Below are 72089 nucleotides of genomic sequence, written 5' to 3'. Positions count from 1 at the left end.
AATCGTGTGTGGATTATTTCCTGCATCAATATTTGCTTCCAGACCCTTTTCCCCCAATGTCCTGAACTTAGAGAATGAGGCTTCTGCTTTAATATATAATGTCAGAGATCAAATATGTGTCAGTTGCATAGAAGATAAGGAAATTTTTATTTATTTAAAATAAATAACTATTTATTTAAACTGCTGAAATATATCTATCCAGTCCCTGAGACTTTTGTTCTTTTTTGCCAGTTAACTATTACCATTATGCTATACAATAATACATTCTTGAAGAAAAGATCTTCAAGTTTTGCATATAAAAAAGGATTGCATTTCAAGTAGACAAAGTTTTTAACGTTCTTTTGACACGTATTAGCATGTTCCTAGTAACTAGTGTTACTGCTCTCAGCGTGGTGTAAACAACTGTCCTCAATTTTTCTCTGAGGCTTATTGCTTGTTAGGTCTTCGTGACCCATTTTTTCTGAGGCTTGTTGCTTCTGTTAGGTCTTTGTGACCCATTTTTGATCTGCTTATGATTAACAATCGAATTATATTTTAAATTTCACAATGTGGTTGGATTCAGTTCAGTATAATATTATCAGGCCCTATTTCTATAAGCTGACATGATTTTCTGCATTTGCTTTGCCAACATGATATTTTAATTCAAAGATAATAATTTAAAAGAATCCACAACCCTTCCATTCAATTAAATGTGTAGACTTATGGATATCAATTCCTTCAGGAATTCATGAAAATGCTCTCAGCTAAAGGCCTTTTATTGAAGTAGCAAATAGTTTTATTCTAAATAGGCGAGTATAAACTGTTTAAAATTGTGCTTTCTAATTGCCAACTAACTTTGGAATTCCCAGGTACTATAAAAACAATTGAACTAATGTAATTACTAGGTAAGCATCACAAATGACAATTATTAGAGACTATATGATTTAAGAATGTAATTGTTTCGTGCATTTATCAATTAGACTCTGTGAACTTATACATTAATTATATTTTTCTTATAATGTAATTCAGTGACAAACTTTAAAGCAAAGTCTCAGTCTTTGCTAAGAAGCTTGGAAATTTGAAATTACAAGGAATATATCATATGAAACAGTTGAATGTTTTAATTTAAATGATATGGAGCAGTAGACCAATATCTTAAAAGTTAACTAGTAACAAAATATAATATACTCTGATAATTAGCTTTATATATGAAAATTATACACCATGTTAAGGAGATATACAATAGATAAGATATTCTTACAACATTTGGCAAAGAAAAAAATAGAAAAATGTAAGATAAAATGTGAATTGCTATCAGAAACTATGTTAACATATAACATAAACCATGTAGTTGTTTTTGAGAATGAGGATGGAAATAAATTTTTGTTTCTTCATTAAATGACTAAGAAGCTATGTGTTATTCTGGTGAAGAGAATAGCATTATGTGGAGTTTTAAGTAAACATTGGAAACCCATTTTATACTCAAATAAAAAAATGAGAAAATAACCTTCTTTAAGAAAACACTAATGGAGGTTCCCCGTGCGGCTTGGGTGAGAGTTTTGCTCCCTTGTGCGGCTCGGGGGAGACAGGGTTTTCTGTGCGGCTTGGGTGAGAGTTTTGCTCCCTTGTGCGGCTCGGGGGAAACTTTGTTTCCTGTGCGGCTTGGGTGAGAGTTCCCTCCCTTGTGCGGCTCGGAGGAAACTTGGTTCCCTGTGGGGCTTGGGTGAGAGTTTTGCTCCCTTGTGCGGCTTGGGGGAAACTTGGTTCCCTGTGCGGCTTGGGTGAGAGTTTTGCTCCCTTGTGCGGCTCGGGGGAGACAGGGTTTTCTGTGCGGCTTGGGTGAGAGTTTTGCTCCCTTGTGCGGCTTGGGGGAAACTTGGTTCCCTGTGCGGCTTGGGTGAGAGTTTTGCTCCCTTGTGCGGCTCGGGGGAGACAGGGTTTTCTGTGCGGCTTGGGTGAGAGTTTTGCTCCCTTGTGCGGCTCGGGGGAGACAGGGTTTTCTGTGCGGCTTGGGTGAGAGTTTTGCTCCCTTGTGCGGCTCGGGGGAGACAGGGTTTTCTGTGCGGCTTGGGTGAGAGTTTTGCTCCCTTGTGCGGCTCGGAGGAAACTTGGTTCCCTGTGGGGCTTGGGTGAGAGTTTTGCTCCCTTGTGCGGCTCAGGGGAGACAGGGTTTTCTGTGCGGCTTGGGTGAGATTTTGCTCCCTTGTGCGGCCTGGGGGAGACTTTGTTTCCTGTGCGGCTTGGGTGAGACTTTGTTTCCTTGTCGTCAGGACCGACTCCCCCCCCCCCAGTGAGTCCCTTCCCCCGGGTGGGCGCCTGGAAAGGCAAGTTGAGCAACCGGAATAGTCGGGGGAGATAGGGCCAGCTATCTGGACTCTCAGGTGACCTAGAGCAATCCACCCCCTTGGGCCCTGGAGCGGATCAGGGACTCCCCAAGGGTGAGGGCAGAGCCTGAAAGGGTAGACTGAGGGAACTCCTTCAAGGGAGGTTTGGAGGGGGCGGAAATCCATTGACTCCCAGAGAAAGGAGGGGGGATTGAGAGCTAGGCTCAACAGCGCCAGTAACCATTGTGGCCAGGAGTGGAACTGCACCGCTGACAGAAATAAGGAGCAGAAAAGGGAAAGACCCACAGCAGGAAGGCTGAACTCTAGGAAGCAAAGGGGAGGAGAAAGGGCTAGGCTCAACAAACTCACCCAACAGGCCCCTCTAGAAACACCTTCAGGAAGGGGTCAAAGCAGGCCAAAATTAGAAGCCACAGCACTCCAAAATACACCATTAAATACAAAGAACAATGCGTAAAGCAAGGAAATCGCTAATAACTGGAGACACCATGACAAACCCTATCAAATTTCCAAGTCCACCAAAACGCACAGATCCACGGGAAGAAGACCTAAAAGCTGTCATGAGGAAGGAAATGCAAGAATTAATAAAAGAATTGAAAGAAACCCTAGCAACCGAGTATAAGAAATCCATGGACGAACAAATCAGCCAAATTAAAGAAGAAATGTCAAAGAACATGAGAGATTCCATACAAAAAGAAGTGAAGGACTTAAAAGACAAAGTAGCAAGTCTTATGAGCAGAAACACAGAGTTGGAGAAGCACATCGAAGAACTCGAAGGAAAACTACAATCAAAAAAAGATCAAGAACCAACAAAGAAATAAAAGGCAAAGCACTGGAAGGAAAAATCCAATATTTAATGAACAAAGACAAAAGAAACAATCTAAGAATTGTGGGTATACCAGAAGGGGAGGAAATAGGGAAGGGGGAAGAACAGGTAGTCAGGGAGATAATAACAGAGAACTTCCCCAAACTCTGGAAAGACACTTCAGGACAAATCCAGGAAGTCAAGAGAGTCCCTAATAAAATAGACCCTAATAAACCCACACCAAGACACATAATAATCCAAATGGCAAAAAACAAAGAGAAAGAGGAACTCCTAAAAGCAATAAGGGAGAAAAAAAAACCTCAAGTACAAAGGAAAGGACATAAGAATCAAACCGGATCTTCCATTTGAAATAATTCAAGCAAGAAGACAGTGGAATGACATATTTACACGACTGAATGAAAGAAACTTCCAACCCAGGGTCCAATACCCAGCAAAACTATCATTCATATGGGAGGGCAGACTAAAAACATTCTCAAACATGAACGAACTTGAACTATTTGTGCAAACTAAGCCGATCCTAAGCGACTTACTCAGAGATGAATTACACAATCCAAACCCCCGATTGTAACAACAACCACTGCACACAATACAACTGCACAACAGTCCTCTCTATCAATAATTTCCCTAAATGTGAATGGACTAAACTCTCCATTTAAAAGACACATAGTAGAGAACTGGGTTAGGAAAAATAAACCGGACTTCTGCTGTCTGCAAGAAACACACCTACAGCTACAGGATAAGCACAGGCTTAGAATAAAAGGATGGAAAGTAATTATTCAGGCCAATGGAAAACAAAAAAGAGCAGGGACAGCCATTCTTATATCAGACCAAATTGTATTCAACCTCAAGAAAGTGATCAGAGACAAAGAGGGACACTACTTACTGATCAGGGGAACATTAGATCAAGAAACACTAACCCTGGTCAATATCTATGCACCTAATGTAGAGTCAGCAAAATATGTGAGGCAACTACTGGCAAACCTGGAGAAACACATGAAGGGAAATGTGATAATAGTAGGGGACCTCAATACTCCACTATCACCACTGGACAGATCTACCAAACAGAAAAATAACAAAGAAATAAGAGCTCTAAATGAAAAATTAGAAGATTTAGGGCTAATAGATTTATATAGAGCCCTCCATCCCCAGAAAGCAGAATACACATTCTTCTCAAACCCACATGGAACCTTCTCCAGAATAGACCATGTATTAGGATACAAAGCCAACCTATATAAGACCACAAAGGTAAGGATCATAAGAAGTACCCTTTCAGATCTCTATGCAACAGAGGTTAAAATTGATGTCAAGAAGAAGCAATGGAGAAAAACTAGTACCTGGAGATTAAACAACATCCTGCTCAACAACAGCTGGATCAAAGAACAACTCAAGGAAGAAATAAAAAGATTCCTTGAGACAAATGACAATGAAGAGACAACATGTCAAAATTTATGGGACACAGCAAAAGCAGTAATTAGGGGGAAACTCATAGCAATACAGGCATATGTCAAGAAACAGGAAAATAACAAAACCAACAGTTTAAAAGATCACCTCAAAGAATTGGAACAACAGCAACAGAGAAATCCAACCACAACCAGAAGGCAAGAAATAATAAAAACCAGAGCAGAAATAAACAACATCGAAACCAAGAAAACAATACAAAAAATCAATGAGACCAGGAGTTGGTTTTTCGAAAAAATAAACAAGATAGACAAACCATTGGCAAAACTCACCAAAAAAAAAGAGGGAAAACACCCAAATCAGCAGGATCACAAATGAAAGGGGAGAGATTACAACAGAACCCCAAGAAATACAACATATCATGAGATCATACTATGAACAACTATACTCAACTAGGCTAGAGAACCCAGTAGAAATCGACAGATTCTTAGACAAACACCCTCTTCCAAGACTGGAAAAGGAAGATCTAGAAAGCCTAAACAGACCAATCACCTCAGAGGAAATTGAAGACGTAATTAAAAAACTCCCTAAGAACAAAAGCCCAGGCCCAGATGGATTTACAAGTGAATTCTATCAAACATTTCAAGAAGACTTACTACCACTTTTCCATAGGCTTTTCCAAACCATAGAAAAAACAGGAATCCTCCCCAACTCTTTTTATGAGGCTAATATCACACTCATTCCCAAAGAAGGCAAAGACACCACCAAAAAAGAAAACTACAGACCAATCTCACTAATGAACATAGATGCAAAGATACTTAACAAAATCTTAGCAAACCGAATTCAGCACTTCATCAAAAAGATCATACATCACGACCAAGTGGGATTCATACCAGGAATGCAAGGTTGGTTCAACATACGCAAATCAATCAATTTGATACATCACATCAACAACACGAAAGACAAAAACCACATGATCATATCAATCGATGCAGAGAAGGCATTTGACAAAATCCAACATCCTTTCATGTTAAAGACACTCAGAAAAATAGGGTTAGAAGGAACTTTCCTCAAGATAGTTACAGCTATATATGAAAAGCCAACAGCCAACATTATACTTAATGGCGAGAAACTAGAAGCATTCCCACTAAGGTCAGGAACTAGACAAGGCTGTCCACTCTCTCCACTCTTATTCAATATAACCTTAGAAGTCCTAGCAATAGCAATCCGACAAGAGAAGGGAATCAAAGGAATTCAAATAGGGAAAGAGGAACACAAGCTATCTCTATTTGTCGACGATATGATGATATACATTAAAAACCCTAAAGAGTCCACAGTAAAACTCCTAGAAACAATCAGCCAATACAGCAAAGTGGCTGGATACAAAGTCAATACACAAAAGACAGTAGCGTTTCTATATACAAAAAATGAAGTTGAGGAGAGAGAGATTAAAAATACAATTCCATTTAAGATAGTATCAAAAAATATCAGGTATCTAGAAAACACTAATGGAAAAAAAATGGAAGCTATGGAGGAAATGTGCAGGACAAGAGAACAAGTTAACCACTGAGAATCTCGATGATAACTTAGGAGATTGTGAAATAAGAATTGTCATAGAAACAGAACAAGAGATTATAAAATAATGTAGGGAGAAGAATTTCAGAGTTGGTTTAATCTATCGGTCAAGTCATTAAGGAAGTTTAAAACATTGAAGTCCAAAACCAAAATTTGTAATTAATAATGAGAAAGTAGTAATAATAAAACCAAGAAGGCAAGCATGTCAATGATTTAAGAAAATTGGAAGAGAAAATTATCATAAATGAATAGCTCAAATATTCATATTACAAAAATTATGAATTTAGTAACTCCACTTCTTAGAATCTTCCCCAAAGTTCCAAAAGCAAATTGGATTAAAGATATATGCACCTTTATGTTTCTACAGCACTTCCACAATTTACAAAACCTTGAAACAACCAAGTGTCTAAGATAAGAAACGATGTACATATACACAATGAAATGCTACTTATTCATAAGAAAAGATAAAGTTATGCAATTTGTTGATACCTGGACAGTATAATGCTAAGTGAAGATATGTATGAAACCCTATCAATAACAGTATTGTAAACCACAGTGCAAATTTTTAAAAGCACCTCTTGTAGTAGAAGACTGGTGGGTGGCTAATGGATGTGGGGAGGGGTGCATTGATGGAGAGAAGTGGACACTGGTGAAGAGATTGGTGTTCAAACATTGTCTCAGAATCAATCAAAAATAGCTTGAAAATTACTACAATTATAAAAAATAAATTTAAAAAATAAAAAAAGAAAATAGTGCTAAATTATTCCAAAATGCATTTATATTTGAATAATGCATTTATATATTAATGGTACACAATAAAGTGTCTTATGAGACACAAAATGTGTCTCATAAGAAATAGGATACTATGCATTTCTAAAATTATTGACATTGCTAGGTCAAAGAACACATGGACTATTTACAAATTGCATCTTTAAAGTTGCATATATTTTTATCTAAAGACTTAACCAAATTAATCTAAACATTTTGTTGTATTGTTTTATAAGATTTAAATAAATATCAAGCTTATCCAAAGCAAATCTTTGATTAATATTAATTATGTAACCACTGAATCTATATATTTTTAAATTATTATTGAATTGTAATATTTGGTAAACAAAATAACAAAAGTTGTTATTTAATTGAAGAGTTAGTATAGTAGGTAAGGTGCTGTTCTTGCATGTAAGTTTGATACCTATCAACTTATATTAACTCTCAGGCCCACCAGAAGTGATCCCTGAGTACAGAGCTAGAAGTAAGCTGTAAACACAGCTTGATGTGACCCCCCAAAGAAACACAACCCAGAAATACAATGCATGAAGTTATTGTATTAGTAGCACACATAAAATTTGGTGAACTTAAATTATAGCATTCAAACTTTTTGTGTATTATGTCCAGAGTAAATAAATGAAGTTGCTCATTTTAAAACTCAAAACTATTAACTAATTAAAGCTTGTTTTTCTTAAGACCAGATAGATAGCACAGCAGTAAGGTGTTTGCCTTAGACACAGAAGGACTGTGGTTCGAATCCTTGCATCCCAAGTGGTCCCCTGAGGGGGCCAGGAGAGATTTCTGAGCTTAGAGCCAGGTGTAACCCCTGAGCGCTGCCAGGTGTGACTCCCCCCAAAAAAAACCAAAACAAAACAAAACAAAAAAACTTGTTTTTCTTAAAATCACATCACTCACATAATAAATTTCCAGAGATTGAAAATTCTAGAACAATATCAGTAGTACTTGTTTTTATTGGAAGAAATAACTATAGAATATTTGGGTTCACAAAAATGTGAAGAGCATGCAGCTAACTTAAATAAGATGATCTGTTGGAGAGTAATACTTCTCTCCAAAATAGTTCACAAAATAAATTAGAAATTGTTTTCAATTGTAATTAGCAATGAATCTTTGCTACACTCAATTTTACTAAAGTTATTTTTAACTAAATTCAGTGAGTAGAAGTTTTATTTTAGTTTTCATTTTCATTTTAAGCCATTAGATAAATGGCTCCATGTGAAAATTACAATCTTACAGTGCCTAGAAACTGTGACCAAAATATTTCAGCAAGTATTCAAGAACTACAAGTCTATAAATGTGAAAGAGGGAGATGAAGCGTTTACTACTTGTTTTGTTCAAATATAGTTGGAAAACTGGGGAAAAAATACCTCAGAGAATCTGGATATTTTTCACTTGTTTGTGATTAAATACTTTAAAAAAAAAAAGTCTCCTTAACTGAAAACAGTTAATTAAAGCTAAAGGAGAAAACTAACCACTTAACAGCAGGGGTACCCGTGGATACGAATGCTTCATTAATTGAATAAAGAGCAAGAGAAAAACATTTCCAAAAATATTACTATGTGTTTCTGAACACATTTCATTAAGTGCAGTTTTAATCAGTGATCAGCACAGAGTAGAGAAGACCTCCCATTGCCATGGCTGCTAGATTCTTTCAGATAAAACATCAAAATAAAAAGTCTAAAAAGAATGCAAGGCACAATGATGCTTCTTAATATATAATCATAGAAAATAAAAATACTTATCACTTGTGGCTAGCTTATATTCCACTACAAAGCAAAACAGATGCATTCATTCATTCACTCAACCAATAATTATTCTCTACCTAAAGCTTGTGATACTATGCTATCTGTAGTCAGGCCCTTCAACATTAGGCAGCTACAATTCACATATTCGGTTTAATAACATAGGTAAGCACAAAATGACTGAAAATACAAAAGTGATAAAATTTACTCAATCTTGGTAGAATAATAAATCCCTTTCTGATGAAGTTCTGTGCATATATTTTAGTAATAACAGAAATTAGCCAGGCAAAGAAGGAATCTAATATCAAGAATGTTTCAAACTGAGATATATTAAAGACAAGCGGGTGAATATTGACATGTTAAAGAGATCATTGTGCAAAAGCTTATACAAATGGAAGTTAGTAGTTTTCCAATCACAGGGCCTTTGAAAAATAAACAGGGAAGAGGCAGAGAAAGCAAAGACACTTATTATTCTTGCCTGGATAAATTTGCATGTCATCTCAGCTACATAGAAGTCAGTTCTAGGCCTTGTGCCTTTACACTTCTTTTTTCCCAATATAATCCTTTTATAAAAATTCCCTTTTATAATCATGTTCCACCAAATTTCAGCAAAGAAGAATCTGAGCTTCATTCCCCTTTCTCTTCTTCACTGGAACTGAGATACTGTCATAAAAATGTGTCTCACCCATTTGGCATTGTTCAATCTAGATGTTAGCAGGACAGGAAAGATAACCAAGAAACCTGAAACCAACTGAGTTCATTAAAATGATGAATACAACTTTTTCACAATGAATATAGATATCAGAAAACTGAATAACCAAGGTACTGACTACCTAAAGAAAATGATTCTCTAGTAAAACTGCTTAAATAAATGTTTTTCTGAAAAGTATTAATAACACAATTTTTCATTTAACTAAATATATATAAACATTTTGATACATTATGTTGGGATTTACAATGATTCATTAATATATAAATCTTGGTCTGTGATACTAAAATAAAAGAAAAGAAAATGACTATTCTCAATTTTTTTCTTATTTGACATAACCTAATTACTTTTTATTAGATATCTTTATCTTCTGATAAAAATAATAGTGCCAGGGGCTGGAGTGGTAGCACAGTGGTAGGGCATTTGTCTTGCACTCGGCTGACCCAGGACAGATGGGATCCCCGGCATCCATATGGTCCCGTGAGCCAGGAGCGATTTCTGGGCACAGAGCTAGGAATAACCCCTGAGCACCACAGGGTGTGGCCCATAAAACAAACAAGCAAAAAAAATAGTGCCAGAATCTAAACAGTGGCCAATATATGGAAGACAGATGTTCAATAATTGATCTGCATCTAGGCCCTAGTTTAATATATTAGGCTCAAAGCATCTACACATTTAGAATTTGGGTTTATTTATGTGGGCAGACAGGGCATAGGAACCACCTCATGGGGCAAGAGTCATAGCAAAGCTGATATGGCCTTTGTCATGCATATGGCTGACCTCCAGCATCACATATGGTCCCCTAACCTTGCCATGGGTAGTTTCTTTTATTCTTTAATTCTTTAATGATTTATGTAAGTAACATGGTATGCAATACTTGTGTTGAATTCATAGACTGTACATTACCCTTCACTAGTAAAATTTTCCTACCACCAGAATTCCTCTTTTCCTTTCACCTAACTCCTGACTCTCTCTGAGATAAGAATTTTGCTTCTCTTTCACTATCATTATCATAGTAGTTGTTATTGTTGTTAGTGCTCTAATTCTACTCACTGCTCTTTGTGGCTAGCTTCATATAATGGGCTGATACTACCAGCCTTCATCTCTATTCTCTCAATATTATTATCATACTGTCTTTTATTTTTCTTATATTCCACAGATGAGTGAGACTATTCTATGTCTGTTCCTCTCCCTCTCACTGAATTCACTCAGCATAATAATCGTGAAATTTGCTTGTATTTGGATGGATACAGAGATTATTATGCTGAGTGAAATGAGCCAGGAGTACTTTCTGACTGCAGAACCATTAATTACCACTGAGTGCCATGTAGTGTGTGATCCAAAAATAAAAAAAAATAAAAAGAATTACTTCTGTCAAATTACCTATTATTTAACTTAATTGAAATACACAAAGAATGTCATATGGATATTTGAAACACTAAGAACCTAGAATTGAGACTCCTAAAGATGTAAATGATTCCAGTGTGTTGTACAGTGAGGATACAGGAGTGAATCTAAAAACTGAAGTGAAATAGATGCAGATTCTCCTAAGAATTATAAAGATTATAGAACTCATAAACATTTTTCTGAGAATAGACAGTTTACTCAAAAAAATCTCTGTAATTTTGTCATAATTTGTAGATCATGTAGAAAATAGCTTTTAAAATATATCTCTATCATAAAAAGAACACCCCCTACAACAGTGCAACATTCCCATCATCAAACCCAACTGCAATCATGTTTGTAATCTTGGTGTTTAAATAAAGATATTATTCAAAAAATAAAAAACTAAAATATATCTTTATACAAACTTTAAAAAACAGCCAATAAATGATGATAATATATTTATAAATTTATCCAAAGAAAAAAATGAACTGAAAAATGTCAGCAATGACAAATAAATGTTTTAACATCTCAGATTTCATGCAATGATTGTGTTCAGGACAAATTTACCCATCTTGTAGCACACAGTCAGTTAATTAATAATAAAAGTTTAAGTACTAAAAATCACTAATAATAAAATAAAATACTACATTATAAATTATGTACAAGGAATAATGAATAGCAATTTGTCTAAAGAATAAAATTTTACCTTACATGTGAGGAAAGTCATTAAATACATAATGACAAAAATTGACTTCATCCACATTTGGGCACAATAATTCATAAGCCCCTTTAATGGTTTTGGTTATGCTAATAATGGGTGCATAATAAATAAGCGGTAAAATATGTGTTGTTCATTTCAATAATGTGTAGGCAAAACACACATTAATCAATGTAATCAAGAATATTAAAAGTTCGGGGCCTAAGAATTAGCATGGAGGAGGGCATTTGCCTTGCATGCAGAAGGACGGTGGTTCAAATTCCAGCATCCTATATGGTCTCCTGAGCCTGCCAGGAACAATTTCTGAGTGTAGAGCCAGGAGTAATCCCTGCTGGGTGTGACCAAAAAAAATAAATAAATAAAAAATAAAAGAAGGTTAAAAGTTTAAATTCCTACCTATGATGGAGGAAAGCTAGAGAAAAGCAAGAATATGAAGAGTAAGTATTTTGTTCTCACATACTTAGGCAGCTCTTGTAGAAGTAATTTTCATTTAAAATATAATGGGAAAAATGAGCAATAGTGATCCGTATATTAATTTGATAAAGGAAACATCATAAGCATACTTATAATACTAATAAAAGTAAAAATTAAAATAATTCCAAGATAATGGTAACAATAAATTTGTTAAATCGTAAAATGTTTAGCTTCTTACACACTAATCAGTAAGGGAAGCAATGATAATTCTCTTCTAACATGATATGACATAAATATCACCTGATAAATATCAAACCACATTTTAACTTTGAGTTGGATTTTTTTTCCAGTTACACTCAGCTATATAATGCTATTTATCTTTTAAAATCAGTTTTGCACATATGCCATGGAAGATATTATAAGATTTATAGCAAAAACATTTATGCTTTAGAGATAAGAATCCTGCTTTCAAAGGAAGCCAATTTGCTGCAATGTTCTTCAGTTTGTCTTTTTTAAAAAAAATTGTAAATATTTCCTCTGTGGACTAGACTGATGATGATTTCATGTATATATTATAATTATGACAATCCAAATCTCGAGAGTTATTATACATTTTGCAATTTTTCATTGTTAGTAATTTTGATTACCTAGAAATTAAGCATGATATTTGAATGGCCAATATATGTGGATATTTCTATTATTAGGAAAGGCCAAAAGGGGTTTCCTTTTGGGTTTTGCCATATAGTTCACTTTTATTTTTCTAATTTTTTCACTGCATTACAACAATGCAAAGACAAGGGAAATAACAGTTTTCTACTGTGACATCAAGACAAACTACTTTCAGTTTAAATATACTCCTGGCTAGAAAAATGCAATAAACCATGGTACCTATGGAAATACATTAAACATTTCTTGACGTTAAATTGAAAATTTTTACATGGACATGAACAGAGCATTTGTGTGAGTGATTGGATTTTTCCCTTTGAGAACAATAAGAGTAGATCAAAATTTACTACAGGAAATCCCTGATGTTATGAAACATGCTTAATTTCAGAGAATTTATTAAAGCATGGAAAAATGGAATCAATAAAAAATGCAAATGCATCTACACATAAAATATATGTAAAATGTCTTTTGATAAATAATTTCTCTACATTCAAACTATTATAAGAAAATATATGAAGCCCAAAATACTAATATAATAAGAGCAAATTAATTTTTGGTGTTATCTTAGATATCAAAGTATTTGTATTTTTATTAAAATTTAAATATTTGGTTCTTTTCTGGGCTTGACTGACTGTATTCAGGGCTTACTTCTGATTCTGTGTAGGGATCACTCCTGGTAGGAATTCAAGATAGTAGGTAGTTTGTGAGTAGAGCTCTCATCTTTTGAACTATCTCTTATTTTTGTTCTGCTATAAAACATTCGTAATTTGATCAAAAGATCAAAATACTTTCATGATGCTAATAACACAAATAGTTTTACCAGCATTTTTTCTTTACTATAACAGTTACATGACATAATATAATTCATTAATAATCACTAATGAATATTAGTGATATAAGATATATAAAGAATAAATAAATGTAGTAACTGTGGTAATTCAAAGCAAAAATATGTTACTATTTTTTAATTTTATTTTAAATATAGTGATTTACAGTTTCAGAATACTGTCAATTGTAATGTTTTATTTATACAGTATTCCAACAATAGTCCCTATAGTGTTTATTTTCCTCTGGCATTGTATCAGGGTTTCTCCTAAGCTTGTCCCTGACACCTATTTCAAATCACCATTCAACTAAACTCTTCATATCTCACTGCCTAGTAAACTCTACCCTGTAGGCCAGTTCTAAGATTATGTTGTTTTTTGACTTGTTGTTCTCTTATGTTGTTTATATATATATGTATCCATACAACATCTCATAAGTGGACTATACATATAATATATGAGAGTATAACATATATACATAATGTATATATTATACAAATGTACATCATGCATATATGTTATATGTTCCATATATAATATGCATATCCATATGTGAAAGACATAATTTTGTATGTTGCTCTTCTCACTGATTTCTCAGCATTATTTTCTCAAGTTTAATCCACATAAAGAAAAATTGCATGATTCTGTCTTAATGAGAATAGTATTAAATTTTGTTTATATAACATGTTTTATTTATCCAGTCTTCTGCTCTTAGAAATGGTTTGAATATTTTGGTTATTGTGAATAGTGCTGTAAGGAACATAGAGCAGAAATGTAATTTATGACTAGAAAATTTTCAAAGTTGAAATTGTAAGGAATTCATTAACTTAATAAGGTGCCAAATAAATAAACAAATAAATCTACTACCTATCCATCTATCTATTGTTAGTCAAATGTATGTCTGTTGACCATGATCAAGTACAGTAAAGTTATCTGTATCATGATAAAGTTATCAAGTAAAGTTACCTTTATCATGCTAAAGGTCTAAGATAGAAGAACTTAAAAATAATCAACTCTACTAAGAAAAATAAGGTTAGAAGAAAAAATATTCTTTACATTGAAATGATATATTTCTACTTGTGATAGCTTCTTTAAAGTCATCATAGTTTTAGGTTAGTGTACTTATCCAATAAAACACTAAGCAAGATGTTTTGGGAAGTTAAAATATGTACTTCTAAATGTGCTTCTAAAATTTCAGTTCAGTGAATTGAACTAAGTCATGGGGACTACAATTGAGTATATCTCATTCAATCTGTTGAGACTTTAAAAACGAACACTCGTGTTTTTTTTTTGGAGAACAAAATCAGCATTAAATTTGGGAAAAGAGCAATACAGCTGAGAAGACATTTGCCTTGCACTTGGCTGACACAGGTTCAATCCCCAACATCTCATATGGTCTCCGGAGAACCGCCAGAAGTGATTCCTGAGTGAATAGCTAGAAGTAAAAAAGCAATAAACAAACAAACAAAAAAAACAAAGAAAACAAAAAAGAATTTGGCATTACTTTTACTAGCAAACACTTAAACAGATGTAGATTTGTCAGTCCTCAAAGTCATATGTGATAGTAGATTAAAATAACCTACTTTTATCTTTTATCTTCATATATAAATATATATTATTACATCAATTAAGTTATATATAGAATTCATGTTTTATTAGTATGGTTTTAGAAGTTTAATTTATAAATATATAAAATTTTAATGAAATTCTCTGAAAATATTTTATCATACATTTTTACATAATATATTGTGACTAAAAGATATGCTATTGGCATCCCAGTTTTCTGTTCAAGACAAAAATTATAGAATTTGAGTTGATGGACCCTTTGGGCACTCTACTGATGCAGTCCCACCCAGGTGTCTAATGCGAATAGAAATAATTAGAACTAGGGGCTTGAGAAATGGCACAGAAGGGAGGAAGTTTGCCTTGTATGTAGCTGACTGGGTTCAACCCCCAGTATCCCATATGGTCCACCAAGCCTGCCAGGAGCGATATCTGAGTGCAGAGCCAGGAGTAACCCCTAAGTGTAACCAGGCGTGGCTTAACAATAAAAACAACAAAATAAAGCAAACAAAAATAGTTATAATAATTAACACTAGTTATTATAAGAGGACTAATATGTCTATATATTCCAATTGTAACTAGCTTATTGGTATTTAAGTTGGTATTTAAGCATCCATATTGTAAAAATTATAATTGACTAAACATATACGTATAATAAATATATATGAGATATAAGCAGTCATAAAAGTATCCTATTGCAAAATATCAAGTAGGATTAATACTCTGGCACTTTCAAAATTTTTTCATCTATGTTAAGATTATGTAACCATCGTATAGTTCAGTATATTTAGCACCCGAAGAGTACTAGAAGCAGGTGACAGGGTTAATCTGTGCTCCATTTAGCTATCCAGGAAACTTAGCTCCAGATGATTTTTTAGTTTAGTTTAGTTTAGTTTAGTTTAGTTTAGTTTAGTTTAGTTTAGTTTTAGTTTAGTTTAGTTTAGTTTAGTTTAGTTTTAGTTTAGTTTAGTTTAGTTTAGTTTAATTTAGTTTAGTTTAGTTTAGTTTTTGAGCCATACCAGGTGATGCTCAGGGCTTACTCTGATTTCTGGCTATGCACTCAGAAATCACTCAGAGATCTGACTCAGAGAATGACTCAGAGAACTAAATAGGACACCAGGGATCAAACCCAGGTCCGTCCTGGTTCAGCTTTACCACTGTGTTATCGCTTCTGCCCCCACTAGATGATTCTTATGAACAGGTAAATTTATAGAAGAGAGGTTGGTGGAAGCTAATAAAGGTTTTTGGTTAGCGAAGGGAAAAATTTACTTAAGGGATTTTAGACCGACCTAAAAAAAACAGTGGGTAAGAACACTCTTAGAGTAAAAAACATATAGCACCCAAGACAAGTTAGAACAACAGATTCAGGACTTCCTAGAACTTTGTCATGTAGAGAACCGCACCATTAAGGATAAAAGAAAGTTTACACTTTAAATATAAGAAACCAAATCTGCTTTGTGCTCCCTTTCCATACTTCCTGGGAGATTACACTACTGTCAATAAAAAAAAAGCTTTATTCAAAAAAAGAAGTTGGTATAAATTGCAATAAACAGTAACACTTTAAAATAATTGCCTAATCAATATTAATTCCTCTGGTATCTATTTAACAGCATTAATCACAGTGAACTCATTTAGTATTCATGTGAATGTCACAAGTGATTCAATTGGATTTCCACTGCAGTTCAGCATTAATTACCTTAACTAGGTTATTATTTTAAAGTTCTATCTGAAAACATAAAAATAGACAATAAAATAATGCATTCAAGAATTATAATGATCTGCTATGTATTTTATTTAAATATGAAACTGATTTTTTTTGGGGGGTGTCACACCCGGCAGTGCCCAGGGGTTACTTCTGGCTCTATGCTCAGAAATCACTCCTGGCAGGCTCAGGGGACCATATGGGATGCCGGGATTCGAACCACTATCCTTCTGCATGCAAGGCAAACACCTTACCTCCATGTTATCTCTCCAGCCCTGATAAACTGATTCTTTTAAAATGTTTCCATAGAAAAGTTTACTAAATAAACAAAAGCATAGATGCTAACAGAACTATGGCATATCACTTGTCACATATATAAGTATATATGTAAGAATTTCAAGTCCTGCAAGCAAGGTATTTAAAATTGAAATTTTTCACATTACTGCTGCCAACCTAATAAAATATTATTTATTTTAGGTCTGCTTATGAAATAAATATATATTGTAAATGCAATATCATTTAAAGTAACTTTTGACTATGATCCTTAAGCTAGTTTGTCAAGGTTCATTTCTTTTCAGTTTTCTCACTAGCAGAATATCTTACATATATCCCATATATGAAAGATTTAATTGTGGTGCGCTCTTATTTTAAAGTTTATTCTTTTTTGTTTTGTTTTGTTTTGTTTTGTTTTTTGGTCACACCTGGCAGCACTTAGGGGTTACTCTTGGCTTTATGCTCAGAAATTACTCCTGGAAGGCACAGGGGACCATATGGGATGTCAGAGTTTGAACCATTGTCCTTCAGCATGCAACGCAAATGCACTACTTCCATGCTTTCTCTCCAGCCCCTAACATTTATTCTTAAAATACACTGAAAGCCAAAATATAATGTGAAACACGGAAAAGAAAGAATAAAGAAAATAAGGGGAGGGAGAGAGAGTACAGTATGAGTATACTATATGTATCTGTCAGTAGGATCCTAAAGGTAGAACAACAACATCCAAAAATATGCACATGCTATCATGAAATGACTATGGTAAGATATTTATATTTGACCAAAAATGCTAAAGTATTCATTTATTTGTATTGTATTATATTCTATTAATATTTCTGTTAAGTTAAATTGAAAAAGGATGTATCACGAATATATATAATATGCACGAATAAATACTGAGGTCTCTAGTCAAAGGTTTAAACAGCACCATTTGTTGCATGTAATTAATTTTAAAGTCTCCTAATAATTGTAATTATACATTAGTTAATAGGTTGGGTTCAATTTAAACTAAATTTCTCAAATATTTTAACAGAAAGACTTTTTTAATCATGGGACTGATAATATTCAAGAATCAGGCTTCTTTCCTCTTCAAACTCTTCATTGTGCCAGAGGGTTACTTGACAAGGCATTGAGAAAGATATTAATGGATTCAAAAGCAATTTATTGTCTGTGTGACATTAGATATCAAATGCAATAACTCTCACCAATCACTTACTAAACTTCAAAAATTTGCAAATATACATAATAAAGAAAAGGGAGAAGTGCAGAGATCATATGCATACATTGCCTTTGGCTGACTAGGTTTGATTCTCAGAGACATGCAGTCTTCTGACCATTTTTATATACAGCCCTAGAGGTTTCCCACTGTGTATAGCACCCAAAGATTCCTAGCATCTGGTGAAAGAACTAGTCTGTGGTACAGAGTTATCCCAGAAAACTTTGCTTTAGATGATTCCTGTGAACGGATGGTTTTTCCAGGGGTGGGGGATGATCTAGGGCTTCCATTATTGAACAGCACAATTTACTTAAAGAATTTCTGGTTGGGAATTAATATATGACAGATCACAACAGATCATGAAGGTTTGTCATTACTGTTGGAAATTTTCTCTGTTTTCCAGATTTCTGAGGTTGGAACTTGGTCCTGAGAGATGATTGAATCATATCATCATTACCCTGTGTGAGTAGGTAGAAATCATGGGAAATCAGGACACCTGATTAGAGTCCAACTGCAGAATCTTTGTTCTCAGTACTCGCAACTCCTAAACCCAGAGATACAGGTTTACCTAATGATATAATCCACAGTATGGTACAATTATAATATCGATGGGATTAAATAGCATGGGAACAATGTTTAGCAGACCCTTCCAACTGTAATACCAAATTTACTTTCAGAGTTGGAACTAAGAGTGCATCAAGCTGCCAAGGTGCCAGCGAGAGCAGAGATAGCTGCTTATAGAAAGACTGAACCAGAAATTGTGGAATTAGCCTGCAGCTGTAGGAGCAAGTAAAAAGCCTCTGTAACCATGAGACAACTGAAATACATATGGCCCTAATAAGAATGTTTGTTCCTTCCTCTACTGTTGGTCTCCTATGGTTGCTTTAACTCCTGGATTCAGATTCCAGAAAGGACAAGGTACTGCGCAAGCAGTAAAGGGTAATATTAGAAGCCCATTAGGATGCCACTGCTGTGGCTGAAAGCCCAACTGATGTATATGAAATAATGATGTTTGGAGATATATAAAAATTCCTGGAACTCAGAGTTTGAGCAAGAACCATGTTCTCCACAAGGTATAAATTGTAAAGCCTTGGAGCTTACCAGGACACAACTGCTGTGGCCTGGAGCCCAACTGAGACATATGAAGATATATTAAGTAATGTTTTCACTATTTCTAAGGTGGTATGAGTCCTCTGTACTTTCTTAGAATTGTATAAACCTGGGTTTTCTCTTATTCATTCCTTTGGGTACTTAGGTATTTAAAAATTGTAATAAATACATCTACAGCCACTACCATGTAAGCAACAGACCGGCTTTGCAGCTTTACCACTAATATTAAAAAAGATGCAAGCTAATTTGAATATGGCTGACTTCAGAATAAAAACTTTGGGGGTGTCCTCATATGAGTTCTCAATCTATGGAAGCTCCAGAAGCTACACTCACACCCCAACATTTGCAGTAACTCAAAACATGCAAATGGCTCAAATTCACTCCATCATAATTAATCTCTTTGGAGACAATAGTTGAAAATTCCAGATACCCTGGTTTTTGGACTGAGAACTCTAGAATTTTTTCAGCCAGACACCCCACATCCTAAAGTTCCTATGTAAACAAGGGCTCAGCTTTACAACTTCACAACTAATCTTCACAAATAATCTTCAGCCAAGTCAAGCTGATAAAACTAATTGGCCCAGTTGTATAGATCCTGAACTTCCTAGAGCGTGACACTTCCAAATTCTACAGTACTGGCAGTCCAGTTGAAATATACTAAATTAGACAAAAAAGAAGCAAAAAACCAACTAAGCTTCATAAATAAAATCAGTAACAAGAGCTAGAAGCAAATAGCTTAGTAAACAGTCAGACAGTGACATTAATAACCCCTTTGGGAGATATAACAATTTTCGTAAATTTCCTTTATTTTCATTAGCTATTTTGTTGTAAAGAATAATATAAAATAAATTACTTCTTCATTGTAATGGGGCAGATTTGGGTGGTGGCTGAAAACAATGGTGGAGGGAATGTCACACTGATGGTAGGATTGATATTGGAACATCGAATCTCTAAAACAACTCTATCTTTGCAAGTCACAGTGATTAAATAAATTAAACATTAAATACAATGCAATAAAATCTAAAAATGATTAGAATGTGTAAAATAGATGATTCAGAGACTGAAGCAGAACAAATATTATGTGACATTAGAGAGAATGGAACACTAGTACAAGTGGGTAGGACATATGTCCTACACATGTCCAACCAATCTAATCTCTGGAAAAAACTTTAGAGTACAAACCTATTATTCTCTGTAAGATTCATGTTAAATACTAATACATTTACATCCAGGAACTCAAATAATGACTCTGATATTTAGATGTGCCATAATTTGCATTTGGTAAAATGACCTTGAAGAGGAAAATTACATTTATTTTGAAGGCAGAGTTGAAAATAATATATTAGAATAGATAAAACATTAATGGCAGCAGCATATGCATTTTAATAGTGACATAAATATACCAAACTTGTTAAATCTATTAGGATATACTACCAACATATTTTCAGGGTAAAGTAAAATTAAAGGAAGATTTTTGATTAAAATTTCCTGGAAATAATGTCTGTTGCTGTTTTCTGTTATTTATGTTTCATGTACAACCCTCCTGAAGATCTCCCCTATAATATATTATACTTCGGTGTTTAGAATTTCTTCAATGGCATTAGAGAAAAATATGCCGATATTGACACCTACTCTAAAGAATAATTTTTGAGCTTTCCTCAATTACTTTTAACCAAGAATTCTCCTACTATTTCCCAAGGGCTTCTATAGTCTCCGTGTAAGCTTACACTTTAATAGACAACTCTGTCACAGCCTTCACCCCTCGCTTTTGTAGAGAAGTATGGCTAGTGTGACATAACTAGTTAGGTCCTAGCTGAAGTTTTTCTAGGATGAAGGACATATTGATGGCTTATTCATAGGCCTACACATATTCCTGGATTCATGGATTATTTCTTTTTTTTTTGTGGTTGGAAACCTCTACATTTTAATTTATTTTATTTTATTGTAATTTATTTGTTTAGCTTTGGGGGGCACATTTGTGATGCTCAGGGGGATACTTCTGGCTCTATACTCAGGAATTACATCTGGTGGTGGTCTGGGGACCATATGGGGAGCTGAGAAATGAACCTGAGCCAGCCAGATGAAACGCACCCTACTTACTATACTATCACTCAGGCCCTTGCAGGGTTTTTTTTTTATATATTATTTTTTATTTAAACAACTTTATTACATACATGATTGTGTTTGGGTTTCAGTCACGTAAAGAACACCACCCATCACCAGTGCAACATTCCCATAACCAAAGTCTCAAATCTCCCTCCTCCCCACCCAACCCCCGCCTGCATTCTAGACAGGCATTCTATTTCCCTTGTACATTCTCTTTATTAGGATAGTTCAAAACGTAGTTATTTCTCTAACTAAACTCATCCCTGTTTGTGGTGAGCTTCATGAGGTGAGCTGTAACTTCCAGCTCTTTTCTCTTTTGTGTCTGAAAGTTATTATTGCAAGAATGTCTTTCATTTTTCTTAAAGCCCATAGATGAGTGAGACCATTCTGCGTCTTTCTCTCTCTCTCTGACTAATATCACTCAGCATAATAGATTCCATGTACATCCATGTATAGGAAAATTTCATGACTTCATCTCTCCTGACAGCTGCATAATATTCCATTGTTTATATTAACCACAGTTTCTTTAGCCATTCATTCATCTGTTGAAGGGTATCTTGGCTGTTTCCAAAGTCTTGCTATGGTAAATAGTGCTGCAATGAATATAGGTGTAAGGAAGGGATTTTTGTATTGTATTTTTGTGTTCCTAGGGTATATTCCTATGAGTGGTATAACTGGATCGTATGGGAGCCCTATTTCCAGTTTTTAGAGGAATCTCCATATTGCTTTCCATAAAGGTTGAACTAGACAGCATTCCCACCAGCAATGGATAAGAGTTCCTTTCTCTCCACATCCCTGCCAACACTGTTTATTCTCATTCTTTGTGATGTGTGCCAATCTCTGGGGTATGAGGTGGTACCTCATAGTTGTTTTGATTTGCATCTCCCTTTTGATTAGTGATGTGGAGCATTTTTTTGTGTGTCTTTTGGCCATTTGTAGTTCTTCTTTGTCAAGTGTCTGTCCATTTCTTCTCCCCATTTTTTGATGGGATTAGATGTTTTTTCTTGTAAATTTCTGTCAGTGCCTTGTATATTTTGGAGATTAGCCCCTTGTCTTATGGGTATTGGGTGAATAGTTTCTCCCACTCAGTGGGGAGGCTCTTGTATTCTGGGCGCTATTTCTTTTGAGGTGCAGAAGCTTCTCAGTTTAATATATTCCCATCTGTTAATCTCTGCTTTCACTTGCTTGGAGAGTGCAGTTTCCTCTTTGAAGATGCCTTTAGTCTCAATGTCCTGGAGTGTTTTGCCTATGTGTTGTTCTATATATCTTATGGTTTTGTGTCTGATATCGAGGTCTTTTATCCATTTGAATTTAACGTTTGTACATGATGTTAGCTGGGGGTCTAAGTTCAAGTTTTTGCAAGTGGCTAGCCAGTTGTGCCAACACCACTTGTTGAAGAGGCTTTCTTTGCTCTATTTAGGATTTCTTGCTCCTTTATCAAAAATTAGGTGATTTTATGTCTGGGGAACATTCTCTGAGTATTCACGCCTATTCCACTGATCTGAGGGCCTGTCTTTATTCCAATACCATACTGTTTTGATAACTATTGCTTTGTAGTACAGTTTAAAGTTGGGGAAAATAATTCCTCCCATATTCTTTTTCCCAATGATTGCTTTAACTATTCTAGGGTGTTTATTGTTCCAAATGAATTTCAAAAGTGTCTGATCCCCTTCTTTGAAAAATGTCATGGGTATTTTTAGAGGGATCACATTAAATCTGTACAATGCTTTGGGGAGTATTGCCATTTTTATTATGTTAATCCTGCCAATCCATGAGCAGGGTATGTGCTTCCATTTCTGCATGTCCTCTCTTATTTCTTGGAGCAGAGTTTTATAGTTTTCTTTGTACAGGTCCTTCACATTTTTAGTCAAGTTGATTCCAAGATATTTGAGTTGTGTGGCACTATTGTGAATGGGGTTGTTTTCTTAATGTCCATTTCTTCCTTATTACTATTGGTGTATAGAAAGGCCATTGATTTTTGTGTGTTAATTTTGTAGCATGCCACCTTGCTATATGAGTCTATTGCTTGTAGAAGTTTTTTCATAGAGAATTTAGGGTTTTCTAGGTAGAGTATCATGTCATCTGCAAACAGTGAGAGCTTGACTTCTTTTCCTATCTGGATTCCCTTGATATCTTTTTCTTGCCTAATCGCTATAGCAAGTACTTCCAGTGTTATGTTTAATAGGAGTGGTGAGAGAGGGCAGCCTTGTCTTGTGCCAGAATTTAGAGGAAAGGCTTTCAGTTTTTCTCCATGGAGGACAATATTTGCCTCTGGCTTGTGGTAGATGGCCTTAGCTATATTGAGAAAGGTTCCTTCCATTCCCATCTTGCTGAGAGTTTTGATCAAGAATGGGTGTTGGACCTTATCAAATGCTTTCTACGCATCTATTGATATGATCATTTGATTTTAATTTTTCTTGTTGTTGATGTTGTGTATTATGTTGATAGATTTACAGATGTTAAACCATCTTTGCATTCCTGGGATGAAACCTGATCATAGTGAATAATCTTCTTAATGAGGCACTGAATCCTATTTGCCAGGATTTTGTTGAGGATCTTTGCATCTGCATTTATCAGCGATATTGGTCTGTAATTTTCTTTTTTCATAGCATTTCTGTCTGGTTTATGTATCAAGGTGATGTTGGCTTCATAAAAGCTATTTGGAAGTGTTTCTGTTTGGATTATTTCTAAGGCTTCTGTGGCCATTGACTTGTAACTGTCTGAGTAAAATATTCTGAATTAAAACATCAACAAGATTAAATGTTTGCATTAATTTGTCTTGAAAAATGACCCGCATCAAGGGATATTTGCAAAGTGGGGGCAGTCATGTCAAAACTGTTATACCATGATAGTGGATTTATTCATTTGGCAACCATGTAGTTCACATTGAAGATATTTGTTTATGGTAGTCTTTGTAGAATTCTAAAACATGTTTAATTCTGTTGACTGCTTAATCGCAGATTTTCAATGCTACCACAATGCAAAGAAGCTTCTTTTTTAAAACTGGGGCTCGGACAAGGAAAAGTTAAAAGCCTCAAGACACCTTCATTATTGAGATTCAAGGATTTTTATAAAAAACATTTGGATTGTTTAAAGTATATATATTTTTCAGTTTCATGAAAAAGAAGTATGACAATTTGTTCTAGAGTTTTAAGAACTTTAAAGAAGTTTTAAGAACTTTAAGAAGAAGATTGGGAGGAGAGAGGTTGAACCATACCTGGCAGTGCTTAGTCCTCCTTGTTCTGCACTTAGGAATCACTACTGACAGTGTTCAGGGAACCATATATGGGATTTCAGAGATTTAACTCAGATGGCAAAGTATAAGGCAAGTGGCCTACCCACTATACTACCTCCCAGATCTTGTAAAAAAAAAAATAACAATGTGTAATGTTACTTTCATAAATAGTACATTATATCTATGAAATAGATGGGGTAGACTAGAGAGATAATAGCATGGGTAAATTGCCATGGAAGCATCCAAACCTGCTCCCCCATATAGTGCTACATAACCAAAAAAGAGTGATCCCTGAGCGCAGAGCCAAGAGTAACCCTGAGCACCACCAAATGTAGCCAAAATAAAAATAAATAATTAAATAAATAAATTGAACATCTCTTAACTATTGTTTTGCCTAGTAGATTGTCTGTTGATTAGAGAAAGATATTAAAATCCTCTATAAAGGGACTGGTGAGATAGTATAGCAGATAGGGTGCCTGCCTGTCTGTCAGGCATCCAATATAGTTCGGTTCTTGCCTGGTTTTCCATATGGTCCCTCAAGTATGCTGTGAGTGATCCCAGAGTGCAAAGTCAAAAGTAACCCCTGATCATTGCAAAACCAAATATATTTATATTCCATAAATATTTTATTGTTATTGACTTCTTTCCTGAGACATGTTATTGAAATCTTTCCTTAGAAGATTATATATGTTAATGAGTGCTCTTGATTTAAAGCTACTTGATAATTATATAATTTCCATTCTTGTTCCTTGTAAGCTTTTAAAATATGAGTCTGTTATCTGATATAACTATGTCAATTGAGCCACGTAAAGACAACTATTTGTCTATGAGCTGATTTTTAGCCTTTTACTTTGAACTTCTGTTTATTAGACTATTCAGGTATTTCTATTATGAGCAGCAGATGGTTAGGTTCATTTTTGGATTCATCTGTCCACTCTGTATCATTTGATTGATGAATTCAGCCCATTGACATTAATTGACATTATTAAAATGAAGGGATTGTTGCCATAATTTTGTATGGTTATGAAGTATGTTTTATCTTTTTAAAGAAAAGTGAATGTTTCTTTGCAATGACCTTAAATCTTTTTAGCTACTTGTTTATCAATAAAATCTTGTGACAACCTTTCAAAGTTGAACAATAACCTAAGCTGTTGAGTTGGTTATTTGATCCAACTTGTTTTCAACATTTAGTCATTCTCTTCTGGCTAATAAGTTTCATTTAATTGAGAAAATCTTTTTTATTAATTTTTTTATTTTTAATTGAGTGAATCTTAAGGGGGTTCATTTATATCTAAATCTGCTGTGAGTCTTAAAGGGGCTCATTTATATCTAAGCCTTTCCTTGATTTTGCTGCTTTCAAATTTAGTCTTTGTTTTTGTTGCTGTACTTAAAATGTGTCTTGGAATTTTTTTAAGTTTTATTTTGTTTGCAATACTTAGAGCATCTTTTATATGGTTATCTGATTTAATCCTTAAACTATGAAGATATTTAGCTATAATTATTTTACAAATAATCTACCCCATTTATCTATCTCCCATAAAAATTCCCATAATTTGTATATTGATACTTTAAAATTATTGCATAGTACCTTGATATTGTCTTAATTTTTTTCACTCCTTTTTCTTTATCCTGTTTTTCTTTGATAGTTTCGTATATCTTATCTTTCTTCACACTTATTTATTCTAAGACTTGGTTGGAGAATATCTGCTATTGATAGCTGCATTCCAATGAGTTTTTTCCCATAGACATGATCTCTAGCTTTGTGAACTATTTAATATATATATAAAGCATTGTGATCTACAAATTTATTCATAGTTAAGATATATTTTAGATATACAATGTTTAAACAACTGTCCTATCATTAGTGTTAACTTCCTTCTATTACTTCCCACAACTCCTGCCTGACATAACATTTACCATTTTAAATATGGTTGTTAAAGTTCAAGTCTCATGATTGTATTGTTTTTGACTCCTTGGTTTTTATATTTAGTTTTTTTCCTTCATTAACATCACCAGTGTTACTGATCCCCTGGGCCCCTGTCTTCTTTATCACATATCTTTATTCTCTTCCATTCAATTTATTTCCTTCTTCCCTTTCCTTCCCCTCCTTCTGGGGACAAAAATCTCCTAAACAACCCTTATTTAAACCATTGAATTTCTTTATGCAGTTATTATAATTATCATATATAAGCAATAACATCCTGTATTTATCCATTATTTTTTCTGGTTTACTTTATTTACCATGATATCTTCCAGTTTCATTCATGTTACAACAAATTGCATTATTGCTCATATCTTAAGCTATGCAGTATGCCACTGTATGTATTTATCATATATTCATAATCCACTCACCTGTTGTTGGATTTTTAGGTTGATTCCAACTCTCTAGCTACTGAGTACTGCAATGAATAGTGCTATACATACATCCTTTTAAATGAAGGTTTTACTGTCCTGGGGATAGGTACCCAAAATTCCAAATGCTGTGTCATATGGCAGCTCAATTTACTGAGCTGAGAACCTTCCCTACTGTTTTCCATAGGGATTAACCAGACAACAATCCCAGTAGATGAGAATTCATTTTACACTATATCCCCTCCAACACAGATTATTTCCAGTATTATCAAAATGTGCCATCTTCCCTGATGCAAAATCATATCTCATTGCCATCTTATTTGGACTTCCCAAATGGTAAGTAATTATGTAGCTCAGTGATATCTAATTTTCTGATTTTCCAGGAGCACAACTAGCAGACAGCACTGTATTCCCTGGAAGTGCAAATGGTTCATGTGCTATAGTGAAATGTGGGGAGAGGGAGAGCTAACTTTTTAAATTTGCTTTCTTACACTTTCTCTTGTTTGTTGGTCCATCATAGTATTTTTTTAGGCCTTTCAACAGCCTCACTACCATCATTTAAATATAATCATGGGGAAGGTATTTTAACTCCTTGGAGCTTGGGGACAATTTAAAACTTTTGTCTTTACCTTTTTTTTTTTTATTTTGATCATAGTGTCTTACATATTGTTGACAATAACATTTTAGGTACATATTTACATAAAATCAGGGGGGATTCCCATCACCAAATTGTCCTCCCTACCCCTCCGTTTTTGTCCTACCTCCCATTTCCTCTTCCCTCACCCCCAGGGCGGCTAGAATATGTCTTTACCTTTTAACTAACCTCTGCTTCTTTTTTTTTGAATCTGTGTCATGTAGTGAAGACGAGGGAATGAGAGTCTGGTTGTGTGCAGACTACCCAAGGTAGATTGGATAATAATCTAAGATTCAACATTCACTGATCCATACAGCATTTATGGAATTAAATATATATTAAATCCAGTCTTGACTGAGTCTGTACAGTAAAAGTCAGCATTGATTTTCTGTGTTCAGTTTCTGGCATCACCCTTTCCAAGCCTTGCCTTAGACCCTGATTTTGAATATTTGCACACCACTGAACTAACTTGGCTTATTTCTCAAATACAATCTCTTCTCTAACTTTGAGTAAATAACTACACAAATTCAGATGCTCTCTGGAGGAGGTGATGATATTTGTTGTCAAATCTTCACATATCTGTTTGCCTATCCCTTTCACTCCTAATCTACCAAGTATTTACAGCCTGACATGCTGATAGATAACTTCATATCTGAGGTCAAAGTGAGTATCCTCCATACTCACTGCACACGTTGTTTTCTGACCCTGAGAAGCTTCTTACCTAAAGCTTGGGGTTTTGTGTGTGTGTGTGTGTGTGTGTGTGTGTGTGTGTGTGTGTGTGTGTGTTTAATCAATTTTTGTCTGATTTTTTTTTTTTGCAGGTGGAGATTTTTAAGACTATGAGTGAGTTTCCAGCCAGTGGCTTCTTTCCTTGAGTTCCTAACTGCAATTGTGATTTGTCCTTCCCCTGACCCTAGGTCTGTAGTTCTGTCACCTGGTGAGCCAATGGAATGTGAATACATTTGGGCCTTTTCCTCAAAGCACAGAAGGACATATGTTATACGTGCTATTGCATCTGGGAAAAGAATACCTTCACACTCCTCCCCAGAGCACAACTAGCAGACAGCTCTCTTATTCCCTGAAAGTGCAGATGGTACATGTACTATAGTGAAATGTGGGGAGAGACAGGACTGACTTTGGATAACCTCTCCTACGAGACACACTAAAGTTCAATTGTCTACTTACCCCTGGGAGGCTGATATGCTGCACTCAGATGTGAGAAGGAATGGTCTTTTGGTTTTGTCGAACTCACCACATTATCAACTCACCACCTCTCCATTCCAACTTTGTGTCTTCACTTGCTGTGTGTCCTAATAGCTACCCAAAGTACCGGATTGTAAAACACAATGGTCCTTTGGTTATTGCTATGGTCATCTTTATACATTGTCTTGGGTTAAGTTCAGGTCCTGGAAATCTGCCTGTGCTCACCTCCTCCCTCTTAAGGAATGTGTACTTTCGTTGTGATTTTGTCGTCTTCAGTCCACGTTCTATAGCCGAAGAAGATGGCTGCTCTCTGTGGTCTCCACTTGGCTCCACTCAAGTCCTTATCTGATATTATTTTTCTTTAGTTTCTGAAGTTTGGGAATAAACAGTGTTTCATTCTCTACCCCACCACTACAAAATTGGACATTTAGTTTAGAAACTCATGGCCACATTAGATATTAGAAACAGTATTTTTGTTTGCTTGTTTGATTAGGGGCTACATTTGGCAGCTCTCAGTTGTTAATCCTGTTAATCCTGGCTCTGGGCTCAAAAATAGCTCCTATTAGACTCAGAGAAACATGGAACACCTGGGATAGAACCAATGCCTTATCCGCTGTGCTATCGCTCTGGCCCTCACCAGTCAGAATTAATTTTACAAAAAAATGCAAAACTTATTTTAAAAAAAAGACTAGATGGGGAGGAAGATTAGCAGCAGCAGGGCATTTGCTTTCATGCTGCCAACCAAGGACAGACCCAGATTCGATTCTCTGCATCCCATTTGGTTCCCCCAGCCTGCCAGGAGCGATTTCTAAGCACAGAGCCGAGAATAACCCCTGAGCGTCGCTGAGTTTGGCCCAAAAACAACAAAATTAGAAAAATGACTAGAATCTAATTATTAAAATGGAGGGCTTAAGGGGGCCATAAGGGATGCCAAGGATTGAACCAGGGTAGGCCTTGTGCAGGCTAAAGCCCTGCCTGCTGTGCTATCTCTCCATACCCTTTTTCAATTTTATTTTAATAAATAAAATTGGTAACAATTTAATACTAATAAAATAGTTCAGTATTAACATAGTATGGCCTAATAATGATTAATACAAACAGTATTTTTCGCATTATTTAACTTGCTTAATTCAAATAATTTTATTAATAAATTTAAATTGCCACCATTTCAGGGGTCAGGAGCCCTGTCCTTATATGTTTTCTAAGTAGTTAGTCTTCAATGATCAACACTGTCCTTACTGTGGCCTGTGATTCTTATTCACATTAGTATGCAGCTATTAACTTATAATAGTAGTAGATGATGGATAAACATTACAATAAAATACAGTTAATGAACCAACTAGAAGAAGGCTGCTTTTCCCAGAGAGTTTGCATTTCCCAATGATCCCTCCAGACTTCAGGTTCAGTATTATTTTTATCTGCATTCTTAACCACAGAGAGTCCTAATTTTTGAAAATAAAAATAGGCTTATTTATGCTTCTCTTTTTTTGATTAAACTATCCCATAGCAGTAGGGCACTTGCCTTGCATACATTTGACCAAGCATCCCAGATGGTCTCCCAAGGCTGCCAGGAGCAATCTGAGCACTTCTGGTATAGCCCCAAAACAAAAACAAAAACAAAAATACTGTAGAACTGTCCCATAAAATATCTATATAACTTTTGGGCCTATGTTCAGACTATAATATATGGAGGATATAAGACTTTATAAAATACATACTGATTACTTCTAGGTTTCACTTGTAGTATCTATATTTGGCATTTATTATTTTATTCTTGATATTAAAATGTTATGAGCTTTTTGGTACTGTCAAATGGCTATTTTTGTGAGCATTTCATTAGAATCAAATTCTTTAAGCAGGTATCAGACCCTTTCTTCTGTTAGTTTTCCAAAGTTAGTCTTAATTCCTGAAGCAGAATAATTACTGATTAATTACTGATATTCCAGTCAAAGCCCTGGTACTATAACTAGTTTCCAAATTATTGGTTATAAAATACATGTGCTTCTTTCTGAATTTAGGAAAACAAACGTATTTCCATGCAATATAAAATTATTAAGAGTTACAAATTTAGTTCCATACACTACAGACATGCTTTAAAAGTGAAAGGACCAGATTTAATCTTGGCATCACATATTGTCTTGAGCATTGCTAAGTATAAAATCAGAAAATCTCCAAAGTCTAATAGGTAGATATGACTCAAAAATAAGAGATCAAAGAAAACCTAATATTTCTTTATATATCAGGAAGAGAGAAAAGTAGAAATTTTAGTCAACTCACAATAAGATGCAATCTAAAAGGTTCTACAGGTCATAGAAATCTTAATTTTCTGCAAATTTGAGACTCCAGTTTTTCAATAAGCTATAGGTTTTTATCTCTAGTTCCCTGCTCTGAAGTATTTGCAAGGTATTTTTCTGTTATTTTCCAAAACATAAAGTATTAGAATAACTCTGTAAATGGCAAAAGTTTTAAAATGATTATGATTACCTATATACTTATTATAATATGATTTAAAATAAATTATATAAAATTCTCTAGAATAGTAGTCAAATGTATAGAACATTTCTGACTATCAGAAATTTTATATAAACTTTATATATTAATATAATTATCACATGTATATTAAGAAGGCTCTACATTGATCCTTGTGCATCATTTCCCATGGAGCTTCAACATACTAAATACACCCAAACTATATGTATTTTTTTATTTCTATAATATAGACAACAATTATTATGGAACTCCCTATAAGTTCTTTAAATACTTTCCTTATGTTAGTTTTTATGTAGTCCATTAATATTTTATTCTTTTCAGAGTATTTTTATTTCTAAAATGTTTTTCATGTGTATCAAAATATTTAAAGTGTACAGAGTTTTATGAAATAATTCTTATATGTTTAACCAATGCAATAAATATTAACATTAGCAAAAAAAGCTGCCATGGTTACTCTTTTGAAACAAAACTATAATCAAGTTTGCTAAGTAAAGTCCTGATGAAAAATCTTATGCAACATGTTATTTATTTACATAATTTTTATTTTGACCATATTGGCTTACATATCTTTCACTGTAGTATTTTAGGTACATATTAGCATTGAATCAGGGGAATTCCCATCACCAAATTTGTCCTCCCTCCACCCTCGTTCCCATCCTGCATCCCATATCCCCCACCCCTCCCCCCAGGCTTCAAGAATAAGTGGTCCCCTCTGCGTCTAGCTTACTACTTAGTGTTCCTTTTATAAGAAATCATTATTTTCTAGTCTTTTATTTGAACAATTAACAGTGAATAATTGATGCTTTGGCACATAGTCTCTCAGGCATCAGAAAGAAAGAAAATCTGGTGTATTGGTCCCTTATGTCCCTTACAACTTGAGAGTGAAGCCCAGTATGCCATTCACTGACTATCCATTAAATTAATGATTTATTCATCAAGTGGTTAAGTAATATTATTAACTTTAGTCATAGTTACTAAAAACGTTTAAAAGGAATAAATATAAAGTGTTAATAATAAATACAAGTTATAAATAATAACTACATTGATAAGATTAGGCCATTTTTAAACTGTCAATATAAATGTGTGATCATTATAATTTAAATGCATTAATTGAAATTAGCATTTATGATTATGTAATAAAATACTCTGTCCTATATCTAGGAATCTATACACATGACTCTGAGTATTTCAATCATTTATATTCCTCATGTTTTATTCTAGTATGCTGTTCACCCAGGTTCAAGAATCAAGCACTCCATCTCATATAACTTTCGTTCATATGTCTGGCCCATAGCCTTCCACACAGTCCTAAAGAAATCAGGTGAGTATTGTACAAAGAATAGAAGATAGATATAGGGCCCAGAGAGATAGCACAGCGGCATGCCTTGCAAGCAGCCAATCTAGGACCAAAAGGTGGCTGGTTAAAATCCCGGTGTCCCATATGGTCCCCCGTGCCTGCCAGGAGCTATTTCTGAGCAGACAGCCAGGAGTAACCCCTGAGCACTGCCGGGTGTGGCCCAAAAACAAAAAACAACAACAACAAAAAAGTAGATATAATCATGGTTTTGGTAATTATTAGGGGTATACATAAATAAGAAATATGTCAGAGAATAAAACTATACGAGAGAAATCAAAAAAGGAAATATATTCTTTGAACTTTAGTTCTGCAGTATATTGCAAATAGATATTATAATAAGATCTCCAAACACTTTGAGTTATCTTTGCTTGTAAAATGCTCAGCATTTCTCTCTAAGTTGAGAACATACCTAATGTGAGAGGTTAAGATGCTTTGAATAGTAAACTACGAAGCTGTCAGGTGTAATGAAGTATTTTAGACTAGTGCATTGCATAATTATCTATGGTTATATAAATGTACATTGTGATTATAATAGTCTTTTATACCCCAAAATATCTCCCTTAGTATATATGCATATATATTTAGTGTATTATGCATGATACTTTATATAAAAGAGAATGTGATTTGAGATCTCACATACTTCTGCCTCAAGAGAATCTGTTACAAGGCAGGTTGTAGACACATCTGCCTAGAGAGTCCTCTCCAACCCACGAATAACTGCCACATAGCAACATGATTTAACATATCACAGATGGGAAGGTGTTATTGTCTTTCATGAATATAATATTCTAAAATATATTTTTTCGTTGCATTCAGTAGATTGCCAGAAGCAGATAGACAATTTTTAGTGGTCTTGAGTATGCTGATATCAGTTTTATAATTATTGCCTCTGTAGTTTCTGTAGCTTCATCCATTTCATCCATCCCTATTATCTGTTTCATGACTATATTATTCTTTCTGGTTTTGGTCTTTAGACCTAAATTTCAAGTTTCCCATTATGTTGTTCATTATACATTAAGATGAAGCTGATGATTCAGTCAGAAGACAATGATATTTAAATTGTTTTCCACAAGTGGTTATAGAGTTTTAATCCTCTGAATAATTTGACCAAAGTTACTGATAGCTAATGGGAAATTTGTGAAATGTACAGTAAAGTTAGTAGTGTCATAATAAATGTTTTTCCACTTAGAAATATGCTTACTAGCAGGGAGTAATATGTTAATGGCATTTTTATAAATATTAAAACTTTACCAGAATAGCTCAGTTGAAATTATATTTATATTCTTAAAATAGTATTTTCATACATTATATCTAAATTTGCTTTTCTTATACAGAGTATTTAAACTAATATATTTTAATACTTACTTTATAGTTTTAATCTGTAACTTTATAATTGAGATATAACTCAAACACTATGCTTTAAAGTGTTCAGTTCAATAACTCTTAATATAGTTACTTAATTGTATACTATCAATATAACTAATAGAGAAAAGTCTTCTTATTCTATATCATTTAGTAATGGTACTTCATTTGGTAAAACCACTTATCTTCAATAAGCAAACACTAATATACTTTCTGAATTTATAAATGTGCTTACTCTTGTTTTCACAGTATATATTCATATATATTTAGTGTGTTATGCACTACATTTTATACAGTATGTAGTTTGATTACTTTTAAATATTTTAAATGTATATATTATTTATTATATAGTCTTAGATATGCAATATAATAATTTGTTATTTGCATATATTCTGAAATTATTACACAAATAAATATATTAAAATATATCACTGTATATAATTTCTTGCTGTTTTATAGTAAGATTTGTAAGATTTACTCTTAGTAACTTCCAAAAATAAAATACAAATATAAATTATAATAATTATTTGAGACAACTATATAAACTACATATTAAATATTGTCAATTATTAAGACAATTGTAAATCAAATGATGGTAAATCATATGCAACTATATAACATTCTGCACAAAAATAGTTTGAGGAACAGAGAGATAATACTGCAGGTCATACACTTGCCTTGTTTGTGAAAGTCCTGGTTAGCCATGGTACTGCAAATGGTCTTGCTAGCACTGCTACTAGGAGCATAGAACTAGGAGCATAGAATAAAGTAATAACTGATTAGCAAAAGGTATGGATAATCATCCTCTTCCAAAATATAAAAGTAGTGTACAATTTTAAAAATAAATTCTCTGATGAGATATTTACAAATGAGACATAATTTGTATATATAAGAAAATATATTTACCAGAGCCAGAGTGTTGGCACAGCTGTAATGTGTTTGCCTTGCATGCTGCTGACCTAGGTTCGATCCCCGGCGTTCCATATAGTCTCCCACGCCAGGAGTGATTTCTGAGCTTATAGTCAAGAATAACCCCTGATCATCACTGGGTGTAGCCCCCAAAACAAAACAAAACAAAACAAAAGATATATACATATGAAAATATTACTATGTAATATATAATTAATATATTATATTAATTTGTTATAATGATATATGCATACTGTTATCAACTTATATAATTTAATATATAATATCAGTTTCTACATATTAATAAAAATATAGAAATATTTACTCATATCTTCATTTTCATTATCTAGGATTCTCCTATGTATCAAATTCTATTAGTGCTACCCAATGTTAATAAGATATCCTACTTTTATTGTTTTATTTGAATTAATCTTCTAAAAAAACACTTTTCTTAATATGATCTTTCCATTCCATTTCTTTGTGTATGTTTTATTATATTATGGAAGAATGTATTCTTTATGTCTCCCTAAAAATACAGACAACTTTATGGTTTTTACAAAACATTAAATGGTATTTTTAAATAGTGAAATTATCTTTATTAATATCTTTAAGACTCATTTAATGAAAATGCAAACACTATAATTTATATCATTTTGTATTATTATATTATTTTGTATTATTTTGGTGTCTCTGTTTTCATAATCAACCTTAGCTGGCTAAGTCATGTATGAAAGAAGAAATGATAAAAATAGATTTGATTTTGCAATAGGTCTGTTGTTCATTGTTTTTCGTATTGTCCTCAAGGTGAACAGGGTCCTTGTACTTCTGTATAAACATCAGCCACAATAATCACAAGAGTGAAGAAAGACAGATCCAGACACTTATACAGACAATTCTCTGCTATAATAACCACATATTCAAGTTTCTGTCTTCAACTCCTACTGATTGGTTTGGTCAGTGCCCCCAATTGTTATGGAAGCATCTTTGTGATTTCCTCGAATCTACAAAAGTCTTTGCCTAGATCAGCAACTGTTGGTTTTATGGCAGTTCTAACTCTAACATGAATGCAGAAACAATCTTCAATGGAAATCTAAAATGCTAAATCAATTGCTGCTTTAAAATTGAAACCAAAGTATCTGATGTTTGATGTTGCTATTAAGAAATTTTAATTTTTATAAAGCTCCTGGGTATTTTCTGAGAAAGCCACTCAGAATATAAGTGCAATTTATTGTCTGCTTTGCATTAAGCCAGACTCTCTAGTTGTATTTGACTTAAAGAGAAAGAGTCCTTCTTAATGGTGCATTTATTTTTCATTCATGAACAAAAGTGTGCTTAGCATGAAAATTTTCTCATATCATAGTTTCTTTTTTTAATCCCAAAGGGACATAGAAACTGTATGAATGTTTTTAAAGAAAATATTATATTATGTAGGAAGTCAACTGGATTTTTACAATCTATAGATCAAGTAATAAGTGAATGCATAAGTAAACAAATAAATAAACATTATTGTTCTGTGAGGTCTTTGTTGATCTATGTGTAGCCTTCACTGCAGTTTAGAAGAGTCACATAGAGTGAGTATTTTTAGCATAGCTGAAAATTTTTTGCATTCCTCCAGCTTTTAAAACCATAGACAGGAAGAAACCATTGTAAGAACTTTATGCTTGATACATGAATGATAGTAATTGTTATATATAAGAAAAGAAAATTTGCTGGATAATTAATGTAAAATGTATTTTTAAATTGACTAAGACTTCTTTCTTACTCTTTAGGTACAATTAGAAATTATGTTCCCTTTCCATTATATCATACCATAGAATCCAAAATACACAAATTTTAAAGTATAAAGAAAATACTATGATTTTATGAGCTCTGAGTCCAATAAAAATTTTGGCTTTATGGATAATAGTTCTATGAGCATTTACTTATGAACTTTAACTGACTAGAAACAGTATTTATAGACTATGTTACCTTGGAAAAGTAATTTTACTGTTTATTCAGATTTGTGACACAATACATACTTTTTAGCTTTTTTAATCATTAAATAAATTAATCCATTGTGTTACACAGGAGAATGAACTTGGTAGAGCTGGCATGATAGTGTACAACAGGTAGTTTGATTGGCTTTTAAACCACTGTCCCAGGTTTGATTCCTGGTATAACATAAAATCTCCTGAGCCCTTAAGGAGTGATCCCTGAAAACTGTTCCATATGACCAAAACCCAAATTCAGTTATCTTTAACTATTGTTATCTGTAGCAAAAGAAGCTCATAAATTAATCACATATTTTAAGATAAAGTAAGGAAAAATCATATACAACAGCTTGTCATATTGAGAAGCAAGAGAAAACATTAAATCTTTTCTCCTATCCTGCATGAATTTGTGTAAAATCTGTAAGACTACTATGCAGCTGTATACATACAAAGAAAATCTCTGTCAGACTACAATACTGTTGAAAAGTTCAAAAGAAAAAGGTCATATAATGTGCCAATGCAAATGAAATATTTTCATTTCTAGTTAGTTAATTAGTTATACACTAAACTGGTGTACCCTTCGAAATGCCTTCAAATGAAAAAGGCATGATTTCTTGCTTTCAGAGTGTTGGAAAATGGATGATTGACTTTCTTTAACCTGATTTAAATTGTACCTAGCTTTTGCTAGTCAGGCACATGTATTGATTTAATAATTAAATGCCATATTTTCATTCTTGTTCTACCCATGCATTTTTCCTCAGGCAGTACATATAAATGTTGAAAATTTGAGTCTAGACTTCAGTGGACAAAGTTTGTAAAAGAAATGTATTACATGTCATGAAGAAACAAATCTAAAGACATTTTCAGACTTGAAATCACACGTTTAGAAAGACACAAAATCCTCAAAGGTCTCCTCAAATATCACAGAAGTTTTTAAAAAAAACAACAGCATGTCTATTTTTTTCTCATTTCTTAGTAATTGTTAAGATTTTTTTCCAGAGGGTAAATGTCAAAACCAAGTATTAGAGATGAGAACATTAAAATAAAAATGTAAAGAAAACAATTTCATTATATACACTTTTTAATCAAGTATACCTTCTTCTAATGAATAAAAAAACACAGGGTTAGTAAAATTTGAAAATCTTTCCTTTATATTTCTATTTACCTGGTTACATAAATCATTATGTGTATGCATAAAACATACATAAAACATGTACATAGCCATTAGTATTTCTATCTTGAATAACAAATTCTATTACACTTAAATTAATAATATGCACATAGTTATAAATACTAAATAAATATGAATAATATGCTCTATTTGTTAAATAATTTATATCAAATATTACATATTTTGTCTAATTTCCTTTTATGACAGTCTATATAACTAATATCAATTTCATTTCAAATGTTCTAAATAATGAAAGATATAATTTACATATATTTCACATAATTATCACAATACTTAATATTTCTATCACATTCTGACTGAGTAATTTTACATAAAAAATAAACAAAAACTCAGAATATTGCTCAATAGGCAAAAGTAAATGATTGATGTAAATGAATCTGAGTTCAATTCCCAGAACCTGATGATCCTCTGTGATCTGCCATTCATGTCCATATTCACTCAGAAATTTCATCCATAGTAGGCCCATGCTTGGAGCATTGTTAAGTTCTCCCTCCATAGAATAATACTAAGATTTAAGTAAATGTAAACTCATCTGTAGATAATATGATTTAATCTCAATTAAGAGAGCCTCTTCAAAGCAGATTGTGGTATTCTATCCTTTCTTTTATTTCTTTAATTCATTCTTATGTTCTGTTTCTTCAACATCAATTCCAATATTAATCAGTTACTAAACATTTCACCATTGATAGAAAAGTACTTGTAGGAGAAAATTTGCCAAGTAGTAGCACCTATAACTCAGATGACTGGTTAAAAGTATTCACCCTTCAAATAAATTTAATAAATAAATATCTACTATATACCAAAAATTTTAACAATTTGCCATGCTAACATAACAATAATTATTTTATTTATTGAGATAACTTTAATATTTTCAAAGTGTTATCTTTACAATGAAGTTATTGAGCATAGTATTGATGAGTTAGAAGTTAGGTTTGCTAACTGATGAAATATAGAGAATAAAAAACAATACATTAAAAAACAAGAATAAAGAAGAAATTTGAATTATGATAGTGACCTGTTTTAGTTCTAGTGTATGAATATAAGATTAGACATTCAAAACTCATATCTCAGTTAACTGAGTTAATTTATTACAAACTTAATAATTACTTTGTTCAGAAAGTCACACATGGCAGTGCTTCCTCCTATCTTGCTCCTTGCTGTTAATTTAGGGATCAGTTCTAGCTGGGATGGGGATACCATGTAGGGTTTAGGGCATTAAACCCTGGTCAGGCTTTGCAAGGCAAGCACCATAATTATTATAGTATCTCTCCAATTCTGGTAGTTAATTAGTTTAGAGAACCATTCTACTAGATAAAAGGGCAAATAAGCATAATTACATAAAAGTTCAACTAGCTAGACAATTATGAATAATTACAATATTATTATAAAAGTGTCTCAAAAATAGTAATGTAGAAATATTGAGAAGACAATAATGTCCTTGAGATTTTTATTTTACTGCACGAAGTACATCATTAAACTGGTAGACAGATGCTCATCAGTTGAGATTCAGAAAAGGCACTCATGGTTACTGGTACTATATGTAAAGAATTCAAAAGGTGCTAGATTCCAACAATAATATAAACAGGTCAAGGATTAAAAAGCACATCTGGGTGAATATACTTAAAAGTATCGAATTGCATATTTGAAAGTTGTTGGTATAGTAGCAAGTAGCAAGAATTTTTTAAAAAACCTTCCTCACAGATAAATTATTTTTGATTGTTTTATTTTCTTTAATTTTTAGGTAAAGAAACTGATATTAACCATATTCATTTTGTGATTAATTCCAAATATATCCATATTTGAGCTAAGATTTCCATACCAGAAATAAAATGATATATTATGTATTATAGCTAAATAAACTTAAAAATAATAACATTAGTTATATATAGATTAAAAAGGATAGAGTGATATAAATTAGCCTAAAACGTTATGTCTTTCAGGGAGAAGATAATTAATTATATATATTCATATTTTTATAAATATTAGTTATTTTTAAAAATATTTTTATTTACAAAGGCAATAAATTTGAAATAAAGGAAAGTACATTTACCTTAGGGGACTTTTCTATTTTCTTTGCATCTGAGTAAAAAATAAAAGACCTACATATAGAAACATTGTACAGTAAACAAGACAGAAATATAAGAAAAAAATGCTTGATAACAGTTGAGTCTGTGGGTGTGAAAACTACTGATTATGAGGAAGTTAACTATATAGATTCAGAACTTGGCAACAACTGAATTTTGAAGAACATTGCTTGATTTGTGTCAGTCTTGAAATAAATCGTCATGCAAATTTTATGGAACAAGACTTAGTCCCATATTTTGGAAGATATCTTTATCTGTACTATGGAGAAACACTTTCTGCTTTAGTCTTTTGAGAAATTATTATAAATGCCTCAACAAAACTTGTGAACAAAGTACCTAAGGTAAAGTGTTGGTAGACAGTAACCAAGGCCCAATTAATCAACAAGCTTTGGTAATTCCTTAGAAACATGGAATGAGAAATAAGGGAGAAAAAAACTAGAATTACATCAGTTTTAAGCTTGAGATAGTGAGTGAATTGTGATGTCCTTTAAGATAAAATGTTGCAAACATGAGAAAAACATCAAGAACAACAACAACAAAATACAATGTGGGGCCAGATCGATGGCACAGTGGTATTTCATTTGCCTTGCATATGGCTGATCCAGAACTATCTGCAGTTCAATCCCCCGGTGTCCCATATGGTCCCCCAAATTAAGAGCAATTTCTGAGTGCAGAGCCAGAAGTGACCCCTGAGTGTCACTGGTGTGGCACCTCCAAAAAAAAATAAATAAAATAAACAAATGTAATGGTAACAGTCTCTGGAAGAACTGGAATCTTTCAGAGAATAGTTTAAAGGAAAAATAAATAAAATGAAGACAGAAATCCAAAAGCATATTAACATTTCAAGAATGAATAACAAAGGACAAGTAGAATCATTTAAGGTTAGTTTGCAGGAACAATTAGAAAATATTTACAATTATCATAGCTAGATGTAAACAAGGAACTAAAATGGAATAATATGTCTAGGGTTCACATAGAAAGAAAAATATCTATAAGAATAATCTTGGGAGTGAGAAAAAGGTGCATTGTGCTAAAAATATACTATTTTAATTCAAATTAGTCATTATATATGATACATGCCATATAAAACACTATATCAGAAATGACAGGACTTTGTTAGGCATAGACTAATAAACAATGTGTCAGTTATTTTATATGTATCCTTGGAGTGCTTCAATGCATCAGAGTTATTGTAAAGATAACAAATTAAAATATCTATATTAATTTTATACACATTTTGGAATGCATTATTATTAACCATTGTAATAACCTTATTACTACCATTAAAAATTCATAGCAGTATGCAATTGTTATATATTTGCATTAATATTACAGCATCTGCCAATTATATGGAAGCAAACAAGAGATTCTTCTTATAATATTAACCATTTCTGTAACACAAGGTTTCCATGAAAATCTCAAATTTTTGTACTTATTTTTTCATGTCAGTGTTGTTTTTTAAATGGCATAAGTAAAATTTTAAAATAAAAAAATAATTTCATTTCATAGATAAACTTAGAATTTGCTCAGATATGAGAAATAAAGTCACAGTATGAATAGTATAGTGTACTGGAAGTCTCAACATATTTATTTATATATATTAAATGGTTGCACATTTTATCTATATATTCTTATATGTAAACAGTGCCATATATTTAGTGGAAACATAACATTCAGTGAAAAATAACTTTTTCATCTGAGCTATAATATCTATCTTGCTTTAAATATTTTCTAAGTTAAAGATGTTTTATGAAAAATTGAATGATAAATTAAAAAGTATAATTAAAATATATACATATGAATAAAAATTAATTAAATATATTCCTGAAATATATTTATAAAAAATGTTTTTGGCTTTTGGGCCACACTCAGTGATGCTCAGGGGTTACTTCTGGCTATGCACTCATAAATCGCACTTGGCTTGGGGGACCATATAGGACACTGGGCTATCGAACCTCAGTTTCTTCCTAGAGCAACCACTCTTGCCCCTATATTTATATATTTATAAATTTTAAATAAAGTAGAAATATAACAGTAGTGGAGGACAAGTAGTTCATTGGTTTATAATACTTTTCTATGAAGTTTTTGTGCCACGCCCCATGGTGCTAAGGGCTTATTCCTGACTCTGTGTGCAGGGATAACATTTGGCAAACTAGTGAACCATACATATGTGGTACAGTGGATTGAGTCCAGGACTGACAATAGATAAGGTTAAGTGCCCCTACCATACTGTGTTCTGGCTCTAATTCTTAAAATTCTTTGTTGACAATTTTAAAGTCATAAATTCTATACCTGATGTGTCTGATATGTTTGAAGGCAAAACTAGCAAATATGCTATTAGGGATCTCCAACAGAAAGAAACCAGAGATATTTCTGTGCTTTAGGAAGTACTTGTAAGCAAGAGACAAATGTTAAGTGATGTGAACTAAATCATTAGTGTCAAGCATGAACTTAAGTAGACCCCAGGTAAAAATAATTTGAGACCCCAGGAAAAAAATGATAATATATATGTGAATATATATAGTTTTATGTTGATACTATTTTATTTTTTAACTTGGGACATTATCCATATTATGTAAAACCAATATAATAATTCAAGATAGTGTTGATTTTTTTAATATGTATCCATATAATGTTCTCTATTCCCATGCCTCTGGAATTGGTCCATTAGGTTGCATTTAAACATATCTCTGCTAGTATGTCTATGGTTTTCTGGGAAGCTTTGAGGTTTTAACTTTGATCTCTTCCCTCACACACTGAGATTTTCTTCTGACTCCACTGGCCCAGACAGAATTTCTCGCCTTGATCTCTTAGGAAATCTTAAACATACTCTTGACACCAGTATCATTCAGTGGGAAAAGTTTCCCTCTTAACCATGGTGTGTTTACCCTTCAATTTCTATGTTGTCCTTTGCTCATCTAGACTCAAGTGGCTTCTTTAAACTTTTCAACCCTAGTAGTGTTTCTCAATCATTCAGTTCACATGTTTCTTGACTGAAGTACTTTGAGTTTCCAGTTTTTGTTTCTTGGACTATTTGAACTCTTGTATGCTAAGGAAATCAAATGTTCCCTTTGATCTGGTAAGGAATTTGCAATATAATTTGACCACAAAATGAACTCTATTTAAAGTGGCTATATATATTTTGCAGAGCTATGTTCATCATTTATAAGTTTTGATTCTCTTCCAAGATACTCAACAGCTTGGAATACTGTTGGTTTGTGTTTACTATTTAATTCATTACTAACAAACTAATCAAATAGTAATCTGCCAGCAGTCATTTCTAGCTGTCATGTACCATTAATATAATTTGTTAATTTGTATCTGAGCCATATCTTCCACAAGTGAAAAATTAGTGATGGTTAACATAAGAAAAGCACCATAGATTAATAAATTCTTGGCACTTTTGGCAAAGAATGCTTCACAAAACCCTGCCAGATAAAAATAAATAAATCATGAACACAAATAATATTTATACATCTATGTTAGTGTATTACATGTACAATGAATGATATGAAATATATAACTGATACCATATTTACTGTTATAATTTTTTCCAAATTTATAAATTCAAATTTCAAAAAGTTAATGTTCTTTAACAACAAAACTAGCAGCAATTGGATCTGAAACTTTTCCACATTACATGTCTTACATCTTGATTACTTTCCCCAATATCACAGCTTTTGTAGTTACCATTTCAAAAATCTATCCTTTTCCCAGTTACTTTCTTATAGTCAATGCTTTTCTTTTGCTATACAAATATTCAGCAGGATTCTATACATCTAATAAACAAACATGTTTAAAATTTCTTGAGGCATTTTTTATTTATTACTCTAATACATACTTAATAGAATAAATTTAATATGAAAGAATAAAATTTTGAGAAATTGTTTTAAAAACTGAAAGGACTGAATTCAGAAAGTATTTAATGATAAGTAAATGATATATTGCAACTCAGTGAGACAATAATGGAAAAAATTAATACCTAATCCCTTTAAATATGTAATAACCTTCAGAATGCTATTATGTTTTCTTTAATTTAGAAATTGCTACCTTCTTATTTAGATCTATAGTAATAATTTACTTTGAAAATAGACTATTGGAACCAAAGATTCTCCACCAACTCTAAAAACATTCAGGCTATCTAAGTGAAAATTTTGTAGCTAAATAAAAACATGATTTTAAAACTGAGCTAGAAAGCAGACAAATTTGTCAAGGAGTTAGACTTATTAGTCAAAGAGTTATTTTTGATGAACAATTGCTGAAGAATATTATCATTTATATATCTATCTTATCATTTAGTAGTATCTTTTGACCCAGAACTATGTATTGGTTATGATAAATGCCAAGCAATTTAAAGCATTTTATTAAATATTCACGGCCTTTACAATGTTTAAGTTTGGATTCATCTACAGCACTGATTCACAGCAAATGACGCCCGGAACAGGTGGAACTGGACCCTCAATAACTGTAAGTGAAACGCTTTATTGGAAATTACTTCTCGAGATCCTTGAATGGTTTCTATGGTCAGGCACGTTGATTGTGCCACCTTGTTACCAATTCTTTGGTGCTGCGTTTGTCAAGTGGATTATTCCATATTATTTAAAATTAATGGCCTGGACAATAGGAAAAATCATTGCTATTGGGTGGTTGTGGTCTATAGTTCAAACGAAAATTTATACTCCAATATTTGCCTAGCCTGTGTTGTCTCCATCCGTCATAGTTTGTGGAATCTTTGTGTTGACTAATATTGTTATGGATTTGCTGTGAATCTGTGCTGTTAAATCCTTTGTTGGGTGTTTGTGAATCCACAAATAGTTCCCAGAATGAGAAATTACTTCCCATCCCCTTGTCCCCTTTCGGGGGGAGATCTTGGTAATATTTATCTGCAGCAAACAATAATCCACACAGACAAGAAGGTTAGGGTGTAAAAGATTGGGCAAAGAGAGAGAGAGTTCTTTTGCAGCCTGCTCCCAGCTCTCGCAAAAAAGACCCTCTTTCCCCTGTCCATCAAGCTATTTATTGCCAACTCCACAGCATTCCCACCTGGAAGGTCTAGGTGTGGCAATAGTCACAGAACAATCCTTAGGAAATATTTTTATATACAACAATTCCAAGAATAATCTTATGGAAATATTTTCATATACTACAACAGTATTTTTTGGCAAAAAAAAAAAAAAACTTTTATCCACTGCTTGTGGAAATGTTTTCTGGTTTAACCTTTTTGGGAAACAGTACGGAGCTTTCTTAGAAAAGCAAGACTAGAGTTATTATATAACTAAAAAGTTTCACTCTTGGTATCTTCCCCCTGAGAATCAAAAACAGTCATTTAAAAGTACAAATACACACTGTTATTTAATTCAGCCTTTAGCACTATCTATGAGATATGGTAAAAACCTAGGTATTGAAAAATAAATTAGTGGATAATGAAAGTGTAGTGTATAGACATCCAACAAATACTACACAACTATAAGGAATGATGAAATCATAAATCTTGCTGCAATGTGGATAGAACTTGAGGATATCAAATAATTTCAAGTAATTGAGAAAAGGAAATACAATTATTTAAAGATCTTTTCTTTTGGATATATATATATATATATATATATTATAAGCTTATGCAAGGCACCAAAGAGTGATACGCAGATTTCTCTGGTCCTGGGATTTTATTTTATTTTATTCTTTGTATTTGGGGGGTGGGGCTTTTGGGTCACACCTGGCCATGCTCAGGGGTTACTCCTGGCTCTGCTCTCAGAAATCACTCCTGGCAGGTACAGGGGACCATAGGGGATGCTGGGATTGAACCATAGTCCATCCTGGATTGTCTGTTTGCAAGGCAAATGCCCTACCGTTGTGCACAGCCCTGATTTAAGAGAAGATAAAAATTAAAATAGCAAGCCGGTTCAGGAGAAGGCATAAGGTAGCCATTCTCTGACAGAGGCAATGATCATGGCATGGCTAAATGAGACAAGGCATCAACAAATTTCTTTGACAAGAGGCTGTGGCATAACTTAATTTAGTCCACTGATAATTGCATACATTTATTTGGCCTAAATATAAATCTCCCTTATTTGAGAATTTACAGGCAAATGTCGCCTTGATTAAATATCTTACCCAGAATACACAGCATCAGAGAAACAAAACGCAACTTCGAAATAACATACAGTGGAATTAGTTATTGAAAACAAGGTCCTGTGTCTTTACACTCCGTGTTCCCTCAAATGGCTTGACTGTTTATAGGACACCTAGTAACTTGCTAATAATTTAATTTACATCAGAATTGACACTTTTGAGTATGGCCTGAGAGTAGAACTTTGAGCTGTTAATGGAAGAAAACTTGTCCTCTGATTCCAAAAAAAAAAAAAAAAAAAAAAAAACACCCTCCCTTCTTTCCCCTTTTTTAAGTTTATATTTTAAGAAGACATATAGGGATGTTGTTGCCCTCAAAACAGGACCTGATTATTGTAAAGAAATTTATAGATCAAACAATGTACTGATAAACTTTGATAACAAAGAGAAGCATGATCTTTAACTGCAGAAAAGCAGATGTGAGCTACACACTGCAAAATATCATAATGGCTTGTCAAAAAATCCTGCAAAATATTTGGCTGTAAAATTCTATAAACAAACTGAGGTTCAACCTCACTTCTGAGTGTCTGGCTATGTTTCAGATACCAACTCCTGCACCCACCTTTCTAAAGGGGACCCCATGATTTCCTTAATGTCCAGCTCATTCAACCTGTGGCATAACTGAGTATAGGGAAGGATAAAAACTAAAGAGGAGAAGCAAGAAGAGGCATAAGAAGATAATGGGATAGAGAAGAGGTTATGGGCATATTTGTCATATAGAGGTACTGTGTATTTCTGAAATCCAGACCCAGCAACTCAGAAAGAAGATCCAACTACAACAGAAAATCATAAAAATGTGCCTGTCAATTAGGTAGGCAAGAAAGGGGAGAGAGAGAAAACTGAGGATACCTGAGGTGGGATGTTGACACTGATGATGGGATAGATGTTGGAAAACTGTGTAGTTAAAATATAATTAGAAGTAATTTTGTGAATCATAGTGCCTCAATAGAAAATAAAAATATGCTGATGTAAATCTATACTGGAATCTAAATATATTCTTTGAATAAATGCATGAGGAATGGCTCTACTCTTTTAAATACCTGGAAAGTTCTAAGCTAAATTCTAATATTTCATTCACACTAAATAATTTTAACAAATAAATAAAAATTACTTTATAAAGAAAGGATATTTGGTAATCTGAATATATTTTACTATAATGCAAACTGAATGGATCTTAGAGGTCCATCATTCTTCCAGTTAGTAAGTAGTTTTGCATTTTGTATCTCATTCTCACATCTTTTTCCAATTTTTCAAGAGTTTCTATACACACACTGATGACTAGAAAACCTAAATGATGCTTTCAGCTGAACATCCTAAGAGTATAAAGTAGCTCAGTATTATATATGTCATTTTTCTCAGCTAGAGGCATATAATTATGAATATGTAACTTATTATTACAAAGACACATATTTTAGATTATTGAGAAGAACCCAAATAAGGGTTAGAATTATGAAATCACTATAGTAATATTTATTAACTTAAACTTATTAATATTACTTTAAAGGATATTTGAAAAATATGAAGAGGGGGGGCCGGCGAGGTGGCGCTAGAGGTAAGGTGTCTGCCTTGCAAGCGCTAGCCAAGGAAGGACCACAGTTTGATCCCCTGGCGTCCCATATGTTCCCCCAAGCCAGGGGCAATTTCTGAGTAATCCCTGAGCATCAAATGGGTATGGCCCGAAAAAACAAAAAAAAATATGAAGAGGGGCTAAATAAAATTCAGAACCTTAAATTCTGAGAATCACACAATTTAAGAGACTCATATAAAAAGAAGAAATGTTATCTAACTACAGTTATCAGTTCATTATACAGAATTAAATTTAGGTATTAGTAGATTATTTGAGACTTGGTAAAGAAGTATTATAGGGAATTAAAATTAAGTGTGTTTGAAACAAGTGTATAAGGACATCCTTAAAGATGTCCATTGCTTCAGTGCCAAGAAGTGTTCTGCCTGTATTTTACTTGTAGTTTCAGTTCTAATAATTTTGATTTCACTTTTGTGTATGAAATTAAAAATATTTTCAATTCATTATAATTTTGCACATAATAAAGAGCTTTCCCAATACCACTGCTTGAAGAGGCTTTTCTTGCTCCGCTTAGTATTTCTTGACCCTTTATCAAAGATTAACTGATCATATTTCTGAGTATTTATCTTAGGATTTGCAAGTCTATTTAGTTGATCTGAAGATCTGTTTATTTTTTTTCTCAAAATCATGCCATTTTAATTGCTACCATTTTATAGTATAGTTTAAAGTGGGGTAAATTCATGCTGCCCATATTCTTTTTCCTAAAGATTGCATTAGATTTTCTCTGAACTTTATTGTTACATATAAATATCAGAAGTGTTTGATGTATATTTTTGAAATATGTAATGAATATCCATATAGGGATTGCATTAAATCTTTACATACTTTGGGAGTTATTGCCATTTTAATAATGTTAAAACTTTTAATCCATGAGCAGGGTATGTGTTTTCATTTCCTTGTGCCCTCTATTATTTCTTGAAGTAAAAACTATTTTGAATTTTCTTTGTATAGATATTTCACCTCTTCAATTAAGTTGATTCAGGGGTACTTGATTTTCTGAGGCATAATTGTAATGCAATTTTTTTGAAATATTTATTTCTCCTCTTTCATTGTTTGTATGTATAAAATCCATGTATTTTGGGGTTTTTCCCCTTTACTATCTTCAAGAATGAAATACCACTGACCAAGCAAGTGGGAACAAAGAAAAAAAGTGGAATGGCTTTAAAATAAGAAGTTTCTTTACTAAAAAGAAAAGGGTGACCAGAATATAAGGACTGTACATGGATTAAAAGAAACTATTTACCCAATATCCATGTTACAAGTTGTAAAAATAAGATATATAAGGCATATTTAATTTAAAAAAAATGCCCTAAACTCATCACAAACTGGGAAGAGAAAAGAAAGTTCTCAAAAAAATGCATATAACCAAAATAAACATGATGAAATGCTCCCCCAAAATAGGGAGATACAAATCAAAACAATAAGATCTCATCTCATAACACAAAAACTGTCACACAGCACAAAAAAAAAATGAACAAGGCTGATATAGAAGTGGGAAATAAAAGGGACTCTCATTCCTTGCTCTTGGGAATGTAGGCTGGGCCAGCCTTTTAGGAAAATAATATGAACATTCCTCAAAGAACTAACAATTGAGTTCTCATTTGAACCATCATTACTAATCCTAATAATATAATATAAGAGCCCCCAAACAAAAGTGAAAAAAAAAATCTGCTCTCATGAGATTTGCCTATATGTAGATGGATTTGGAGAGAATTATACTGAATAAAATGAGTTAGAGGGAAAGGGATAGACATATAATGATCACACTTATTTGTAATACTCAAAAACAATAGAAAAAGGGCCAGGAGAACAGGTCTTCTAAAATTTTCCACAAAGAGCAAGGGAATGCAGTAATTGCAGAGAAAAGACCACTATGACAATGGTATTTGTATCAATTTGAATAAGAATTGGAAGTTTAAAGGAGGTAAAGTGATAGACATAATACTCTTTCAGTAGCAATATTTCAAATTACATTGTCTAAAGGAAAATAAAAAGAACACCAAGAGCTGAGAGAAAAAAAAGGAAGAAAAAGAAACATCAGCTGTAAAAGAAGGAGAAGAAGTAACAAGAAGTTGGAGAAGAGGAAAGAAGATGAAAAAGAAGAAAGAAGCAAAAGAAGTAATAGTAGAAGAAAAATGAAGAAGGCAAGAAGAAGAAGAAGAAGAAGAAGAAGAAGAAGAAGAAGAAGAAGAAGAAGAAGAAGAAGAAGAAGAAGAAGAAGAAGAAGAAGAAGAGGAAGAGGAAGAGGAAGAGGAAGAAGAGGAGGAGGAGGAGGAGAGACCATGACAGAAGTAGGCTGGGGTGGGGCAGAACAACAGAGGGAAGGGGAAGGAGGACATATAGAAGACAGGGGTAGAAGGGCAGGTCAGGAAGGAAACAAGAGACACTATTCACAGAAAATGTGAACTGGTGAAATGATGATTGTATAAATGAAACTGAATCATGAAAAACTAAGAATCTTTTAAGATGCACTTAAAATGTACTTGAAAGAAAATTTTACAGTGCTTCTTATTTAAAGAAAAAGACTAATTATAAATTGAAATGAGTGCATCCTAGATCTAGTGTCTAACTTTTCACAAGTTCTATGCTTTAAAAAAGGTGTAATAAAATGAACTCTTATTTAGAAAGTCATTTGGTGTATCTTCATAAAAAAAATCACGATAGTACATGTGAATAGGAGATTCCCATTAACACTGCTTAAAAAAGAGGTGAAGATTTTATAAAGGATAATTACAAACAAGGAAAATGAGATATGCGAAATGATACAACCAAAATAAGGGAAAATATAGTCACTCAATTAAGGATATAAGCTTGATTGACAGAAATCAACAGAATGGTACATAAACCCTGTCCAGAAGTTTGGGATAATCTTCTTCGGTAAATGAGGAAAAATTTAAAAGTATACTGATGGGGCTGGAGAGATAGCATGGAGATAGGTCATTTGCCTTGCATGCAGAAGAACAGTAGTTCGAATCCTGGCATCTCATATGGGCCAGGAGTGATTACTGAGCGTAGAGCCAGGACTAATCCCTGAGCACTGCTGGTGTGACCAAAAAAAAAAAAAACAAAAACAAAACAAAAGGTATTCTGACATAACCATTTTCAGTTATCTCAGTAGGCTGAAATTTCAATCGTTAGCAGTAATTTGTAATAGCTGCACAGTAAAAGTCTATCATGTTATGTCCATAAAATTTTTATATTATTAGTTTTACATTTTACAATGTTTTGATAGTGGAAACTTATTAAATTAGAAATAATTAATTTATATAAGTAATTAATGTTTATAAAAGATACTTCGCAAAAACTTTTGGAGATAAAGTAAGTATTGTTTTAAACAGGATAAAATAACTATTTCACAGAGTATTTTTTCTTTAAAGATTTCCAGGAGGTAAGTCAGGCTAAATTTTGTAACATCACTCAGAAGAATAGTGGTGTCAAGTGCCCAAGAAAAACCTTGGAAATAACTCTCACGAAGACTGTCTTGGGACTTTAATCAATAATATGCTTTTGTGATGATAGTGTGTGTTTCCTTAATAATGATTACAAACTGCTTTGATGATATAGTGTTTGTGTGCATACAAGTATACACATACAAGTATAGAGCTGTGATGTGGTGATTATTATAATTTCTCTTTGCCAGTTACATCATTGAGATTTCTGAAGTAAAGCATCATGTACTATAATAAAATAGCCATGCCTGTCTTAGTCCTTGAATGAATTCAAGTCTTTGGTATAGTCTCATTCTTAGTTACTTTGCAAGGACTCTAATGAAGAAAGTAAAATAGATGTATTAATAATTAATAAGCCTACTGATCGATTACTGTGTCTTCTAAAGTGTTCATCTCTCTGACTGTTGGGAAATGAACTTCATTAGGATTTCTCTGCTACCTTACAGTTCGTTGTTGTTAAGATTTCCCTTTTTGGGTCTCAGGAAAAATTGCATAGCTTCTTTTTGTGAGTCTCTGCCAATAATATTCCTTTTATACTATTTTCAATATTTATTTTTTTCAGAAGTTAATGTAAATCTTATTTGTTTAATAGAAATCTTATCATTTATCTGTGATCTGAGGATAATTTAAATTAATTATCTTTCATAATTCATAGAAATAAACTATATTTAGAATAAGTAATATCCTATAGTTTGAGTCATAATACAAATATTAGACAGGTTTAGTCTATTTTTCTTGATTTTTTTCATATTTTATTTGAAAATTATGAAGAAATGCAAAATATTAGAGATACACTTCTAAAAAATTCCTGCTTACATTAAATTTTACTTTAAAGTATTTAGATAAAGCTAGAGACATAGAACAGGAGGTAAAGTGCTTGTCTTATATATGATTGAACTTATGTCAAATCCCAAGTACTATATATGGTCCTGTGAGAAAAAACAGAAGTGATACCTCAACATGAAGTCAGGAATAATGCCTGAGCATAGCTCAAAAACAAATCAAAAATACAAATAAAAGGTAAAATGGAAATTATGTGAAATACAAATAATTCTAACAGTAAAATTACAAAATACTACTAAATATAAATCCAATATTTTGATAAGATATATTGGATAATATTTACACTAATAAATGGTTTACTTGAAGCAGAACTTTAAGATAGAAACTTTTTAAAATATATTGGGAATGGAGAGATAGCATGAAGGACGGTGGTTAGAATTCCGACATCCCATATGGTCCCTCATGCCTGCCAGGAGCAATTTTCTGAGCGTGGAGCCAGGAGAAACCCCTGAGCGCTGCCGGGTGTGATCCAAAAACCAAAAAATAAAATAAATAAAATAAAATAAATGTATTAGTAACTAATTAGGTATCAAAAACCTGTTAAACATTTAGCATGCATTTTTATCCAACACTTAATACAAATACATGAGATTAAACTCTGCTTTACTAATAAGAAATATTATGGAAAGATCATGTAAGATTTCAAGAATGCTTTAAATTGAAATATTTTAATTATAGGTACTTAAGAAAGTGTATTATAATACATATGCATGACTATTGCTTGATAAATGTGTAAATACCAGAAAAAAGTGGTTTCTGTTAAATCTTTTAAAAATTCACTTTTTTTAAATAAAAAACACACTAATAGAAAAACTCAATAGCAGGGCAAAGATTGTGAAAGCTCAATAAATCATAATGACAAAACATAAACTTTTTTTTCATCATTTCACTTTAAATGTATGTCATTAGGATATCAAAGACAAATAATGGCAAATATTCTTGCATCTTTCTGTTTTTTTCCCCACCCTGCATCTTTTTACTAAGATAATTGTAAAAGTAAAAGTAACTGCTTTTTAAATTTTAAATTAATTTTAATTTAATGTTTAATCAAAAACTTTAAAGTAATTGCTTCTACACTAGTGTAAATTATGGTGTGAAGTCAGACCCCAAGATGTAGAAGTTTATGGTGAGGTCAAAGTCCTAATATTTGAAACCTGGGCAAGTACAACACTCACAAAGAATAGACTAGGCACTTCAAGAGAGTAACTGAGTTTATTTTAGGTGGGAAAGTGATATTTATATTAGGGGAAAATAGGATGTGGACTCTGTTAGCCAATCAGGTAGGATTTGAGAGGGAATTAAAGTAGGGTGTGTGCTCTGTGTTTAGGAAAGACAGTGTATAGAGGATTCAGGAAAGCAGAGTGTGTGTTCTGTATGTTACAATAGGATGTGAGCTTAAAATGATAAGCTACATTCTAGTCCTTTGCTCTAGTGAAATTTTCTAGATTTCAAAGCACTTAAAGACTCAAATACAAGTGAAATTATATTACAATTCCTAATCAGTTACATAAACCACGGGGTCCAGTAGCAAGTTACAAAACAAGACTTCTTTTTTTAAATTATTAAATATTTCAAAATGCTTATGAGAATTTAAGGTGAAACTCAAAGACCTTACCTATTTGTCTATATGTAGAAATGGGAAGCTTTTTCTTCCATGGACAAATTTAAATACTTAATCTGTGAACTCTCCCAAAGAGAAAAGTTTCACACCACTGGCATATTGACCTTTGGGTGAAAAAATGGTGTGTGCTACTTATGCACAAACTTAATGTTTATTCTCCTTTGAGCCATTTTATTTTGACAATGATAATAGTTTACTTCCTTCGAGACTGTAGGTAAGTTATTCTATTGTCTGAGAGGAATCTCTTAGTTCCAGAGCTAAAGGATGAGACCACATAATTGAAATAAAGCAGAGCTTTATTCCTTCAACCAACAAACTACAAACTGATCAATCAGGGCCACCTCCACAGGAAGCAAGATGGTACAGGGGTTGAAAGCAAGGTTATATAGGGCAAGAAACAAGAAGTCTTGACCTTTAAGTTGAATATCTGTTTTTTAAGGTGTTTTTAGGATGTTTTACCATCTCCTTTTATGACTTAATATCGTGTTATGTTGTGATTTATAGGACCTTGAGGTCTGCATTATTATTGTTGGGATAGAAACTTAGCCCTTATATAGAACTTAGCTTGTTAACCTTCAATGGGAATTTAACTTCAGGTTTACAAAATGAAGTCCCTTCCGCTCCAGGCTTCATAGAAACAAAAAAGAAAAGTTATGTTTTCAAAATATTTCATAGACTTTGAATAAGAACATGTTGGTGTTATATGTCATCTGTTTTACTTATTTCTTTATCTATTTTTTCCACTTTAGATAAACACCATATACAGGTTGTTAATAATCCAACTTCCCCTCCATACAAAATTATTCATGATTGAGTTTTAGTCATGTACTATACAACCTTCATCAGTGCACATTTTCCACCACCAATCTCCCCAGTTTTCCTGCCTATGGAACAGATCAGATGTTTTTCTTCTTTTTCTCTCTCTCTCTTTCTCTCTCACTTTACTTTTACTCTCTCACTTTCTTCCTTTATTTAATTTCTTTTTAGATACTGTTGTTTGCAAAATTATTACTGAGGGGCATCATGTCTATCATTTATCTCCTTTCAGAACCCAGTTCTTGTACAAAGGGAACATTTCCAATTACCATTGACATAGTCCTTACTATGCTCTAAATGGACTCTTCTTCTATTTATGGAAAGCATCCTACCATAAACCGATTCACCTGACTCTCATCTCGATTGCCTCTGGATATTTTTACCTACTATTTTTTTATATCCTACAAATGAGTGATATCATTGTATATTACCTCCTCTTCCTCCTTAAATATACCCTAGAAGTTCAGAAACACAATGTAGAAAAGCTCTCTACACCTCCCTGTTCATCACAACACTTTTTCCAAGAGCCAGAATATGAAATACTAAATTTCTGAAGAATAGATGAGAAGAAAAAAAAAAAAGAAGCAGTACATCTATACTATGGAATACTATGCAGCTGTTAGGCAAAATGTTTTAATTTACTTAAACATGGATATGGAGAGTATTAAGTTGAGTGATGTTGTCTGTTTTAAAAGTAGGCTATCTCAGGGCCTGGAGTGATAGTACAATGGGTCAGGGCTTGCCTTGCACACAATTGACCTGGATTCCATCCATAGAATGTCATATGACCCTGACGGCTTTCCAAAAGTGACACCTAAGTCCAAAGTCAGAAGTTAGCACTGAATGCAGCCAAGAATAACCCAAATAGCCCACTTTTCCCCCCAATAAAGGCAATTTTGGGGAAATCTGCACACAGACCTTTACATATGTACCTGAGAGTAAATAGAGCTTTTTTTTTAAACTGGGGGTTAATTTATTGAATTCTGTCGAGAAATTTTTGAACTATTTAAACACAGGACTTGATGTGTTTAATCTGTCATAGATGTGGGATGCGAAATGATCCAATATGCCATGAGAAATGGCAGAAATGATAGTAAAAGCTGATTTTAAGACAACTCTTAGTCTTAACCAATTTTTTAAGGAAAAATAAATTTTCCAAAATCAGCCTACTTAGATATATTGTTAAAAGTATTCAAATATTTGAGAAAGTCCATGGACTTAGAAACAATGCTCTGTTGTTCTTTTTTTTTTTAACTTTATTTATAGATTGATTGGTTTTTGGGCCACATCTGATGGCACTCAGGGGTCACTCCTGGCTCTGCACTCAGAAATCATCCCTGTCAGGCTGGGGAACTACATGGGATGCTGGAAATTGAGCCAGGTCTTCCTGGATCAGCTGCATGCAAGGCAAATGCCTTACCACTATGCTATCTCTTTGGCCCCATGTTTTCCTTAATATTAATTACAAGGACTCTGCATATAGTTCAAAAGTAAATTTATCTCAAATGTGTGAGGCTCTAGGTATAATTGCATTATCACTAAGAACAACAGTAATGATGATGTTGATGATGATGTGTTGTAATAATTATTTTAAATTAATTATATAACTATCTTACATAAAATGTCAATTTCAGCATTAGTTGATCTATATATCTTAGGGAAAAAGGCTTACCCTAAATACTTTCAGTATGACTATTGTTTTACATTTTCCAATACAGCTCTCTGAAGTTTAATGATTTCCCTACTGATACACTTTGTCTACATGATTTAAAAATATCTTATATAAAGGCAAATTTCTTAAAGAGTGACTCTTTGGCATCTCCATATTTAGAGTTTTGATTGATTATTTGAACTCTGTCATTATAACAACAAAAAACAACACTATCATGAGAATTAAATAATCAAATATACAGTTACTTTTAGTATTCCTTAATTTACATGGTAATGCTATGTGTTTATTGCTATCTAATGATTTTTAAAGGGATTAAGCATTCTGTTATGCATACTGTTTCTTTATATTCTTTAAAAAAAAACTCAGGATGAACAATAAAAATAATTTTTGTTCAGTTACAAGTTGCTATTTCCTCTCTGAATGATCAGCACTACAAAGAAAATTATATCCCTTTCATTTATTTGGTTAATTATTTTGATAACCGATAACAATAAGCACTTTTCATTGTATTGTTAACATTTTCTAAATTAATGGTAAATTTATACCACTAGCTGTGTATACCTATAATTTTGCTATTAATTTACTATAAATGATGAATGAAGTTTTCCTTACCTTGGATTAAAAATTACAAATAATTTCTAGAGTCTTTCAAATTGAGGAATAATGGGAATCCTTTGAGAGATTTCTGACAAGGAGCATGTTCTCCCAGTGAGGGTCAAAGGTCAATTCCAGAAGTCATCTATCACCTTCTGACTGGCAAGGACTGAATGGCTGTAAAAATTAAAGGGACTTAGTGCTGACCCTTTAAATCACTCACACACATGCGTAAGTCAATAAATGCACATGCCTACAAACACGATATATAGCTACATATATGTTAAAAGGTATTTTTGATTGGCAAAAGCATTTTTAAGAACACCTACCTATGAAAGATTTTAAATATTCAAGGTATTCAAAAGTTTATTTTAATTAAATTGCAGAAAACATTATTTCATATTATCATTTCAGTTTTAAGTAATAAACTGAAAATATCGCTTGATTCCATTCTATCTGATAACAATTCGATGCTTTGAGAGAAAAGAAAATTGTTCATTATAGAATCTTAACGAGAATTTATTAATCAAAACCTTTTTATTACTAAGAGTTCCCTAAGAATCTGAAAACTAATAAAATAAAACTTATGAAATAAACTCAGAATTTATGGTTCTAATCACATTGCTTATTTACATTTATCATCCCCATTTTATGAAATATAACTTACATAATATTTTAACTATCTTAAAATTATCTACTTAACCTTTTAACTTGTTTAAATATGTTACAAATTTTGTAATTCTTCATTTGTTCAACTAAAATGGGAACTCCATTATAATAAGAATCAGGTTGTTTTTAAATTTGATGTCTGATAACTAATGTAAATGAGCTATTTGCCAAGTTAAGTGCATAATTACCCCCTTGGTCCTTCAGTCCTTAAGGAAGAAATATAAATAAAATAATAAATTCTGTGCAAAATGTGACTACTCTCCAAAGTATAAATATATTTGTTCAAATTAGAATCAATATATTTATTTATTAAATATTAACTATAGAGTGTAACTTGGGTAAAAAATAAAATATAATGGGGAACATTTTTATTTTTTGAAAATGTATTTATTTTATAAAATTAAAACTATTTTTTAATTCTTATTTTGTCTTTATAATGCAGAGAAGCTTTGCTAGAGCATCCAAGACAAGAAACTGCCATATTCCATATTCATGGACTGTCAAAGTGATGGTGCATATGAAATTTAATATATTTTTCTATAAATGATATATAAACTTAACAATCATTTATACTGGACCAATCTTATCATCAACTCAGGAATATTACATATTATGTAAAAATATCTAGCTATAAAGCTTCTTCTTTTTTGTTTTGGAGACCACACTTGGCAGTGTTGTTATTATACCTTTCTCTGCAATCAGCTATCACTCTTGTTGGGGCTTAGGGACCATAATCTGGGAAAAATATCCCTTAGTTTATTGTTACTGGGCCATAGATATAGTAAGGCATATAGTAAGGCCTTACACACATCCTACTAGGTTCAAGCCAACACTTCAAATAGGTCCATAAGCCTGCCAGGAGAGTCCTCAGTGAAGCGACACAAGTAAGCTTTGATGACCACTGTTTATAGACTAAACTGCCACCCTCAACTAATTTTCATAAGCAAGGTATATAAATCTCTAAACATAGCTATACACTAGAAAGTTAAAAAATAATAAAAATGACTCAAGATGCTTTGTAATAATGTCTAGCTTTGAAAAAAACTTTACTCTTTACCTCAACATATTTTTATTTTTTCTGTGTGAGAAGACAAGATTGTAGGGAAGTTTAATAAACTTCTGCTCTATCCAAAATGCTATACTCTTAGGTTGATGATAAAAAATCAAAATAGATTTTGATAGTAAAAGATACCCAATACATATGATTATAATCAATAGATATGAACATTTAAACTATTAGAATAATTTGAGTCATCAAAATATTCTATATTAAAAATCAACATATAAAATAAATTTAAAACATATAAAATAAAATTTACTTTTTTAGGATATTACCAAAGTGTAACCAGAAATATACTTGGTCACACATATTTAAAAATACATACAGACATTCACATGTACTCATGATCTCTTCTCTTTAGAGAATGATCATATTTCTGGTTTTAAATCCTTTTTTCAGATTTGATTCAGCTGTAAGGTTATGGCACCCCCTAGCCCAGAATTACAGAATAGCAGTCAAGTAGACTACAAAGTTTAAAGAAAGCTTAAATTCAAAAAACATGTGAGGGAGTTTATAAAAATTTTCTCAAAGAAAATAAATGTTTCATATTTTAGAAACTATTTTAGTCAATATTTCTGATCATTTCTAATATATAATATATTGTGAATTTAAGTTGTAGCAACTTCTAGTAAAGTATAAGGAGCTTATCTATCCTAAAATTAAATAAATAAATGTAACAGATTTCTAATGGTCTTAAAAATCCCACCTCCCAGATTATCAAAGTGTCAGACAGTAAAAGTGAATGTATGAAATATGGACTGAGACTATGATGAATGTTGGCAAAATTTAACACCAAAAGAAAAGGCAACCGTTCTCTCTGAAAATCTGCACTTTATTGAAATACATATATATATTTGCATATGACACATGTACCACAATCCATTACCATTTTTCTTTTATTCATATATCATACATTAAGAAAAAGTTGAAAAATGAAGAATTCTAATGTGCTTGTAATAAATTTACACTGTTTTGCTTGTCCTATCATTGCATTCTCATGCTTTCCTTATTAAGCTACAATGACTATTTCGAGCGTATAATAATAGTCTTGCTTGCATAGCACCTGTCAGTAGGAATTCAGCAATATGAAACTTAAAGGCTTTGATGTGAATGCAAATGGAATACCAATTTGCCAATGCAGCATTCAGGATTGTAATATCTGTGTAGTTCACAGGATTTCGATTAGTCTGACATTTTTTGCAGACTTAAGAAAAAGTACTATTGTAAAACTCAAAAGCATACAAAGGGCAAGTCTCCTCACCTTACTTGGCCCATTATAAATGTATTATTTTCTTTGATTCAAGAATACTTGAAAGTTATCATTCTTTACTCTGAGATACTACAAACCTAGATACTGTAAATTAGTTGTCCAATGTACATTACATTTTATTTATTCTGGCTACCACATGTTCAGAGATCATCAAATTGATTGTGTTACTAAAAGGTGATCACATTGATACCACCATTTAATGAACTCATTGCTTCTACATTATTCCTAATGCACACAATTTTAGATCACTCAGTCAATCCAACTCTAATTGAATTTATCATTTAAAACCGATGATGCTAATAGTACAAAAATAGCAAAGTCTATCCAGAGTAATCCTATCTACGAAATGTCGTATATCAATGCTTTTCTACAATAAGCTCTTGTCTTTTTATCAGGGTTAGTTGTCAGTTATTGAGGTACAATTATAAGAAAACTTGCATATAGAATAGAATGTTATTGACCTCTGAAAATTGACTGGCAACATCAAAATTTGAAAGTGGAGCTCAAGCTGACTTAATGGGATATATGCAAATTTCCAAATGTAGGCCTCAAACTGTCATATGTCTGTTGTTTTTTTAAGATACACACAATCTCCTTTTACTGTTCTGCCCCTTTTATTTTTGCTAAGCGCAGGCAACATGTTTGCAAGACTAGTCTAGCTTAAGAGAAATGGGAATAGCATTTTCTGAGTTTCACTGTGAAAGATTATTACCATTGCCAATTGATTTCATAAGCCAGGTCTAAGGAAAAAAAGTGAAAAGGATGTAAGGTGACATTAAACAAGAAAAGCAAAATACAAAAGTTGTGATTTCTGTAGGCTTACAAAATCAAGGCAGCATTGTTGAAATTAGAAATGAGCAGAGATTAGTAACTGATTATGCTTTAATTTTTTTATGAAAGAAGAACCTAATTTAGTGTTGCATTGTAGTTTGAAAATAGCTTTGCATAATTCATAAGATGCTGTACTTGAGGAGTGCTGAAGTTACTCATTATGATAATGCCTTTTGATAACTTTTATTGAACATAAGCATTCTCATGATTAAATCTCTTAATAGGCAGCTCTCTTCAGAACTAGTTGCCTCAATTTCAAAGCTATGGTATACAGATTTCTATACTGAAACTGGATGATATCTAAAACTGCTAACAAAAAGTCTAATGAGAGAATAAATAGGTAGATAAGTAATCCAATTGTATATATTTTAATGTAAAAATTCCATTTGCACAATATTTAATCAATGAAGAATTATAGTTTCCAGTATGGGTTTTACTCATATAACACAAGTAAAATAGATATTTAAGCAAATTTTTAGAAATTAGCCAACTTTTATTATCCCTTCTTATTTTGCAAATGCCTGGCTTGTTAATTTCAACCTCACAGGACAAATGAATAATTATGCAAATTATGCTTTACCTACCTACTTATTCCTTCATTTTTCCCCTTTGGTGTTAGATGATATTCTAAATTCTACATATTAGAAATTATTCATGAATAGGCCAGAGCAAAGTGGTAGAGCATTTTCCTTGCAGGCAGCTTCCCATATGGTCCCTGAGCTTTTCAGTAGTGATTTCTGAGCTGGAGTAATCTCTGAACATCACCAAGTGTGATACAAAAACAAAACAAAAAATCTATTCAATTCCAAGAACATGATTGGCAGTTCTCATGTTACTCAAAACCTAGAGGATTGCATAAAGTTAGAAGGAGGTAGACAGATGTTTTTGGTGAAAGATACTTGCAAAAGAGATGAGAAATTATGAACTAAATAAACACGTTTTCTATAACACAGTATTAACAAATGCGCATTACCCTTTTTATTTTCAGTTTTGTTTTCGGGGCCATACATGACAGTATTGACTGTGCTAGTCCTGGCAAGGCTTAAAAGACCATATGAAGTGCTGGTATTGAACCAGGTTGGCTGTTTGCAAGGCAAATGAACTATCTTCGGTACTATTTCTGGGTAAAATCTGCTTTGACTTTTCATGGAGTAGAACATTACTAATTTCATACTGGACAGAAAGCAATCTACTTCTGCTTTTCATCTGAAGGACACACTATTGCCACGTTGTAGTGTAACTAGTTAAAAAGTTAATAAAAAGTAATATAGAATAAATGAGAAATTATTGCATCAACATAAAACAGACTTATCTATTATAGTTACTCCAGATCCTGATACCTCTGTATTCTAATCCAAGGCATTCAAAGATAGATCATTCTTTATGTTTTTGATTATAATTGATGTTAATTATTTCTAATGCCTGATACAGTATCATAACTGATTCATGTTCAATATATAGTGGTGATGGTTATGGATCATTGACATTAAAATGATACTAAATCTGAAAGACAATTTTCCAGACATTTTCCCCTGCTTATACCTATAGATGATTTTCTTTGTGAATTCAATGAACTTAAGGTGCTAGATATTAGGTAAAACACAGAAATGTATTAACCCAAGAGTATCGCTATTTGATTTATAACTTTTGTCACACGTGGAAATGGTCTTTGTCCAAGAACTTGATCTACTAAAAAATATGCACATTCAGTTAGAGCATTTTGTATAGAAAATGCCCTAGAGAAGAGAATAAATAGAAATTTAGGACAAAGTGGTAAATTAAGTTAAGATGAATTCTAAGCCAAAAGTCATGTTCACTTTTTGGCAGACAGTGGGCTTCAAGCCAGAAGGCTCAATTTGCTCTTTGGAAACAGACTTCATGCTTCAAGTACTTTGCTAGTAAAAACTACTCAAAATGCCTTTTTTTGGTACACATATATAGCTTGAAAGCTTCATTTTCTTAAAATACTGCTATCATTACTTGTCCTTTAAAATATTCTATTATAATCAAGAGTTTTATAAAGGCAGGGTAGGGATAAACAAATAAATATTAAAACAAAATTATATGGTTCTTCTCTGAGGAAAAAAAAGCAATTGTTTATCGGTTGCATTATTTTTCTCCAAATCAAACTTGAGAAATTATTCTTTGTATAGCTGAAAACATATCTTCATTTAAGGAAGATAATATCAACATACATTGCAAATACTTTGGATCACAGTATGTCTAATACAATTTTAAGAAAGCTAAATTTATTGTTTAAAACAAGAAAGGGTCAGTTATTTTAAAGGAAAAATACATCATTTCAGATGTAAATAGCTGACAGAAAAAGTACAATAGCAAATGGGATTTGAAAGAGTTTGGGGAAGAAATGAGCAGTTCTAGTTATTAAGGTAATTAACCTTTCTTTCAAGATCATTAAAAAATGTTTTTTTCTGCACACTGCTAATTTTCTTTCAGGTTATGGAGGTCAGTTTAGCTTAACATGAAGGGGAAAATTGATAGCTGATATTCATCTAGCTAATGCAGAAGCAAAATAATATTAACAATTAATGTTGTTTTTTCTTCCTGGCATGTGTCTTCTTACCCTAAAATTCTACTCCGGCCTGATTCATACAATTATACAAACAGCATCCACTGAGGAATTAATGACAGAGAAAATGATCATTGTAAAAAAGTTGCTTCAGTGTTGACTATGTCCCACTATATTCACACTACTTCATAGAAAAGGTGGTGTTCTTTTCAGCATATAATTTCACATGAAACAATTTGTCTGAACTGTGCCACTGAGAAATTTCTTTCTGATTCTGTGTCCCATGGAGCAGTTTTCTAAAGGATAGCTACATTAAGGACAAAATGCTGTGCTTGAAGTACTCTCACAAAACACAAATGCTGAGGCTAAAGTGATGGAATAAATAACTATAATACTAGTTCTGTTCCAGAACATGGTCATGCTGACCTCTTTAATTTCATAATTGCTTTTGCTTTTTATGTGTGCAAGTTTTATTTTATGGGTACCTAGTAACTCAAAATAACACTGACTTATGTAAGAACTTCAAAAACATAGCCCTCAAGAGTGTATCACATAAATTTAGAATTTATGATTATATGTTTGAAAGGTATTCCACATATGTTTTGACTAATTAATCTAGTAAACATATTGTTCAACTTCTTTATTTTTTCCTTCTTTCCATCCTTCCTTCCTTCTCTCCTTCCTTCCCTCCTTCATCCCTTCCTTCCCTCCTTATTTACTTCCCTCTTTTGTCTTACTTCCCTCTTTCTGTCTTCCTTACTTCCCTCCTTTATTCCTTCCTTCTTTTCTTCCTTCTTCTTTCCTTCTTTCCCACCCTTCTTTCTTTCTTCCTTCTTTCCTTCCCTCCCTCCTTCCTTCCCTTCTTCCCACGTTCTTTCATTCCTTCCTCCTTTTCTTCCTTCCTTCTCTCCTTGCTTCTTCCCCTTCTTCCTTCGTTTCCACCTTCCTTCCCTTCTTTCCTACTTCCTTCTCTCCTTCACTCCCTCCCTTCTTCCTTTCTTTCCTTCCTATCTTTCTTCCTTCCATATTTCCTTTTCTTCTTTCTTTTCTTTATTCTCTTCTTCATTCCTATCCTCCTTACTTTTTTCCTCATTCCTTCCTTTCGTTCTTCCTTCTTTCCTCCCTCCTCTCATTCTCTCCTTTCTTCCCTCATTCCCTTGTTCTTTCTTCCTTCCCTCCTTCTTTTCTTTCCTCCCTCCTTCTTACTTCTTTTCCACCTTTCCTTTCCTCCCTCTCTCCCTCCCATCCTTCTTTCCTTCCCCTCTTTTTTTTTTCTTTTACAGGAAATGAAGTACTGGCTACTTTCTGCCTTGTTCAATACTTCTGGCTCTTTGCTTAAGATTAACTACAGTGTTGCTCAGGGGACCATAAAATATGGAATATTAAACCAGAGATAGCATGGAGGTAAGGCATTTGCCTTGCATGCAGAAAGACGGTGGTTCGAAACTTGGCATTTCATATGGTCCCCCAAGCCTGCCAGGAGAGATTTCTGAGCGTAGAGCCAGGAGTAACACTGAGCGCTGCTGGATGTGACCCAAAAAGCAAAAACAAAAACAAAAACAGAGTCAGATTAATTACCCAATATACAGACAAAGCAGATGAATAATTTGTTAAACTAATTTTTAGAGTTTAAGCTTTATGAAAATTAAATTTAAACACTAATCAAATTTGATGTCAGATGCAAAATACAGCAAAAAAAAAAAAAGGCATTTGTCTTGGACAGACAAACTATCCTAGAATCTTATAGAGTTACCAAAGCACCATCACAAGTAATTCCTGTATGCAGAGCCTGGAGTCAGTTTTTTGCTCCATTGGATAGTCCCAACCCCCAAAATATTAAGCATGAAATAATATTGGATATTATTTGTGACATGCAAGAAATATTATGATATATAAAAATAATAGAATATTAAAACTCTAATCTGAATTTAAATTATACCAAACTGATGCTCATTAATCAAATTCCTAATAAAATTTTGCATAGTGTATATGCATATAGAATTAAATATGCACTTATATATATTATATATGCAAAGATACCATAATTATCTTGAATAACTCCTTCTCTTTCTAAATTCTAATGAGAACATGACAAATAATTGAAATTGTACATGGGCCTGAAGATGACATAGGGGCCAGAGAGAGAACACAGTGATAGGTGGTTTGCCTTAAAAGCGGCCTACATAGGATTGACCCGAGTTAGATATTGGCATCTCATATAGTCCCCCAAGCCTGCCAGGTGCTATTTCCAAGCACAGAGCCAGGAGTAACCCCTGAGCAATGCCAGGTGTAACCCAAAAACAAACAGAAACAAACAAAAAGAAATGAGACATAATCATATCTTTTCACTGAACAGCCAACAAATCCAAACAAATTCCAAACAGAATAACCAATAATTGGGAGGAATGCACAGGCTATTAAGCACTCTGAGAGAGGACTTTATATCACTTTCCCATCAGGAGTTCTATTATTCTCCTGCCTTTCAAATTAAGTCTGAATATTCAAGAAGGAAACATAAATGATATGCTGAAATTAGTACTGGAACCTAACAGGAACATTTTGTTTCTGAGAAAGTACAATTTGGAGGGCCACAGCCATAGCATAGCAGGTATGGTATTTCCCTTGTATGAAGTTTACCAGGACTCAATCCCTAGTATCACACATACGGTCTCCTGAGCACACCAAATGTGATTTCTGATGTCTGATCTGAGCATACCTGACTATGGCCATAAAACATGCAAAAAGGAAGTTTAATTATTCAGATATAAAATCCTGACTCTCATTACTAAAAACATTGAGAATATAAACACCAATAACTTTGTTTAGCTCATTAATTGTTTAGGAAAACTATCTTAAAACCGGTATTAATGAAAAGTCCTGTTTTCTCTGGCCAACATTAATTTACATTTTTAGTGACAAAGCATTTACATTATTTGTTTTCTACAATGTAAGTTTTATATCTACAGTCTTATAAAATGAATGTCATCAAGGATGAACTCTCATGTACAAACAACTAACTCTTCCCTCGCTCCAGGCTCAATACTAGAATAGTAAGAAATGACCTGTACTCCAGTAAAAGGACATTCATAAATTTTACTCATTATTTTATGGTAATCATTAATCCATTCCCAAGATAATTTTTTCTGATACTTCTTTTTTCATAAATTTATTTGCTTTGGGATCAAAACTTAATTAACATTTTTATCCTTAACATATAGCATGTGCGTTGTAGTCTTAAAAAAGAGAAAAGAGCTGGAAGTTACAGCTCACCTCATGAAGCTCACCACAAACAGGGATGAGTTTAGGGATGAGTTTAGTTAGAGAAATAACTACGTTTTGAATTATCCTAATAATGAGACTGTACGAGGGAAAATAAAGCCTGTCTAGAGTACAGGTGGGGTCCGGGTGGGGAGGAGGAAGATTTGGGACATTGGTGATGGGAATGTTGCACTGGTGATGGGTGGTGTTCTTTACATGACTGAAACCTAAACACAATCATGTATGTAATAAAAAAAGATGGCTTAAGGGGCCGGTGAGGTGGCGCTAGAGGTAAGGCGTTTGCCTTGCAAGCTCTAGCCAAGGAAGGACCGCGGTTCAATCCCCCGGCGTCCCATATGGTTCCCCCAAGCCAGGGGCAGTTTTTGAGTGCTTAGCCAGGAGTAACCCCTGAGCATCAAATGGGTGTGGCCCCCAAAAAAGATGGCTTAAATATTTTATTAATAACTCTACCACATAAAAGCACTTTGTTTTATGCAAAGCAATTTTCTATGCCTCCTGTTATTCATTCAATTATCTCACACAGATGACTGAAAAAACAGTCACACCATTACTTTCAATTCATTTTAATAAACATTAAATGAGCACCTATCAATAATTCTATGGAATCAGAGAAGAAAACTAACTTAAGTGGCTTAATTTAGACATCTTCACTTTTCCTCCTAATGGTGAGTTAGATGGTGAATTAGACTTTTTTTTTATCTTGTCTTAATCATCATTATTATGGAAACTCTACTGGAGTTATTATTCCTCTTCTATAGGAACTTTCTTTACCATATAAAGACAATATACAATAATAGGACCTCCTAGTCATGTAGGCATGGGTGTGTATATGAGTCTGTTTGTATGTGCAATAATTTATTTATCCACTGATCTATTCTTGAGCATTTTTGTTGTATAATCCAGTGATTCCACTCCTTCATATCCACACTAAAAGCACAAAAACTTTCATAAAAGTACAAAATATATATTTTTAATCCTATGTTCACTAGCACTAGTCACTGTAGCTAGAATCTTTAGACAACTCTTATACTATTTTATTTCAAAGCTATGTTCTTTGTGAACTGACTTTTCTCATATGAGTCAATACACTTTAATTCAAATGGTGATGTCACCCTTAAACATGATTTCAAAAGAGAGAAAATGCCATCTCTAATTTTCTACTTTCCCTCACATAGAAATAAATATTTGAAAAAAAATTAAAAAGACTGAGAGACTACTGAATGAGCTGTTTAGACACAGGTGTTTATGATTAATGAAGCTTCAAATCAGATCAATGATTAAGAGAAAGAACTGAGGGCTTCCCTGGATCTTCTGAAGAAGTCATGTTGTTCTCTCCTCTCCTCTCTCTCTCTCTCTCTCTCTCTCTCTCTCTCTCTCTCTCTCTCTCTCTCTCTCTCTCACTCACTCTCACTCTCTCTCTCTCCTCCTAAAATTTTTCTAAATAAATTTGTTTAAATAAAACAGTGGCACAGTGGTAGGGCATTTGCCTTGCACGCGGCTAATCTAGGACAAACCGCAGTTCGATCCCTGGGTGTCCCATATGGCCCCCCCCAAGGCAGGAGCGATTTCTGCGTGCAGAGCCAGGAGTAACCTCTGAGCATCACCAGGTGTGGCTCAAAAACAAAAAAACAAAAACAATTAAATAAAATATAAAACTATTTAATCTAACAGATCCTAATTAATAGAATGCATAAGGAGTTTGCCTTGCTTTCTATTGACCCAACTCAATACCCCATAGGGGACCCTGAGCCTACCAGGATGATCCCTGTGTGTAGAGCCCAAGTAAGCCCTGAACACAGTGGAGTGTGGTTCAAAACCACCACCCCAAAATGAACAAATATTACTATATAGGAAGAGAAAAAGAATATAGTGGGGACAGAAATATTGTACAGAGTTTAAGGTGTGTGTGCCTTGCATTAATCAACCCAGCCTAATCACCTGTACAGCAGTCTCCTGAGCATATTTTATATATTGTGTATTATATTATATATAATGTGAATATATATATGAAACTATATTGAATATTTTAGTTCAATGTGCTTTTATTTACAATTATCCTAATAACATGATTCCTCAAGTCATTAAAATTTAAAAAAATCTAAGAATTATTAATAACAGTAATAAAATTTTCAAACAAATCTTTGAGTTAGAAATATTTATAAATACATGATTATATCAAATATTGAAGAGCTATTTGTTAGTGTTTGGAGTAATCATGGACAGATTGACAAAAGAAATTTCTTTAAATTAATATTATCTGGGACCAAGTGATAGCACAATGGTAGGGAAATTGCCTTGCACACGTTGACTCAGGACAGATCTGGGTTCCATCCCATATGTTTCTCAAACCAGGAGAGATTACTGAGTCCATTGTGGACCAAAATAACAAAAAAAATTAATACCATATATGTCTATGAAATGTATATTTTAGAAGATAGACTGAACATGGCAACAAGAAGCTTATCAAAATGGCAACCAAAACAAAATAGCTCTAAACGACAGAAACTTTACACTATGAAAATAAAATTTATATAACTGTATTTCATACAAAATGAACCAGTAGATTCATATTCAAATTTCTTTCTTGAACATTATGAAATAACATTTATACATTCTTATGCAAAGATCTGTAGCTGTCCTGAAAAATATATTATAATTTATAATATATAATTATATATATTATAATATATATAAAATACATTATAAATCTATAATTACTTATGTAATTCTCAGAATAAGCCTATAAAGTTGGTAGAATTATTAGCTCACTTTATAGCTTAAATAGCTGAATAAATAAAAGGAAAAGATTAAAAAGTATTTTTATAAAATCACAGGTTGACTAGAATTCAGAAAGTCTAGCTAAAAATCTATGTTCTTTTGATCTCCACTTGCTCTTATGTTTGCCTTAATGAGATTCTTCATGAAATTTCTATGTGATTATATCTAGTGATGTGATAATATTATCTATTTTTATTTTAAGTAGAGGTTTTTCCAGAAAGCATGGTCAATTGTTCTGATGCAGGATTCAGTTTTGTGATTTTAACTAAAATTGGTAATAATTTAAAACCATTTACTTCACATATTTAATTAATGACAATAGGAATTTCTATCTCAGAGAGTGATCATAACAACATTAAAATTCAAAATGCCATTGGTGATGGAAATGTTGCACTGGTGATGGGTGTTGTTCTTTACATGACTGAAACCCAAACACAATCATGTATGTAATCAAGGTGTTTAAATAAAAAAAAAAAGAAGAAAAAAATTCAAAATGCCTACTATTATCATTGATGCATGATCATTTGTGCAGATATATGTTTGAGTATAGAGATAGGTAAACAAGTCTTGAAATGTCAATATTGATACTATGATGGCTCCTTTAAAAGAAGAGTCAGGGAGATGCAAATCAAAACAACGATGAGATATCACCTCACACCACAGAGAATGGCACGCATCACAAAGAATGAGAATAAACAGTGTTGGCAGGGATGTGAAGAGAAAGGAACTCTTATCCACTGCTGGTGGGAATGCCATCTAGTTCAACCTTTATGGAAAGCAATATGGAGATTCCTCCAAAAACTGGAAATCGAGCTCCCATACGATCCAGCTATATCACTCCTAGGAATATTCCTTAGGAACACAAAAATACAATACAAAAATCCCTTCCTTACACCTATATTCATTGCAGCACTATTTACCATAGCAAGACTCTGGAAACAGCCAAGATACCCTTCCACAGAATGGCTAAAGAAACTGTGGTACATATACACAATGGAATATTATGCAGCTGTCAGGAGAGATGAAGTCATGAAATTTTCCTATACATGGATGTACATGGAATCTATTATGCTGAGTGAAGTAAGTCAAAGAGAGAGAGAAAAATGCAGAATGGTCTCACTCATCTATGGGTTTTAAGGAAAATGAAAGACATTCTTGCAATACTAATTTTCAGACACAAAAGAGAAAAGAGCTGGAAGTTCCAGCTCACCTCAAGAAGCTCACCACAAAGAGTGATGACTTTAGTTAGAGAAATAACTACATTTTGAACTGTCCTAATAATGAGAATGTATGAGGGAAATGGAAAGCCTGTTTAGAGTACAGGTGGAGGCAGGGTGGAAAGGAGGGATATTTGGGACATTGGTGATGGGAATGTTGCACTGGTGATGGGTGGTGTTCTTTACATGATTGAAACCCAAACACAATCATGTATGTAATCAAGGTGTTTAAATAAAATATAAAAAAATTGTGAAAATTATTGTATCTCCAATGAGGTTATTAAAATATTGTCAGAAAAAAAGAAGAGTTACAATTACCTTCTTACTATAAATCTCTTTTTATTCAAACTTTTATATATTCAAAATCCAAAAGCCATAAGGATTAATAATTATGAAAAAATAAATACCCATTCCTGATTGTCTTTATCAAAACATCTGAATTTGACTTTTAGGCCTTGAACTATTCAAGCAAATTCCCATGTATTCCTCTTAAGTCTCATCCACTGGTTGATCCTGCCTATTCTCTAAACTTTTTTTATTATGTAAATATCTTTGAAAGTTTATTCTTTAGTGCATAAGAACCCACACTAATATTTTTGGTTCTATAACATACTATTCTCCATAGCAAATTTTATAGTACCTGCAGAAAACCAAGAACATCTCTAAATGCATTTTTTTGCATTTTCTTGTGCAATTGTGCTTTGTGTTTGTTTAATATTTCAAGTAATTTCATGAGAGTATGACTTTTTGAGGCAACATTTGCTGTCCATGTTTGTTAAACTGATATTTCTCAGCAAGTTAAAATATTTATAACCAAGCAACATAACTGTGGTCTCTGGTGGGCTCCAATATTCCTTGTGGACCTTTTCTCTTATTTATGTTCAACCATTTACACAAATGGAACCAAATGCCCTCTCGCTCAACCTCTGCAAACATGCATTTGCTGAGATTCTCTCAAACCTTATTTAATCTCCTTGCATGTAAAATTGGTTCATATGTCTGAAACACATATTGTGCCAGCCTTAAATATGTTGCAGCATATTAAAAATTAATTTTCAGTAAAAAAACACAAAACCTAGAGCAACAGCAAAACTAAGAGTTGTTTCTCCCAGGATAGAATCTAATTCAGCTACAACAGCAAGATCAGATGAATGTTTTCCAAAAATATAAACTCTCACAAAGTACAAAAAGGATCTCTAAGTGTGGGTGAGATTTGCTTATTGTATAAAATGATTAATAAATAGCATACACACACAAATAAACAACTATTGAATTTCAGTAGGTAGAGAGATATAATCCTGAATCAGCAATATAGAAATGCCCCAAGCTGCTATGATAAACTCATTTCTGATGTCATATATACTACTTGACATGAAACAAAACTTCTCTGTCATATCATAGTTAAATTGTAAATAATATCTCATGGATCTTCTCCATAACAGGCCAAGTTGTCTAGCTGAATATATGAAGTCTCTAATAACCATGTTCAACTATTGTTACAAGCTACTGTGCTCCAGAGGTTCATACTGTCAGCAAAAAACTTCATTTGAATTGCATTATTGAATTTGATCAGGGACTATATTTTGTCTGCCCAGAAACAGACACCTATCATAAAGGTACAATTTA

The sequence above is a fragment of the Suncus etruscus genome, chromosome 4 (assembly GCF_024139225.1).
Source record: "Suncus etruscus isolate mSunEtr1 chromosome 4, mSunEtr1.pri.cur, whole genome shotgun sequence".
NCBI classification, from domain to species: domain Eukaryota; kingdom Metazoa; phylum Chordata; class Mammalia; order Eulipotyphla; family Soricidae; genus Suncus; species Suncus etruscus.
Note: the sequence above shows the minus strand (reverse complement) of the source record.